Here is a 65,039-nt window from a genome sequence, read left to right on the forward strand (position 1 = left end):
TTAGAGATCCGAGAATCCAGAATCCTGGCTCTCTCCTCCTTGGGGACCAAGGAGACCACCTGCCTCCCACCCACCCCCACTTCTTAAATAAATAAGTATAAATAAGGCACAGGTACCCCCCCCCCGACGGGTCTCCTGGAGGGACCTTATCTACCTAGGAGGGATGATGAGGGGGGATGTCCCCTGACCGTCATACCCCTGGTACCAAAATAAATAAATAAATAAGATCTGGCTTGGAAGGACGATGGTGGCTTTGGGTCCCAGGGTCACAGCCGAGTCCTCAGCAGCAGCAGCCCCCGGGCAGCCCAGTCCAGGGTCAGGTGTAGCCCACCCAGGACGGCGTGGGCTGCCCTGATGCCCCCCCAGGCCGAGGCAGGAGGTGCCAGGGGGGGTGGCGGTGGGTCGGGGGATGCCTGGGGCAGGGCCAGACGAGACATCTGTAAAGAGAGTACCGAGGTTAGCACAAGGCACGGGGTGCACTGGGAGTCTGGAAAGGACATTTGGGGACAGACTGCATATTTGCAGTCTCTGGTGTGCAGAACAAAATGACTAAGCGGGGAGCTCTTCAAGAACTTGGGTTCAGAAAACTGAGGCTGGACTCAAAAGGTTGCCTTTTTTGGGTACTGGTACTAGAGATTGAACCCAAGGGCGTCCTACCTTTGAGCTGGACCCCCAGCCCTTTTAAAAATTTTTAGGTTCTTTCTAAATTGCTGAGGACCCAAGTTGCTGAGGCTGGCCTTAAACCTGCAATCCCGCTGACTCAACCTCCTAAGAATTGAGATTACAGGTGTGCCCCACCCATACCTGGTCAAAAAGTTGCTAGCCAGCCAGGTGTGGTGGCGCAGGCTTGTAATCCCAGCATTCAAGAGGCTGAGATCGGAGGAGGATCGCAGTTCACCAACAGCCTCAGCTACTTAGTGAGGCCCTTTGCAACTCAGTGAGACCCTGTTTCAAAATAAAATATAAAAAAATAGGGCTGGGGGTGTCGCTCAGAGGTAGAATGCCCCCGGGTTCCATCCTAATACCGCACACATAAACAAAAAGTTGCTATCTCAAGGGTAGGCCTTCAGGGCTAGGTTTTTGGGGGCTGTGTCTAAGGCTTCTTGGGGGTAGTCAGTACTGAACTCTTGGATTTTTGTGGTGCTGGAGATTGAACCCAGGGACATTCTACCTCTGAACTATAGCTCCAGTCCTATTTTTTATTCTTTATTTTGAAACAGGATCTTATTAAGTTGCAGAGGCCCTTACTAAGCAGCTGAGGCTGACTTCAAACCTGTGATCCCTTGTCTTAGCCTCCCAAGTACTGGGATTATAGGCATGTGCTACCATGTCCAGCCAGGGCTAGAATCTTGAAGCTAGAGTTTTCTTTTTTTCTTTTTCTGATGGCACTAGGGGTTGAAACCAGGGGCATTCTACCTCCAAGCCACAACCCCAGCTCTATTTCTTTCTTTCTTTTTTTCTTTCTTTTTCTTTTTCTTTCCTTCTTTCTTTCTTTCTTTCTTCCTTTCTTCCTTTTTTTTTTTTTTTGTGGTCCTGGGGATAGAACCCAGGGGCCTCTACCTCTGGGCTATGCCCCCGACCTATTTTTTTATATTTTATTTGGAAACAGGGTCTCACTAAGTTACTGAGAGCCTCATTAAGTAGCCGAGGCTGGCTTCGAACCTGTGCAATCCTCCTGTCTCAGCCTCCCAAGTACTGGGATTACAAGCGTGCGCCAACACGCCCGGCTTCATTTTTTAAATTTTGAAGCCATGTCTCACTAAATTGCTGGAGCTGGCCTCCAACCTTTGATCCTCCTGTCCCAGCCTCACAAGTCCTGGGATTACAGGCTTTGGTACCATACTGGACTATGGAGTTAGGTTTCTAGGGACAGTGTCTAAGATCTGTGGGCTCAATTCTGGGGTCAGCTCTAGGATCTTCATGCTGGAGCCTTAGATATAGGGTCTCTAACCACGTATGGTAGCTAGAGACCCTGAATCCAAGTCTCAAGCTAAGAATTTGGGTTCTTTTCTTCTTTCTTTCTTTCTTTTTTCCTTTTTTTTTTTTTTTTTTTTTCCTTTTGCGGGTCTGGGGATGGAACTCAGGGGCATTCAACCTCCGAGCTACACCCCCTGCCCTATTTTTTATTCTTTATTTTGAAACCGGGTCTCACTGAGTTGCAGAGGGCCTCACTAAGTAGCTGAGGCTGTCCGCAAACCGTGATTCTCTGGTCTCAGCCTCCCTAATGCTGGGATTACAAGTGTGTGCCACCACGCCTGGCTTTTTTTTTTTTTTTTTTTTTGTATTGGGGATTGAACCCAGGGGCATTCTACCTCTGAGCTATACCCCCGGCCCAGGATTTGGATTTTTTTAATTAAAAAAAAATTTGTGTGTGTGTGGTAACAGGGATGAAAGGGATGAAACCCAGGGGCATTGTACCTCTGGGTACACCCCCAGCCCTAATTTTTAGTCTTTTTATTTTTGAAACAGGGTCTCACTGAGTTGCGAAGGGCCTCGCCAAGTAGCTAAGGCTGTCTGGGGAACCAGGATCCTCCCAGTCTCCGCCTCCAGAATCCTGGGATTACAAGCATGTGCCACCACACCCAGCCTGGATTTTGATTTTTGAGTCTCTAAGACTTGGGGTGGAAATGTTGGGCTGCAAGACCTCTGGATACAAGCTCTGAAGCAAGATATCAGGCTCCGGGGTCACATGGTCTCAGGGGCTGGGGTCCTGTGGATGCCAGACCATGAACTATAGGGTCTTAGGGTTTGGGGTTAAAATTTGGAGTTTTGGGGCAGGATTTGGGGGGATCCGGGGCATCAGGGTCTCATGACCTTGGGTGTCTCAGGGTCAAGAACTCAGTGAGCAGGGTTTAGGTTTGAGGTCTAGGTTTCTAGAGTTATGCTGGAGTCCTGGGATCTCCGGAATCAAGATCTTGGGCCACAGGTTGTAGGGGTCTTGGGAATCAGAGCTAATAAGGTGTAAGATTTTGAAGCCAAGGCATACCAGGAGCTGCAGCCGGCGTAGTAGCCGGTCTAGCCGGGCCTGCAGAGCACCCAGCTCAGGCTCCAGGGTCTTCAGGGAGGGCCCACCAGCGCGACGCAGCCACTGTACATGCCGCAGGTAGGATAGCAGGTCAGCTCGAAGCCTTGTCAGCACACTGGGCAGCTGGAACCAGGGCAGGGCCATCAGGAAACACGTGGTACATGCCTCCTAGCCCCGTGGTCCCTTCTCCCTTCACCACCCAGCTCTTACTTTCCCAGCCTACCGCAGCCCTTACCTGCAAGGCTCCCAGTGCCCCTGCACTCATGGCCAAGGTGGGGAGGGAATCCAGGTTGTGGTCCCCTTCGGCTGGGAATTTGTCTCTCTGGTGGGAAAGAAGCTATGAGGGGGACCCCACCCCCTACCCAGGCCCCAAACTCTCCCCTCCCCTGGTTCTGCCACCCTGGCTACACGGAAGGCATGCCCAAAGATCCCCCCATCCCCTCTCATATCTGTCACCCCACTCCACTCTTTCCTGGCCCCAACCCAGTCCCTCCAGCCTCCTTACCAGCTGTGCAGCCAGCTGCCGAGTGTCTGCCAGGAGAGAGCGGGTCAGCAGCACAGCACTGTCTAGCTCTGCCCGAGGGTCTGGGGAAGCTCGAGGGGGGCCAGGAGGTGGCCCAGGGGCAAAGGCTCTATCTGGCCAGAGGCTCAGCACCACCAGGACCAGGTGGCAAACACCTGAGGGGAGGAAGACAGAGAGAACTCAGATCGGGCACCTGGGTCTGAGGGAGGAGGGCAGGGGCTTGGACCTCTGGCGGGAGGTCTGGACTCCTAGTCTGAAGGAGGAAGGCTGGGGTCTGGATTGCTGGTCTGGGGGAGGAGGGCTGGAAGCCTGCAGTCTCAGGGTGGAGTGCCTAGGGGCAGGTCGCAGGGACCGGGCGGGCTTCCCTCTCCCTCCCCGGCTCTGGCTGCCCCGCCCGTCGGAGCAGACGCGGCCCGGGGCGGGTAGACGGGCCGGGCGTCTCCCGTCCGCCCCCGGACGCCGGAATCTGGGCCCCGGGGCGGGGCATGAGGGGGGAGGCACAGGCCAGAACCTGCCCCCTCCCCGGCCCCGGGAGCCCGAGCCGGCCTGGGAGCAGGGGCAGGAGCCAGAGACCGGGGCTGAGACCCGAACACGCTGCCTCCTCCTCGGGGAGGCCCCCGAGACCCTCAAGCAGTCCAGCCGCAGTGGGCGCGCCCGGGCGCACCTGGGCGGAGAGCCGCGGGACGCGCGCTGCCTGGGACCGGCGCTCGGGGCTCGGGGGCTCCGGCCGGAGGCTCGCCGGCTGCCCATCCCCCAGCTGCCCCGCCCACCCCTGCGACCGCCAGCCAATCAGCGCCCCCCGGGCTGCCGCGCTCCCTTATCACACCCCCACCCCGCCCCCTGGTCCCCTCTGGCCGAGGCCCGTCCTCTCGCCCCTCCCCGGCCGGCCGTCTGTCCGTGCGTCCGTCCTCCTGCCGGCCCGCGTCTGTCTGTCTCTCCCGGCTCTCTGTCCGCACCCCTGTGTCTCTCTGCTTGCCCAGACTGGGACCGGTGCTCCCAGGCTTGCTCTCATCTCCTCGGACTCTGCCTCAGTTTACCTCCCCGAGTCTCTCTCTCTGTCGGGATCTCCGCTGACTCCCTGGGCCCCTAGGCTCTTTGGGATCACCTCCTAGCATCTGTCCCTCTGTCCCGGTCTGGCCGGCCCCTCTCTGGGGGGGTGTGATTTGCCCTTTCATCTGTCTGGGTGTCTCTCTGCCCATCTCTTCACTGGGCTCCTACTTTCCCTGAATCTCCTTTTTCTCTCACTCCCGTGGCTCCCTCTCGCCTCTGTCCGGCTCAGTGCCCGCCCGGTGTCCGCTCCACACCCTCCCCCGCCGTTGGTGCCTCCCTCCCGCCCTGTCCCCCACCCCATGAACTGGAACCGACTTACAGTTCATGTCCCCACAGGCCAGGGGTTCCCCAAAGCAGGGGCAGGGAGCCCGGGGCCTTTAACCCTTCCCTGTCCGCTGCCGGGGGGAGCCCCGGGGGTCAGCTGGGCCGCGGCCTGGGGAGGGGAGGCATGTGCGTGTGCGGAGCAAGGGCCGCGCCAGTGAGGGAGTGTGTGCGCCTGGGGGGTTATATAGGGGGCCGGGGCGGGCGGGCGGGGGGCAGGCGGCAGGGGAGGGCGGCCTGACACATACTGAGTCACCCTCCCTCCTGCCTTTTCCATTCAGACAAGCCGGCTGCCTAGCAGGGCTCACGCAGCCTCGCTTGCTCGGAGGAGGGCACGGAAGGAAAAGTTGGAAAAGTTGAAAAGTGAAGGGGGGGTGGTCGGAGAGGGGCTGGTGAGGTCATTGGCGTCCCCTCCCTCCACCTCCACGGCTGGGGCAGACACAGGCGGTCCAAGAGCTGGGGCCTGGCTGTGGGTGGGGGGTCTGGCTGGACCAGAAGTGGCGGGAGGAGAGAGACGCAAGCCACAGGCCCAGGGACACAGAGGTGCTAGGGGACAAAGGGCCATCAGGGCACTGGGACAGAGAAGGAAGCTCCGAGATGGAGGCAGGGAGACACAGACATCCACAGAGATGCAGAGATGAGTTAGAGGTGGAGACGCGGGGAGCAGAGATGGGGACCGAGGTAGAGAGGACCAGAGTCAGCCCTGGAGACAAAGAAAAGAGAGGCAGGAAGACAAATAACAGGGACTCATGGAGGCCCAGAGACCCCCAGGGGAAGAGGGAGAGACAGGGCCATCAAGGCTCAGAAAGGGGGAGAGCAGCGGACCAGGATGGAGAGCCCGGAGACAGCCAAGACACTGGTGTTAGCTGAGGGGGTTGAGATGACAAGGACTCAGCAATGGAGAAGCAGGGGACAAAAGTCAGGTAGACACATGGCGGTGGGAGAGGACCAGAGACGGAGACCAGAGACCCAGAGAGGCCTCCAGACATCGCAGAGGCAGGACCCAGGCATGTGACACTGTGACACTGCACCTCTGGGCCACAGTTTCCCTGTCTGTGAAGTGGGAGTAAGGATACACCCATACCAAAGTGCTCCAAAGGATAACATAGCTCACCTACCCAGGCAAAATACAAAGGATAGACAGTCACCACTGCCGTTCTTAGGATGGGTTGATTGAGGTATTGGGAATTGAACCCAGATGCATTCTAACTCCAAGCTATACACTCAGCCCTTTATTTTTTAATTTAAAAAGGTGTCTTAGCGGGGCGTGGTGGCGCACGCTTGTAATCCCTGTATTCGGGAGGCTGGGACCGGAGGATCGCAGTTCACGGACAGCCTCAGCTACTTAGTGAGGCCCTCTGCAACTCAGTGAGACCCGGTTTCAAAATGAAGAATAAAAAATAGGGGGCAGGGGGGGGGTATCTAGGAGGTCAAATGCACCTGGGTTCCATCCCCAGATCTGCAAAAAAAAAAAAAAAAGTGTCTTACTAGGTTGCTGAGATTCTCTACGTGGCTGAGGCTGGCCTCTAATTTGTGACCCCTGTGTCTCGGCCTCCCAAGTGCTAGGATTACAGGTGTGCACCACCGTACCCAGAAGGAGTACACTTTTTTCCCCCCCACGGGTCTGGAAATGAAACCCAGGGGCATTAGACCTAGGAGCTATACCACTTGCCATCTTTTTTATTCTTTATTTTGAAACAGGGTCTCACTGAGTTGCAGAGAGCCTCACTAAGTAGCTGAGGCTGTCCACGAACCGCAATCCTCTGGATCTCAGCCTCCCAAATGCTGGGATTACAAGTGTGCACCACCACACCCAGCTAGGACTATACTTTATGTATTGTTCAGGCCACTGGGAGAAACACAACATGGGAAGTGGGTGAGATGGGGTGAGAAAGATGGGGGCACCTGACAGCCAGGGCCAGGGTACTGGAGATCTGGGTAATGCCACCCAAGAGATGGGGACAGGAAAGGCTTCCAGGTAGACAGGGACACATTACTTTGGGGGTTACACAGTGGGTGAGCACCAGAGAAATAAGGACGGAGGTCAGCCCAGCAAGGCAGGAACAGAGACACCAGCCCCAGCCTCAACAGCCTCCTCCCCAGGCTGCAGATGGCAGAGAGAAATGGGATCCACTGGGGACAGGAGGTGACAGGGAATTCCAAAGGTTTCCCTGCAGACTCCTGTCCCCACCTCTGAGACTGTGGTGCACTGGTAGGGGGGCTCTGGGATTGAATGGCAGTTGGAGGGCTCCCCTCCCCATCTACCACGGTGGTGGGGGAACGGTTCAGGTCCCTAAGGAGGTGAGGTCACAGCACCCCCGCAGCGTGACATGACCTCATCGCCTCAGGTAAGAGTTCTTTCTCTCCTTTTCTTGGTCTGTCATGACCACCCCTTCGAGGGCCCCCCGGGGGCCCTCCAGAGTCCCGGCTCCTGCTGGGACCTGGGCCTCTGACCATTGGGTCTCCGCCCCTCAGGGGGCCTGTTTCCGGCTGAGTCAGCGTGGGGGGCCCAAGGCTGCGTCAGTGAGGGGAGAGCTGACGTAGCCCCCCCCAGACCAGCAGGGCCAGCCAAGGTGACTCAGGCCACCAGCCTGGGGGATGGACTGTGGACTGGCCTGAGGGGATGGGGGACTAGGCCTGGGGCCAGCCTTAGAGCAACCCCAGGGATCCGGAAATGCCAGCCCCTTTCATCCCTGGGGATCTAGGAACGCACCCTCCCAGGGATCTGGAAATGCAATCACTTCCACCCCCAGGGATCCAGGAATTCTCCCCACTCCCAGACCCATGAGTACAGGACACTGCCCTCCTCCCTCAGACCTGGGAGTACAGGATGCTAGAATTCCTCCCTCAGACCCAGGGTCCAGGCCCCAACCCTCCTCCCTCAGACCCAGGAGTCCAGGCCCCATTCCTCCTCCCTCAGACCCAGGGTCCAGGCCCCAACCCTCCTCCTTCAAACTCATGGGTCCAGGTCCCAGCCCTCCTTCCTCAGACCCAGGGGTCTAGGTCCCAGTCCTCTTCCTTCAAACCCAGGAGTCCAGGACCCTAGCCCTCCTACCTCAGACCTGGGGGTCAATGTCCCAGCCCTCCTCCCTCAGACCCAGGGGTCCAGACCCCAGTCCTCCTCTTTCAAATGTAGGGATCCAGACTAGCCCTCCTCTGCCAGACACAGGGGTTCAAGCCCAGGCCTCCTCCTTTATACCTGGGGGTCTAGTCCCCAGCCCTCTTCCCTCAGATCCAGGGGTCCAGACCCCAGAGTCCTCCTCCCTGAGACCCATGGATCCAGACCCCAGTTTTTTCCCATCAGACCCATGGGTCCTGGCCCCATCTACCTTCCCGAAGACCCAGGGGTCCAGACCTCAGTCATTCTCCCTCAAACCTGGGGGTCTAGACACCAGCCCTCTTCCCTCAAACCCAGTGGTCTGGGTCCCAGTCCTCTTCCATCAGACTGAGGGGTCCAGATGCCAGGCCTCCTCCCTCAGACCTAGGGGTCCAGGCCCTAGCTGTCCTCCCTCAGACCCAGAGGTCCAGGCCTTCCTCCCTCAGACCCAGGGGTTCAGGCCCAGCCTTCCTACCTCAGACCCAGGGGTTCAGGCCCCAGCCCACCTCCCTCAGACCCAGAGGTCCAGGCCCAGTCCTCCTACCTCAGACCCAGAGGTCCAGGCCCAGCCCTCCTCCCTCAGACCCAGAGGTCCAGACCCCAGCCCCCCTCCCTCAGACCCAGTCCTCCTCCCTCAGACCCAGAGGTCCAGGCCCAGTCCCCTCCCTCATACCCAGAGGTCTAGACCCTAGCCCTCCTCCCTCAGACTCAGGGGTCCAGGCCCTAACTCTTGTTTGGAGATAGTTGGAAAACTTGGGGCCCTCCTGCACTCTGGGAGCTCCTTATGTAGGATGGTCACCAGTCTAGGTCAGGTCCTAGATCCTGGGCTGGTGCCATTTTTTGCTATTGCCTCGGACCTCACCCTGGAGGTTGTGGGGTCAGACTTCGTCCCCTCCGACCCCCAGTGTTTGAGACTTCTGAGTCTTCCCTGGGCAGGATGGGAACAAATTGGACCACTTCTGTTGTGAAAACAAGAGCAAGATGAGGGGGAGCGGAGGTGGGGGGACCCAGAGGTGGGGTTGGGGAATCCCAAGAACTGGCAGATGACAGAGACAAACAGAAATAGAGACAATACCACAAAGAACCAGAATGAGAAGACAGATGCAAGAGAAGATGGATGCTAGGGAGAGCAGCTTAGAGCTCCAAATCAGAGACTGAGGAGGAAACAGGGTCCGGGGGGCCCTTGGGGTGGTCACAGACACTGGGGGAGGCGCCCGTGTCTTGTGGGGGTTGGCGGGGAGGGGGGGTCTTTGCTAGTGTGCTGGCCCCTAGGTGGGGTTTGTGCTGGCTGGGTGTGATGTCAGCAGGTCCCAGGCTGTGTGTGTCCGTCTGTCTGTCCCTGGGGGGTCCTGTCTGGCCTCTGGGGGGTGACGGGGCAGTCCAGCCACAGAGGCAGCCTAAACCTGTCATTAGCGGTGAGGTTCATGACGGTGGGGGCCCCCCCAGTCTCAAGCCGCGGTCCAGGGCCGGGCAGCCCCGCCCCCCACCCCCTCCTTGATCCCTGAGGAATCCCGGGAATTGGGAAGTGGGTCCAGATGGTGTTGACACAGGAAATGGTCAGCAGCTGCCCAGCCTCAGCCCCACAACCCCTTTGACCTCCCACCCCCGGCCCCCTGCCAAGCCCCTCAACCTGTGTCATCTCTGACGGAGGCAGCTCAGGGCCCACTCAGCACCCACCAGGATGTTTACAGGAGATGCGGGTATGACAGGGAGTTAGCCCCAAGCCTTCTAGGGAAATGAAATCTGGTCTTAGACCCTTCCTCCCTCAGACCCGGGGGTCCACAGCCTCACTCAGCCCTTCCTCCCTCAGACCCGGGGGTCCACAGCCTCACTCAGCCTTCCTCCCTCAGACCCGGGGGTCCAGGACCCAGCCCACTTCCCTCAGACCCAGGGGGTCCTGATCCAGTCCCTCCCCGCTTAGATTCAGAATCCTGCGCCAAAGACAGACCTCCCTCAGGAACTGAGATTCCCTCCTCATTGTGCTGACCTTGGGACGGAGTAGTGGCCATATTCCCAGCCTCCCTCCCCAAACCGGCTTCTTCTCCTTGGAAGCCTAACCTCTTGACAACCTGTGGGAAGACAAAACGCACACCAACAACTCAACAGTCTCTTTGATATCTGCCTTTTACATGTGGGGAAACTGAGTCTCAGGTGGGCTACGGGGCACCTAGAGCATGGTTCAACTAGCAGCCTCTGAGCAGCTGCCTTCCCTAGGCCTTCAAGGCTGGGCCAGTCCGATTTCTGGCCAAGGGTTCACTAAAGAGGAGGCGTGGTGCAGTCTGGGAGAAAAAAATCCCACCAGGGCTGGTAGAGACCAGGGTCCTCTCTACCAGGGATCCAGCCCCATGGCCCCACCCTCCTCCAGTCTCCTGGTTGCCAAGAAACCTTCCCTAACAATGGGGCTCAGTGAGACCCCTCTTCATACCCAGGCTCCTCTGGTTACTAAGGGGAAAGACACCTTAGTAACCAAGTTTCCTAAGACTTGGCTACTTCCAGGCACTGGAAGGGAGGATTCTCTAGCAAGGCCTCAGTATCCTCACCCCCTTGGGAATCTGAGTTTATAAAGGGCAGGTCCGCGCCCCAGGCTCTTTCCTGGCTTCTCCTTCCATCTTGAGTCATTAAGGAGGCCTCCTAAAGACTGAAACCCCATGCCCACCCAGCTCTTCCCCCTGGACACTAAAGACCCCCCCCCCACCTTGGTACTGGGGATTAAACCATGGGCACTCTAGAGTACCTCCGAGCTACACCTCCAGTGCTTTTTAAATTCTTATTAATTTATTTTTTGCAGTACTAGGGATGGAAGCCAGGGGAATTCTACTTCCAAGCTACACCCCCGGTCCTATTTTTTATTCTTTATTCTGAAACAGGGTCTCACTGAGTAGCTGAGGTTGGCCTTGAATTTGCGAGCCTCCTGTCTCAGCCTCCCAAGTACTGGCATTACAAGCATACACCACTACACCCGGTTGCCCTTTTTAAATTTTTTTATTTTTGGGGTACTGGGTTGGAATCCAGGAGCTTTCTGCCTCCAGGCTATACTCCCAGACTTATTTTATATTTTATTTGGAAACAGAATCTTACTAAGTTCCTGAGAGCCTCACTAAGTAGCTGAACCCTGCAATCTTCCTGTCTCAGCCTCCCAAGTACTGGGATTACAAGCGTGCGCCACCAGAACCAGCAAAATTTTTAAGTTAATATTTTGAGGATTGAACTCAAGGGCATTCTACCTCTGAGCTATATCCTTATCCCTTTTTCTTTTTCTTTTTTTTTTTTTTTTCTTTTTTTGTGTTGGTCTGGGGATGGAACCCAGGGGCATTTGACCTCCTGGCTACACCCCCTGCCCTGGTGTGTGTGTGTGGGGGGGAGGGTACTGGGGGCGAAACCCAGAGGCTTTTTTTTTTTTTTTTTTTTGCGGGTCTGGGGATGGAACCCAGGGGCATTTGACCTCTGAGCTACACCCCCTGCCCTATTTTTTATTCTTTATTTTGAAACCGGGTCTCACTGAGTTGCAGAGGGCCTCACTAAGTAGCTGAGGCTGTCCGCGAACCGTGATCCTCCAGGTCTCAGCCTCCCGAATGCTGGGATTACAAGCGTGCGCCACCACGCCCGGCTAACCCAGAGGCTTTCTACCTCTGGGCTATACTCCCAGACGTATTTTTATATTTTATTTGGAAATAGGGTCTCACTAAGTTGCTGAGAGCCTCACTAAGTAGCTGAGGCTGGCTTCGAACCTGTGTGATCCTCCTGTCTCCACCTCCCAAGCGTGGGGATTACAAGCGTGTGCCACCACGCCTCATCCCTGCCCTGTTTTTTATTCTTTATTTTGCAACAGGGTCTAACTAAATTGCAGAGAGCCTCACTAAGTAGTTGAGGCTGCTGTCCGCAAACCACGATCCTCTAGTCTCAGCCTCCCGAATGCTGGAATTACAAGTGTGCGCCACCATGCCCAGCTTCTTTTTTTCTTATTTTCAAACAGGATCTCGATAGGTTACTGAGGCTATCCTCCGACCTGCAATCCTCCTGTCTGAGCTTCCCAAGTACTGGGATTACAGACCTGCACTACCATGCCTTCACATACTTTATTTTTAATTTTTTTTTTTTTTTTTTTTTTGTGTGTGTGTGTGTGTGGTACTGAGGGTGGAACCCAGGGGCTTTTCTACCTCCAGGCTATATTCCCAGACCTATTTTATACTTTATTTGGAAACAGGGCCTCACTAAGTAGCTGAGGCTGGCTTTGAATCTGTACAATCCTCCTGTCTCAGCCTCCTAAGTACTGGGATTACAGGCCCCTGCCACCATCTCCCATTAGGAGTCCATTTCTAGGCCAGAGGGACCTTCTCACCAAGCCCTTGTTGACAGGACTCCCTGGCAACAGAACTTAGAATCTTGAGGCCAGGGGCCAGTGGGCGGGGCCAGCTGTTGCTGGGGTGATGTCCTTCAAGGCCTAGAGGCCCAAAGGGTCTGGGGAGGCAACATGGTGGGCTCAGGGGTCTCAGCGTTGGGCCTGTTCCTGTTGATGCAGGGCTCAGTAGGTGAGGAGGCTGATGGAGAGGTCAGCAGGGGTGGAGGTAGGGGCCACCTTGGCCTCCACACAGCTCCCCCAATACCACCCGTTTTCTCTCACAGATGGGAATGGAATCCAGGGATTCTTCTATCCATGGAGTGAGCAGAAGCTAAAGTTTCGGGGCCCCTAGGAGGGGGAACCCAGATTAGAGGCTAGGGTCTGAAGGAAGGAGGGTGAAGTGTGACTCCTAGGTCTGGGGAGGGCTGGGCATGGACCCCAGGGTCTGAGGGAAGAGGGCTGGGCCTGGACCTCAGGGTCTGAGGGAGGAGGGCTGGGCCTAGACCCCAGGGTCTGAGGGAGGAGGGCTAGGCCTGGACCCCAGGGTCTGAGGGAGGAGGACTGGGCCTAGACCCCAGGGTCTGAGTGGGAGGGCTGGGCCTAGACCCCAGGGTCTGAGGGAGGAGGGCTGGGCCTGGACCCCTGGGTCTGAGGGAGGAGGGCTGGGCTTAGACCCCAGGGTCTGAGGGAGGAGGGCTGGGCCTGGACCCCAGGGTCTGAGTGGGAGGGCTGGGCTTAGACCCCAGGGTCTGAGGGAGGAGGGCTGGGCCTGGACCCCAGGGTCTGAGTGGGAGGGCTGGGCCTAGACCCCAGGGTCTGAGGGAGGAGGGCTGGGCCTGGACCCCAGGGTCTGAGGGAGGAGGGCTGGGCCTAGACCCCAGGGTCTGAGGGAGGAGGGCTGGGCCTAGACCCCAGGGTCTGAGGGAGGAGGGCTGGGCCTGGACCCCAGGGTCCGAGGGAAGAGGGCTGGGGCCTGGACTCCTGGTCTAAGGGAGAGATGGGCCTGGACGTCCTGGTCCTGCTCGGAGCTAGCACTGGCAGGCAGCCCCGAGTCTGGCTGGCCCGTGTGCAGCCTGCAGGCCGGCTCGCTGAGGAGGTCCCTGCCGTGGTGTCTCCAGGCTGTGAGGGAGATGTGTGGGACCGGGAGAGTTGTGGGGGTCAGGCGGCAATTGAGAACCCCAACCTCTGCCTGCGTCTGCGATGCTGCTACCGGGATGGTGTGTGCTACCACCAGCGTCCAGATGGTGAGTGGCCAGGAGGGAAGGGTGCCGGGGTGCGGGGCTGGTGGCTGGTCCCCAGGGTCTTCAGCCTCCCTCTGCTGTCCAGAAAACATGCGCAGAAAGCACATGTGGGCGATGGGCTGGACCTGCGGCGGCCTGCTCTTCCTGATTTCCAGCATCTGCCTGTTCTGGTGCGTAGTGTAGTGGGGTGCTTGGCTGGGCACCAACACCCCAAGGAACAGGCGACTGGCCACGCTGAGTGTGTCCTCTCCCTGCCAGGTGGGCCAAGCGCCGAGACATGCTGCACCTCCCAGGGTTTCTGCGGGGTAAATGTGACCTGTCACGGACAGTCTCGCTGCTGTCCAAGGGAGAGACAAGTGAAAAGAAGACGGCCTCCATCCGTAGCACGCCAGCCTCCATGGCCATGGAGGGGGCGGATGCCTTGGGCACCGAAGGGGAAGCAACCGAGGGAGAGGAAACAGAGGGGGGAGAAGAAGATTAGGGGTGTCCCTGGGGGACCCCTCAATACAGATATGGCCTATAGATGTCTCTCTTTCTTGTTTTGGTACTGGGAATTTCAATCCCCAGGCATTCTACCTCTAAGCTGCACCTCCAGGCCTTTTTAGTTTCTCATTTTGAAACAGGGTCTTGCTGAGTTGCTGAGGCTGGCCTTGAACCTGTGATCCTCTTGTCTCAACCTCCCAAGTACTGGAATAATAGGTGTGCATCACCATGCCCAGCTTGTCTCTTTTCTGAGAGCTGTAGGGAACGGGCTCAGTGTAAACCTGGGGCAGGGTCTGTGTGGGATGAGACTAGAAACCCCCTCAGAGAAAGTGGGGAGGATCTGAGTTGACAGGACCCTGAGCTGACTAGGGGAGCCGAGCCTGAGTGGAGGGGTTCCCAGCTGAGTGGTGGGGTCCTGAGCAGAGGGGGGCATAGGTACTGGGTCTGGAGTGACTTGAGCCTGGAAAGGGGGAGTTGGGAATGAGGGGTGCCTGAGCTGGGCAGGATGGGGCTCACACCGCCCTGGAAGTGTACCCTTAGCTCTGTTGCTGGAGGCCTGGTGGCTGACTGAAGTCCCCATCCCCGAGCCCCTCCGGTGCTGCTCGCCACTGAAGACTGGGCTGGGTGTCCCCCAGCAGAAGACTTTGGCTCCCAGACTCCCCACCAGCCAGCCAAAATTTCCTTGGAAGTGTGCTGTGGTCCAAGACTCATCCTGCCCAGCCAGCCCTCCTCCCCTCCCTGGTCCCTGTGGTGTGGAATCTACACCAGCTGCACTCCACGTGTTTCCCAGTACATATCTCACAAGTCCAGTGTGTCCTTGTGTCTTCTTCTTGGACCCCAACTATACAGGGAGGCCTGGGTGGAATGGGGGGCCAGGGCTTGAGATCACCTCCCCATTGCCCTCTGAAGGGCCAGCAAGGCTCCGGGCTCCTATATCCTCAGTGGCTCCAGATCCCCCAAGGGCTTCCAGTCCTGGAAGGAGACAAGCATCCCCTATCCCCCGCCCCAGCACAATTCTTCTTCCAGACAGGAAAGCAGCACTGGAAGGCACAAAGCTATTTATCCAAGTGAGGAAAGGGGGGTGGGGACAGATGGGTGCACTGGTGGCCAGCTGATGTGGAGGGCAGCTGCACATCTCAGTCTGGTCCTTACTGGTGAGGTCGTCTGCAGGAGGAAGAGCGGGGTTAGTGACTGCTTCGGACCGCCCTCCTCCATCCCTTCACTTCCCAGGTCCCCTACCCAGTGGTGGGGGCAGGCAGGGAGCTGCACACACTTGCTTATTTGTCCCTCCCTTCCTGCAACCTCCCCGTGGGCTGCTGTGCCCCTAGGTGTACCGGTGTTCACTTAACTCATTGGAACTCACTGGTAGAACGGGAATGGGAGACAGGGAGAAGTGGAGAAAGGGAGAGACTAGGCAGAGAGACAGAGCAAGAGGGACCTGAGGAGACAGGAATGCAGGAAGACAGGCAGAGAGGGAGACGGGAGGAAGGGAGAAATAATCGTTGGGGTCCCACAGCCCATGTACTGTTTTGGTCTCAGAGGAAGAAGGGTGCATCTTTGGCTAGAACATGTCCCTCTGTCAAAATTTAAGTTCTGAGCTGGGCGTGGTGGTGCACGCCTGTAATCCAGGTACTTGGGAGGGTGAGACAGGAGAGTGTGCAGGTTGGAAGACAGCCTTAATTAGCAACATAGTGAGAATCTTAGCAACCTAGTGAGACCCTGTTTCAAAACCAAAAATAAAGCCGGGCGTGGTGGCGCACACTTGTAATCCCAGTATTTGAGAGGCTGAGATAGGAGGATTGCACAGGTTCAAAGCCAGTCTCAGCTACTTAGTGAGGCTCTCAGCAACTTAGTGAGACCCTGTTTCCAAATAAATATATAAAATAGGTCTGGGGGTATAGCCCGGAGGTAGAAAAGCCCCTGGGTTCCATCCCCAGTACAAAAAAAAAAAAAAAAAAAAAATTCAAATTCTGTTCTCAGCCTGGCGTGGTTGTGCACGCTTGTAATCCCAGCATTTGGGAGGCTGAGATTGGAGGATCACGGTTTGCAGACAGCCTCAGCTACTTAGTGAGACCCTGTTTCAAAATAAAGCATAAAAAAATGGGCAGGGGGCATAGCTCAGAGGTCAAATGCCCCTGGGTTCCATCCCCAGACCCGCAAAAAAATAAAATAAAATAAAAATAAATTATGTTCTCAAGTGTGGGCAGTACCCTTCCATATAAGGAGTAGTCCTTGTTTGGACAGGCTTGCTTTCCTTGTGAGAAAAGCCTCCGCTTGAGTCCACCTGGCCGGAGGCTCCGGCAATGGAGTCCATTTGGGGATGGCAGCAGTGGACGTTGGAGCAACGTGAAGGATTTTCAGGCAATTTTAACTACAGATAGTTATTTCTGCATGATATCACCAATTTTACAGTAGCTCCTATTTCACCTATACACACACACACACACACACATATTTTTTGGTACTGGGAATTGAACCCAGGGCCACTCTACCTTTGAGCTTTGAGCCACACCTCAGCCCTTTTTTGTACTGAGGATCAAACCCAGAAGTGTTTTACCTTTACCTCCAAGCTAGACCCCCTGCCCTATTTTATTTTTTATGTTGAAACAGGGTCTCACTAAGTTGCTAAGGCTGGCCATAAACCTGCAATTCTCCTGTCATAGCCTCCTAAGAACTGGGATTATATCCATGTGCCACCATGCTCAACCCTAAGGCTGGTCTTGAAATTCCGATCCTCCAGTCTCAGCCTCCCAAGTAATGGAATTATAAGTGGACACCACTACACCTGCCTTCTGTTTTATTTTTTTAAAGTTTTTTTTTGGTACTGGGGGTTGAACCGAGAGGCATTCTACTTCGAGCTATACCCTTAGCCCTATTTTTTTTTTTTTTTCCAGTACTAGGGATGGAACATAGGGGCATTCTACCTCTGAGCAACACCCCCAGCCCTATTTTTTAAATTATTTTTTTCTAATTTCTTTTTTTTCTTTTTTCTTTTTTGGTGGTACTGGGGTTCCTGGAAACCCTTCTACCTACGGGTTACACCCCCAGACCTATTTTTATATTTTTTTTGTTTGGAAAAAGGGTCTCTTACGCCAGCACGGCTGGCTTTGAACCTGCGCGATCCTCCTGTCTCTGCCTCCCAAGCGTGGGGATTACAAGTGTGCGTCACCATGCCAGGCTTATTTTTTTCTAATTTCGAAACAGGGTCTCACACAGTTGCGAAGGGCCTCGCTTAGTAGCTGAGGCTGTCCGCAAACTGTGATCCTCCGTCTCAGCCTCCCGAATGCTGGGATTACAATACAAGTGTGTGCCACCATGCCCGGCTCCCAGCCCTATTTTTGTGTGTGTGTGTGTGTGTGTATGTGGTACTGGGGGTGGAACCCAGGGGCCTTCTACCTCTGGGCTATACTTCCAGACCTATTTTTTATTTATTTATTTTTTTTTGGTGGTACTAGGGGTGGAACCCAGGAGCTTTCTACCTCCAGGCTATACTCCCAGACCTATTTTATATTTTATTTGGAAACAGGGTCTCACTAAGTTGCTGATAGCCTCACTAAGTAGCTGAGGCTGGCTCCAAACCTGTGCAATTCTCCTGTCTCAGCCTCCCAAGTGCGGGGATTACAAGTGTGTTCCACCACACCTGGCCTCCCAGACCTATTTTATATTTTATTTGGAAACAGGGTATCACTAAGTTGCTGAGACCCTCACTAAGTAGCTGAGGCTGGCTTCAAACCTGTACAATCCTCCTGTCTCAACCTCCCAAGTACTGGGATTACAAGCATGCGCCACCCGGCTCCAGCCCTATTTTTTAACTTTTATTTTGAAACAGGGTCTTGCTAGGTTGATGAGAACATCACTACTTGCTGAGACTTTCCTCAAACCTGTGATCCTCCTATTTCAGCCTCCTAAGTACTGGGATTATAAACATGTGCCACCATGTCTGGCTCCTTTTTTTTTGTACTGGGGATTGAACCCAGGGGTACTGTACCTCTGAGCTACACCCAGCCCTATTTTTTATTCTTAATTTTGAAACAAGGTCTCACTGAGTTGCACAGGGCCTCACTAAGTAGCTGAGGCTGTCTGCGAACCACTATCCTACTGTCTCAGCCTCCCAAATGCTGGGATTACAAGCCTGTACCACCATGCCCGGCTCCTTTTTTAAATGTGTGTGTGGGGGGGTACTGAGGGATTAGACCCAGACGTGTTCTACCTCTGAGCTACACCCCCAGCCCTTTCTATTTTGAACCAGGGTCTTGCTTAATTACCACGTCCTAGCCTGGAACCTATGATCCTCTGTCTCAGCCACACCGAGCACTGAGATTACAGGCATGCTTCACCATGCCTGGCTAGGGTTCAAGTCTTCCATGTGGGAAATAGATTCAGTCACTCATTCACCCACCCCTAAACCCAGTCACTCATCTGTCTACCTACCCACCAGTCCAAACAATCCATCCAAGCACCCATTCACAGTTCTACTCATCCAACCATATCCACTCATATTCACCCACCTACATCTTCCTGTTTAACCAATCCATACACTCATCCATCCATTCAATCACATCTACCCATCCTCCACCAACCTATCCATCCACCATTCCATCCCTCCTCAACCAACTGATTAATCCCTCTATCCATCCACCCATTCTCCATCAACCAACTATCCATTTACCATTCACCCCCATCAACCAATTCATTTACTGAACCTCCCACCCACCCATCCATCAACCAATCCATCCATATGCCATTCCATCCCCCATCAACCAATTTACCCATTAGACCTTCTATTCACCCCCACCCAACACCCCATCCATCCATTCGCTAACCCATCTACCCATCCATCCATCCATCCATCCATCCATCCACACACCCATCTCATCTACCCACACATAAAGGAACTCACCCATTCACGCATCAACCCATCCACCTATCCAGCAACCACATCTACTCATCCATCAACCAACTCTACACCCATCTTTCCTCCATCATCTACTAATTGACCCATCATTCTTTCCACCTACCTACCCAGTCACCAGCCTCTCCCAAGTTCATACTTTTTTGCTGGGCAATGTAAGGAACAACAACCCAGGTCTCACCCTCAGAAGACTCCCTGACACATAAGAGGGTCATCCAAGGACAACAGGGATAACTCGGGAAGACCAAGAGAAGGATAGAAAAGTTGAGCTGCCTCTTAATGGACAGGGGAAAGTTTTCTGGGTAGAGTGCAGATAACAAGGGCACTCCTGACACTGAGAAGGATGTGAACTCAGGCCGACTGGTGGGAAAGAGCTTGGCTGTGGACTGAGAGATGTCATTACTGCAGAAAGGAGAAGGGGAGTCAGAGTGTAGAGCGGGACCATGTACCCATAAGAGCCTGGGTTTCCAGAGGGTAAAAAGAAGCCGCAGCAGGTCTTTGAACAGAGGCACGCAGGCAGGCAGGCAAGCTGGAGTAGTGTGTTTAGGAGAGGGGATATAGTATTTCCCCCTTATCCATATATATATATACACACACACACACCACAGGATTCCTGAAACCACCAATAGTAGAAAGTAAAGGAGAAAGTGGAGGGAATGAGAGTGGCTTCACTTCTGCTGCCTCCGATGGTCCTTTCCATTCTTTCCCTACCTCATAGTTCTACTTGTCAGGAAAGTAGCGGCTCCTCAACCTATGTGTTGTGCGGCCTTGGGCAAAGGTGGCACCTTCTTTTCTTACTCCACTGTGGGGTAAGAGCAGTGACCAGACACTCAGTTATGCCGAAAGGATTAAATGAGGTCCGATGCCCTCGAGGCTGGAGCACGGGTGGTGTCTCTGAATGCTGGAGGTGTTGCCTAGGTGTCCCCTCTGCCCTCATCTCCAGGGGTGGGGGCAGCGTCCCTGTCTACTCCTAAGCCCACTGCCTCTGAGTCTCCCTGTCAGGGTCTGGTGACCCTGCCAGTCTCCTATCCGGCATCCTTCCTGCCTGCCCCCCGCTGACTCTTGCGGTCTGTCTGGGCTTCCCTGCCTGTGCTCCCCTGCCTGGACTCCCCTGCCTGTGCTCCCCTGCCTAGACTCCCCTGCCTGGGTTTACCTGTCTGGACTCCCCTACCTGGGCTCACCTGCTTGGACTCCCCTGCCTGGACTCCCCTGTCTGGGCTCCCCTACCTGGGCTCACCTGCCTGGACTCCCCTGCCTGGGCTCACCTGCCCGGGCCTCCCTGCCTGTGCTCCCCTGCCTGGGTTCACCTGTCTGGGCTCCCCTACCTGGACTCCCCTGCCTGGGCTCACCTGCCTGGGTTCCCCTGCCTGGACTCCCCTGCCTGGGTTTACCTGTTTGGACTCCCCTGCCTGGGCTCCCCTGCCTGGGCTCATCTGTCTGGGTTCACCTGTCTGGGCTCCCCTGTCTGGGCTCCCCTGCCCCGGCCTCCCTGCCCGGGCCCCCCTGCCAGGGCTCACCTGCCTGGGTTCACCTGTCTGGACTCCCCTGCCTGGGCTCCCCTACCTGGACTCACCTGCCTGGGTTTACCTGTCTGGACTCCCCTGTCCGGGCTCCCCGACCTGGGCTCACCTGCCTGGACTCCCCTGCCTGGGCTCCCCTGCCCGGGCTCCCCTACATGGACTCACCTGTCTGGACTCCCCTGCCTGGGCTCACCTGCCTGGACTCCCCTACCTGGACTCCCCTGCCTGGGCTCACCTGCCTGGGTTTACCTGTCTGGACTCCCCTGTCCGGGCTCCCCAACCTGGGCTCCCCTGCCTGGACTCACCTGCCTGGACTCCCCTGCCCGGGCTCACCTGCCTGTGTTTACCTGCCTGGACTCCCCTGCCCGGGCACACCTGCCTGTGTTTACCTGTCTGGGCTCCCCTGCCCGGGCTCACCTGCCTGTGTTTACCTACCTGGACTCCCCTGCCCGTGTTTACCTGCCTGGACTCCCCTGCCCGGGCTCCCCTGTCTGGACTCCCCTGCCTGGGCTCACCCGCCTGGACTCCCCTGCCCGGTCTCCCCTGCCTGGACTCCCCTGCCCGGGCTCACCTGCCTGGGCTCACCTGCCTGGGCTCACCTGTCTGGACTCCCCTGCCCGGGCTCCCCTACATGGGCTCCCCTGCCTGGTTCACCTGTCTGGACTCCCCTGCCTAGGCTCCCCTTCCTGGGCTCCCCTGTCTGGACTCCCCTGCCCGGGCTCCCCTACCTGGACTCACCTGCCTGGGTTTACCTGTCTGGACTCCCCTGTCCGGGCTCCCCGACCTGGGCTCACCTGCCTGGGCTCCCCTGCCCGGGCTCCCCTACATGGACTCACCTGTCTGGACTCCCCTGCCTGGACTCCCCTGCCTGGACTCCCCTGCCTGGACTCCCCTGCCTGGACTCCCCTGCCTGGACTCCCCTGCCTGGGCTCACCTGCCTGGGTTTACCTGTCTGGACTCCCCTGTCCGGGCTCCCCAACCTGGGCTCCCCTGCCTGGGCTCACCTGCCTGGGCTCACCTGCCTGGACTCACCCGCCTGGACTCCCCTGCCCGGGCTCCCCTGCCCGGGCTCCCCTGCCTGGACTCCCCTGCCCGGGCTCCCCTGCCTGGACTCCCCTGCCCGGGCTCACCTGCCTGTGTTTACCTGCCTGGACTCCCCTGCCCGGGCTCACCTGCCTGGACTCCCCTGCCCGGGCACACCTGCCTGTGTTTACCTGTCTGGGCTCCCCTGCCCGGGCTCACCTGCCTGTGTTTACCTACCTGGACTCCCCTGCCCGTGTTTACCTGCCTGGACTCCCCTGCCCGGGCTCCCCTGTCTGGACTCCCCTGCCTGGGCTCACCCGCCTGGACTCCCCTGCCCGGTCTCCCCTGCCTGGACTCCCCTGCCCGGGCTCACCTGCCTGTGTTTACCTGCCTGGACTCCCCTGCCCGGGCTCACCTGCCTGGGCTCCCCGGCCGGCCTGCTCACTCGCCGCCCGCGCCGGCCTCGAGCGTGGCGAGCTGCAGGCGCACGCGGCGGGCGGCGGGCGGCGGGGGCGCGCGGGCGGCGGGGCGCGCTCCCCGGGAGCCGGGCGCGGGCCGCGCGGGCGCCGACCAGCGGCGGGACAGCTTGCGCGCCAGGCGGGCGAGCGCCGAGGGCCGCAGGCCGTAGTCGCGCTCGAGCTCCTGGCGCGAGATCTCGATGTTGCCGGTGTACCAGAGGATCCAGCCCAGCAGGCTCAGGAACACGAGCAGCGCGCCCGAGTAGATGAGCAGGTCCCCGAAGTCGCGGCCGCGCACCTGCAGCTGCGCGAACACGCCGGTCAGCAGCGCCGCCATGCCCGCCACGTCCAGCGCCACGGCCAGCAGCAGCGCCACGCGGCAGCGGCCCAGGCCGGCGGCGGGCGCGGGCGCGGGCGCGGGCGGCGACCCCGGCGGGGCCGCCTGGGAGGCGCAGGCCGCGGGCGCCGCCGCCATGGCCTGCCCGCCGCGCCAGCCGAGCGAGCGAGGAGCCGCGAGCGTCCCGGGCGCGGCCCCGGGGCGGGGTCTGGGGACGGAGCCAGGTGTGCCCGGCGCCGGCCGGGTCACCTGAGCCGGGCGCCCGCCGCGGGGCCGTGCCAGGGCAGCAGCGCGGGGTTACTGCAGGCCCAGGGCCCCTGCGCCCCAGGAGAGAGACAGCTCTGGTCCAGTTTCTGGGGGCCAGATAGAGGCAGCCGGCGGGTTTGCGTTCAGTGCCTGCCCCCGAGGCCGCCCGCGAGCCGGGCGCCGTGGTGGGCACTGGAGGGGTCAGAAGCAGCACGAGACAAGGCCGCTGGATGCCAAGGGGGGGGGTCGCTTTGCCGCAGTGCTCTCCCCCAGCAGAGTTCCTTTATCTTCTCAGGTCTTCTGGGGCCTGTGTGCGGGTGCCGCGGCAAATGAGCCTAAGGTGCGACGATTCCTCAAAAAATGGCTAATACTGCCCGCCATCAGACCCAGAGTGGATGCAGCAGGGCAAAACTGAAAGCAAGGGCTCATTGGCTCAAACCCCACAGAACGGGACGGCTGTGGACCTGACAAGGCCCTGCCCCAGGAGGGAGGAGTCCCCAGAGAAACCCCGGAGTCAAGGTGTGCCAGTGTAGGCCAGCGCTCTGACACGCCTTTGCTTCTGGAGGGTGAGCTGAGGCCATGGAAACTTCAGGCAAGGCTCCTGCTCCTTGAGCGTGGCCCTGAAAACGGAATGAGCTTCCAGGGAGCTTAGTGATGTGACTAAGGCACACTGGAGGCCTTAGGACGAGCCTGGGCAGACCAAGGGCGATCACACGCAAAGCTCTCTTCTGAAAAATTCGTCCTATCTCGCAAGCTGTCACTCCACAATTTGAAATCTGTGCTCCCCCGGGGTGGTAGTCTGCGAGACAGTTCTGTCTAGAGTCTCCCCGACCCTATGAATAGTTTCAGAGTTCATTTCAAGAAGACTGGCACACAGCTGGGTATGGTAATGCAGGACTGTAATCACAGTGCTTGAGATGCGGAGACTAGAGGATCGCAGATGGGAGACCAGCCTCAGTAATTTAGTGAGGTCCTCTGTAAATTGATGAGAACCTGTTTCAAATTAAAAAATAAAACAGAGCCAGGTAGCCAGGTGTGGTGGTGCACGCTTGTAATCCCCGCGCTTGGGAGGCTGAGACAGGAGGATCGCAGAGGTCTGAAGCCAGCCTCAGCTACTTAGCGAGGCTCTCAGCAACTTAGTACACTTTTTTTTCCTTTTTTTTTGGTGGTACTAGGGGTGGAAGTCCTACTACCACACCTGGCTCTTTTTTGTGTGTGTATGTGGTGCTGGGGGTAGAACCCAGGGGCTTTCTAACTCCAGGCTATACTCCCAGACCTATTTTATACTTTATTTGGAAACAGGGTCTCACTAAGTTGCTGAGAGCCTCACTAAGTAGCTGAGGCTAGCTTTGAATCTGTGCAATCCTCTTGTCTCAGCTTCCCAAGCACAGGGATTATAAGCATGCGCCACCATGCCTGGCCTTGTGATCCCAGCAGGATAGCAATTCAGGGACAGCCTTAGCTACTTAATGAGGCTCTCTGCAACTTAGTGAGACCCTACTTCAAAATAAAGAATAAAAAATGGGACTGGGGGTGTAGCTCGGAGGTAGAATGCCTCTGGCTTCCATCCCCAGTACTCTGGTCCATATAAATAAATATATTTATTTTTATACAAAAATAAAAATAAATAAAAATAAAATGGAGCTGGGTATAATGACGCATACTTGTAATCCCAGTACTTGGGAGGCTGAGACAGGAGGACCAGGTTCATGGTCAGCCTCAGCTACTTAGTGAGACCCTCTTTCAAAATAAAGAATAAAAAAATAAGTCCAGTGTGGTGGCACACCCTTGTAATCCCAGCCTTTGGGAGGCTGAGACCGGAAGATCGTGGTTTGCGGACAGCCTCAGTTACTTAGTGAGGTCCACTGTAACTTAGTGAGACCCTGTTTCAAAATAAAGAATAAAAATAGGGGCAGGGGGTGTGGCTCAGAGGTCGAATGCCCCTGGGTTCCATCCCCAGGCTCGAAAAAAGAATTAAAAAAATAGGGGTGGGGGTGTAGCTTAGAGATAGAATGCCCCTAGGTTCAATCTCTAGTATTGAAATAAATAAATAATAAATAAATAAATAAAATGGGGGTATAGCTTAGAGGTAGAAAGTTCGTGGGTTCAATCCCTGATGGAGACTGAGTGTTTCTGAGTAGACCCAAACCAACCTGGCATGGTTAAATGGGTAAGGTGGCAACTCTGCCAGAGCATTTCTGGGGAGTTCTAAAAATGTCTGAGCAGGTCTGGGTGACCTCACTGGGAATATCTGAGGCTTTATGAAGAACAGAAGCATCGAAGATACCTGGGTACATTTTTTTTTTTTTCCGGTACTGGGGGTGAAACCCAGAGGCTTTCTACCTCCGGGCTATACTCCCAGACCTATTTTATATTTTATTTGGAAACAGGGTCCCACTAAGTTGCTGAGAGCCTCACTAAGTAGCTGAGGCTGGCTGAGAACCTGTGCGATCCTCCCGTCTCAGCCTCGCAGGGATTACAGGTGTGCGCCACCACCCCCGGCTCTGGGTAAATCTTAAATAGTTCATGCATTCAATTTACAAGTGTTAGCCCGGCGTCGTGACACACGTTTGTAATCCCCGCGCTTGGGAGGCTGAGACAGGAGGATCGCAGGTTCACTGCCAGCCTCAGCTACTTAGTGAGGCCCTCTGCAACTTAGACCGTGTTTCAAAATAAAGAATAAAAAAATAGGGCTGGGGGTGTAGCTCAGAGGTAGAAAGCCCCTGAGTTCAATTTCCATTACCACAAAAAAGTAGAAAAATAAAAATTACACGTATTTAGCTCTATAATTTGCCAAGAACAATTGGGCGAACAATACTCGAGAGAGGCCGCTGAGAAACAGGCGCTGGGGGCCTCTCGAACTGGACCCATTCTGAATCCAGCCGTGGAGTTCAGAAAACTTCAGAACCGGTCCCAGAACAGGACAGTTCCACCACCAAGGACGCGCCTTCGGGTCTCTAGCCGAGGGGTTCCGAAGGTTCCCGAGCGGTACGCGAAGAGTCGGCGGGAGTAGCCGAGCATCCCCGAACCGCCTCGGAGATGGGGCAGAAGGGAGAGAGGAAGTGGGGGCGGGTACTTCAGGCGCACGCTCAGAGAGGAAGCGGAAATGCGTGTACGGTATTAAAGGCGTCGCCCCGCCCATGCGTGCCTCTTTCCGTCTCCGGCCGCCGCAGCGAGTGGAGGTGAGCGTGTGCCCGCCGTGAGCCCCGCGTGGCCGCCATCTCGCGTCGGTTGCCCGGTGTCCCTCCCCTGCTCCTCTCTTTGCTCCCGAGAGTCCTTGGCGGCCCCCAGGTCTGCCGTCTCACGATCTTGTTCCCCAGACCTTGGAATTGTGGCAGCCCAAGTTCGGCCGCCGTCTAAAGGCACTCAGCCCCGCCTGGCTAAGCCTTAAGTTGTTGCCTGCACTAAGGAGTGCTCCCATTCGCCCAGGGTCCCAGTCAGTCTTCCTCAACTGTCCAAGTGGGACATGTCCCCTGTGCCAGGTTGCTCCATTTGAGGTATTTTTACGTGTCTCGTTTCTCCGTAGCCGCCATGTCCGCGCATCTGCAATGGATGGTCGTGCGGAACTGCTCCAGTTTCTTGATCAAGAGGAATAAACAGACATACAGCACCGTAAGTAGGGCCTGGACTCCTGGCCACAGCGGGAAGGATCCTGAAGTACCCGGTTGCACATATTTCCGGGCCTCAAATTCAAGCACCCACTGCGCCTCTTTTCCAGGAGCCCAATAACTTGAAGGCCCGAAACTCCTTCCGCTACAACGGGCTGATTCACCGCAAGACTGTAGGCGTGGAACCCGCAGCTGATGGCAAAGGCGTTGTGGTGGTCATGAAGCGGAGATCTGGTGAGCGTTTTTCCCAACAAGAAGCATCTTTTTAGAGCAGGGAGCTGTGAGTCGCCAGAGGTATTTCTGCCATTGGATGGAGCATCTTGCAGGGGAGAGTCAGGATGTGGGGAGACCCCTTTCCTCGCCCAAACTTGCCATCTGAGCAAGGCACAACTTTCCTTGTCTGTGAAGTGGAGAAACTACTAGGACTTAAGCTTCAGTGGGTGGTTGTGAGGGTTAAATTGTAGGGGTGTACAGTTTGTGTAGCACTTTCTAGAGACAGTTACGGTGGGGTGGATATCTATCTTACAGAATTGAAAGTTTGAGGCAAGCAGCCAAAGAACTAACTATCCCTTGATCTCACCTGGAGATGACAGGGTAGAAGTAGCAGTTTGATGCCCTCTCTTCTGCCTTGTGGGCTTAGAGAAAGGGTCTTGATCCACCCCATGAACTGTACTCAGACACACACAAGTCTTTTTGGGGTTTCCCAAAAATGACTTACAAAAGGGGGTTGAGGGGGAGGCAGGGGCCTTCTATGGAGCCATCCATTTCCATGTTTTCCACCGAGTGTTTTTATAAAAACAGAGGGCATTTTTTGTTACTATGTTTTTGGGGGGGGTCTAGGGTTTGCACCCAGGGTCATTCTACTTCTGAGCTCCACCCCTAGCCCTATTTTACTATTTTGAAACATGGTCTCATTAGGTTAATGAGTCTCACTACTTTCTGAACCTGTGATCCTCCTGTCTCGGTCTTCCAAGTAGTGGGATTATAGGTGTGAGTCGTCATGCCCCTTAGGTTCTCAGTTGGGACTGACAGCTGTTCTCATCAAAGCTCAGTGACTCCTCCTCATCCTGGAGATTATCCCCTCTTCTCAGGAACCCACAGTCCAGGGAGCAGCCAGCTGCTTATCCTGGTGGGGTCTTGGTGTGAATTGTTGGGTCCTAAGCACTTCTAAAGAACTGGTCTGGCATTAAGTCTTGAGGTTCTCGGCAAGAGACAAGAATACAGTGACAGGGTCTTGGCTTCTTGGGAAGTTATGTCCCAGTGTCAGGAGCACAGGCCCATCAGCTCTCACTTCAGATATTGACCTAAGCTGGCCATTTACATTTAAACTAGGTTGGGAGAACATCAGATTTTCTTTTTGATCCCAGATAGTGGAGTTCAGACTTCCCAGGGCTTTTCCTCACATCTGAATTTTCCCCCATTACCCCAGCATCAGGGCTAGGCCTTCCAGCTGAGCATTTCACATCCTTCCATGTTATTTCTGGCCCTGCTCATTCAGGGTGATCCCAGAGCTGGAATTTTGGTGTGTAGTCTAACTTCATGGTCACTGCTGAATGAATGGGTGGGGAGATAGCTGTTACATAGCCTTGCCCAGCAGGTTAAGGGGTTGACTGGGAGTAACATGCTGACTAAATCTACCTGGGATGAGATTGTGTCCTCATACTGGGAAGGCACCCTAAGGTCAGTATGGTTGGACTGACACCTAGGCTTTGCTCACCAGGTCAGCGGAAGCCAGCTACCTCCTATGTACGGACCACAATAAACAAGAATGCCCGGGCCACACTCAGCAGTATCAGGCACATGATCCGGAAGAACAAGTACCGCCCTGATCTGCGCATGGTGAGTGATTAGTGGGGCCTTTAGGTTTAGCACTGTGGGGGCTGGGCTCCTAGACCATGGTGGGATGAGCTGTACTTAGTGCCTGGTCTTGGGCCGGGGAGGAACAGGGACTCCTAAATCACCCCTGGGATGTAACTCCTTGTGGGCCTGGGAGGCAGGCAGGGTGGGGAGGGCTGTGGAGTGGGTGAGCTGAGCCCCACTATACCCTCCTCTTTAGGCTGCCATCCGCAGAGCCAGCGCCATCCTGCGTAGCCAGAAGCCTGTGATGGTGAAGAGGAAGCGGACCCGCCCCACTAAGAGCTCTTGAGCTCTGTGTCCCCAGAGCAATAAACAGTCACTGACTTTCTCTGCCTGTGTGTTGTCACTCAGGCCATGTTGCCAAAACATGTCAGCCTGTTCACCTGAAGTGGGTGTCGGGGCTGGATGGGCAGGAGGGAGGAATCATTACTTTTCCATAAAATGCTATCTGGCCTCTGCTGTAGACTCTTCATTCCGTTCTGAGGTGCCTAAAGTATCCTAACTTGAACTTTGGGTTGGAGGCAAGACCTTCAAGAGTGGCTTCTAGCCTTCAAAGGGTGCAGGCTAAGGAGCTATGGGCCCTGGAGCTGCTCCACAGCTTCACTTTAGGTCCCTGGTGTCGGTCACAGGGCTAGGGCACAGCAGTGTGAAGAGATGCCTGCATATTCTGGGATGCCTGGAGGCTGCACAGACCCTAATGCAGAGAAAGGCAGCTAATAAATGGCTGCAGCCTACACTGGTCACTGGAGAGTGGTGGCAGCTTCCAGCCAGCAGCCCAGCCTCTTACCGCACACACAAGATCCTGAGGCAACACCTTCATTTTCCTCTTCAGGCATTAATGTCATGTTTGCAATTGCAGTCATTGGGAGACTGAGACAGGAGGATTGCAAGTTTTGAGGCCAGCCTCAGCATTTACCAATGCCCTCTGGCTTATTGAGACACTTAGTGGGGTGGTTTAACACCTATGTGGAGCTCCACATGGTTCCTATTGCCCCCCATCCTATCAAGTATACATTCTGGTGAGATTAAAAGTAGAAAGCCCAGTCAGGTGTGGTGGCACACACTTGGAATCCCAGCGCTCGGGAGGCTGAGACAGGAGTATTGCACAGGTTCAAGGCCAGCCTCAGCTACTTAGACCCTGTTTCCAAATGAAGTATAAAATAGGTCAGGGAGTATAGCCCAAAGGTAGAAAAATTACCACCAAAAAAAAAAAAAAAGCCTATCTGGGTGTGGTGATATACTCTTAATTCTAGTACTTGGGAGGCTGAGTACAGGAGGATTGCAGATATGACATGACAGTCTTGGCAAATAGTGAGACCTTGTTTCCAAATAAAAATAAGGCTGAGAGTATAGTTCAGCTACGGAATTCCCCCTGGGTTTGACTCCCAGTAACCCATCCCCAAAAAATTAAAAGCCCAGCTGGATGTGGTGGCACATACCTGTAATGCCAGTACTTGGGAGGCCAAGATGGGAGGATTGCAAGTTTGTGGCTAGTGAGACCCTTCGTAACATAGACCCTTAGAGGTAGACTCCTGGTACAGAGGATTGAACCCCGGGGGTGTTCTCTGAGCTACAGCCCACTCTTTTTTTTTTTTTGAAACAGGGTGTCTTAAGCTGGGCATGGTGGCGCACGCTTGTAATCCCCGCACTTGGGAGGCTGAGACAGGATCACACAGGTTCGAAGCCAGCCTCAGCTACTTAGTGAGGCTCTCAGCAACTTAGTGAGACCCTGTTTCCATATAAAATAGGTCTGGGAGTATAGCCCGGAGGTAGAAAGCCTCTGAGTTCCACCTCCAGTACCACACACACACAAAAAAATACTGAAACAGGGTGTCTTAAGTTGCTGAGGCCAGCCTTGAAACTGATCCTCTTGTTACAGGTGTGCGCCTCCACACCCCCTTAACCTGTCTAGTCCTCTTGTAGAGACAAGCCTTTTGCCTGGTTTCACTGGCATGTCCTCTGCACTCCCAGTGGAGTCGAAGGACAGGACCCAATTCTCCCAGCAACATGGATGGCTCAACACATCTGAAGGGTTGTCAACCAATGCTTCTATTCAGGGATGTTCAACCCAGCCTTGGTCTCCAGGGGCCAGTCACATAGGCATGGGGGAGCAACATAAGGGAGTCCAACTCCCCAGAGGTCTAGCTAAGACCGTGGCCCAGGGCTTCAGGCACACACCCTTACCTGGCAGGGTATCTCAAGGGCCAGAATACCTCAAGGTGGGCTTGCTTGGAAGGCGCAGACCAGATGTGGAGTTAACCTTTACCATCCATCCCATTATCTCCTGACAGTAAAATGATGGCATTTGTTTTAGCAGTTGCTGATGACCAGATTCAACTATAGGAGACACTATCATGTTCCTAACTTTTCTATAAATCTCAGCTACTTAAGAGGCTGAGGCAGAATTGTAGGTTCAAGGCCAGCTTCAGCAACCTGAAACTGTTTCAACATCACTGGGTTCAGTCTCCCAGTATCACAAATACATAAATAGGGCTGAGGATGTAGTTCAGTGAACACCTCTGGGTTTGACCCCTAATTCAACCAAAAATCCCAGGGGTGTTGTACTTCCAAGCCACACACCCACCCCTTATTTGTTTTTTGTGGTACTAGGGGTGAAACTTGGGCTTTTCTACCTCTGGGCTATACTCCCAGACCTATTTTATATTTTATTTGGAAACAGGTTCTCATTAAATTGCTAAGAACCTCACTCAGGAGCCGAGGCTGGCTTTTGAACCAGTGCGATCCTCCTGTCTCAGCCTCCCAAGTACTGGGATTACAAGTGTGTACCACCAGGCTCGGCTTACCCCATTTTTGGAACAGAATCTCACTCGGTAGTCAGTCTAGCTACATAACTGAGGCTGGTCTCAAATTTGTTAATCTTGTCAGCCTCCCAAATACTAGGATCACAGGTGTGCACCACCATACACCTGGCTCAATTTATGTTTTTGGGATTTTTCTGAGTAGTAATCCATTCTCTGAATTCACAATTTTTTATTCACTTGATGAAAACTTCTGGGTTGTTTCCAGGTTTGTTTGTTCAAAATAAAGGTATGAGAGCCAGGCATAGTGGTGCACACTTGTAATCCCAGCACTTGGGAGGCTGAGACAGGAGGATCGCACAGGTTCGAAGCTGGCCTCAGCTACTTAGCAATGCTCTCAGCCACTTAATGAGAACCTGTTTCTAAATAAAGTATAAAATAGGTCTGGAGGTAGAAAAGCCCCTGGGTTCTACCCCGGTACCACAAAAATAAAGGTATGATAGCCAGGTGTAGTGGCTCATGCTTGTAATCCCAGCATTTGGGAGGCTAAGATAGGACCGTGGTTTGAGGATAGCCTCAGCTACTTAGTCCCTTTGCAACTCAGTGAGACCGTTTCAAAATGAATAAAAAACAGGGCTGGGAGTATAGCTTAGAGGTAAAATACCCCAGGGTTCCATCCCCAGTACTGCAAAAGAAAAAAAAAAAAAGTATGATTTATGTTTAAGTCATTGTGTAAACATGTTTTCCTATCTCTTGGGTAAATCTTCAGGAGCAGAACTGTTAGGTCATATGGGAAGTTTTTTTTTTTTTTTTTTTTGGTGGCTCTGGGATTCCTGGAAGCCCTTTTACCTCCGGGCCACACTCCCAGACCTATTTTTTATTTTTGGAAACAGGGTCTCTTTCGGACCTGCCCAATCCTCCTGTCTCCACCTCCCAAGCGTGGGGATTACAAGCATGTGCCACCATGCCCAGCTTAACTTTTTTTTTTTGGTGGTACTGGGGTTCCTGGAAGCCCCTCTACCTCCGGGGCTACACTCCCAGACCTATTTTTACATTTTTATTTGTAAACAGGGTCTCCTAAGCCAGCGCGCGCGGCTGGCTTCAAACCTGCGCCATCCTCCTGTCTCTGCCTCCCAAGCGCAGGGATTACAAGCGTGCGCCACCACGCCCGGCAAAGTTTAACTTTTTAAAGACAATGTCCAATATTACTCAAGCGGGTCTTGAACTCCTTGGCTCTGGAGTATCTTCTTGCCTCAACCTCTTGAGTAGAGCTAGACTACAGGTGTGCATCACCATGCTTGCATTGATTACTTTTATAGTCAAACTGCTTTCCTCTTCATCCCCCCCCCTTTTTTGGGGCAGTGCTAGAGATAAAATCTGAGGCCTTCTGTGTGCTTGGCATGAGCTGTACTCCCCACCCCCCGCAGTATTGAGAATGGAACCCAGAGGCATTCTACCTCTGAGCTACCCCCCACCCGTTTTTTATTCATTTTGAAACGGTTTCACTGAATTGCAAAGGGCGTAAGTAGCTGAGGCAGGCTGTGAGCCCAGATCCTCCTGTCTCAGCCTCTCAAATGCTGGAATTACAGTGTGTGCTACCATGCCCGGCTCGAGCTATATCCCCAGAACAGAACAGTTTTTATTCTCAACACTCTGCCACCCAATACATCCGTCCCCCTCCACTCAATAGTGGAGTGGGGGTGGGTGGGGGGTGACTCTTGTAATCCCAATTATTTGGGAGGCTGAGACAAAACTTAGTGAGACTCTGATAGAAAGCCCTTGGGTTCAATCCCCAGTACACACACACACACACCCCCCAAATTTGATTCTCCAAACACCTGGGTGTTCTACAATTGACTCACTTCTGACACTTAACTACACAAATCAGCACATATCTCAGTAGTTAGGGGCTGAGTTCCACAAGCCTGCTGGCTTCAGATACCTGAGATGGGTGCTGCTGCTAACAGAAGAAACACAATTAAAAACCCACAATTGAGATCAGAAGACACAGGGAACAGAAACTTGTCCAGTCCAGGGTCTGACAAGAAAGAGTGGCTAAACCAGGTGTGGCGGTGCTTGGTTGTAATCCCAGCATTAGGGAGGTTAAGACATAAGGATAATGGTCCCCAGCCAGCCTTAACTACTTTAGTGAGGCCCTTTGCAACTCAGTGTGACCCCGTTTCAAAGGGGGGAGGGGTGTCTAGACAGAAGAGAGTAAGGTTCTTCAGATATCAGGCTTGCACCAGAGGAAACACCAGAGGCAGAGCAAGGACATGACCATCCAGGTTGCCAGTAGGCTCCAGGGCTCCCACCTAGAGATGACTAGAAATCCCAATCCAGAGGATGCCACTGCCCTGAAGTACAGCATGAGCACAGGTCCTGGGGCACCTGCCAGGCACAGAAGCTGCTTTTCCAACTTTATTTAGAAAAACAAATCCAGGTCCCAGTTTCCCTATGCCCTCCCCCACCCCAGCCATAATTTAAATAACTTAGAGACAGTGGGAAGGAGAGTACCAGAGGGAGTGGGGCCAGGGGTGAAGGAGGAGAAGCCCATTACAGCCGTCGCAGGGCCCGCTTCTTGTCTGTCTTTTTCTTGGCTGCTAGCTTCTTGTCACGCTCACCAGCATGCTTCTTGGCCATGGGACCCTCCGCTCCTCCTGGACCCCCGGGAGCCACAGGGTCAGTGGAGGAGGCTGTGGCACCACTGGCCAGGGCTCGGCCACTCTCAGCCCTGCTAGGCCCCCCTGCACCGCCATGGATCTCTGTGAGCAGGCGGGCCCGGGCAGCATACTCCTCGTAGTTCTCCAGGAGCAGGCGGCCAGCCTCCTCGTTGAGTGCAGACTCAGGGTTAGGATGGATCAGCAGGCACTTGATGGTCTGTGGAAAAGGGCCAGGGTTAGGGAGGGCCCAGTGATGGTCTATCTCATGGCCTCCACCCTGGCTTCCCAGTATCCTTTCTGCCCCCACACTCTGGGAGGCTATTTTCCTGACAACTTCCAGTAAATGCTCCAAAAGGAACCAAGGCAGGTCTGGCTGAAGTCTTCTGCCTAGTTCCTGGAGGCCCCTCAGAGGGAGCCCACAGCTGTGACAGGGCTCTATAGTTCCCTGCCTGTCCACAACACTATTTGGGATGCAGCCCTGTCATCACTTTAACAAGAATCACAAGTTCAAAACCACAGGACTCTGGCAGGACTGGACTACACCCAAGAGGTAAAGGCACCAGGATATAAGTAATGGGATGGCCTGAGGGCAGTCCAATAAGGGGGTGAGTCCTTTTTTTTTTTCTTTGCGGGTCTGGGGGCATTCAACCTCCGAGCTACACCCCTGCCCTATTTTTGATTCTTTATTTTGAAACAGGGACTCAGTTGCGGAGGGCCTCACTAAGTAGTAGCTGAGGCTGTCTGTGAACCGCGATCCTCTGGTCTCAGCCTCCCAAATGCTGGGATTACAAGCATGCGCCACTACACCGGGCTCACCACTACACCCAGCTGGGGTGAGTCTTTTTAATAACACATTAACTCATTCAAAAAACCAAGGGGAAGCCCGCATTTGGGAGGTGGAGAAAGGAGGATCACGCTGGTTCGAAGCCAGCCAGCCAGCCAAGATGGCTTAAGAGACCCTGTTTCCAAATAAAAATGTAAATTAGGTCTAAGAGTGTAGCCCAGAGGTACAAGGGCTTCCAGGAACCCCAGTACCACCACCACAAAAAAAAAACAAAAAAAAACAAAAAACAACAACAACAAAAAAAACCCAAGGGGAGCTGCGCGTGGTGGCTCAGGCTTGTAATTCCAGCATTCTTGTAATCCCAGCATTTGGGAGACTGAGATCGTGGTTTGTGGACAGACTCAGCTACTTACTGAGGCCCTCTGCAACTCAGTGAGACCCAGTTTCAAAATAAAGAATAAAAAACAGGGCAGGGGGTATAGCTCAGAGGTCGTATGGCCCTGGGTTCCATCCCCAGATCTGCAAAAAACAAACAAACAAACAAACAAACAAACAACAACAACAAGGGGAAAGTGAAGTTGGTGTCCCTCTGCTTCCTTCAAAAAGGGAGCTCAAAAGACCCCCAAGAAAAAAAGCCACCAGCCTTGCCTTGAACAGGTGACAGCAACAGGCACTCCTATGGGCTGCTATGACACACACAGAGCACATGGCTCAGAAAACAATAAGGATAGCTGGGCATGGTGGAGCACCTTGTAATCCAGCATTTGGGAAGCTGAATCAGGAAGATCACGATTCACGAACAGCCTCAGCTACGTAGTGAGGCCCTCGGCAACTCAGTGAGACCCTGTTTTAAAATGAATAGGGCTGGGGTGTAGCTCGGAGGAACAGCTGCCCTTTCTACAGCTCCCTCACTGACAGCAGTTCCAGCACTGCAGGGGTAGAAAATAGTTCAATCTACATCCCAAGGAGAAGATAATGGTGAGGCAAGAGAAAGGATTGGGATTTCCTTACCTTGGCGCTCAATTCTTTCTCTGTCCCCTAAAGGAAATCTCAATTTCCTATCTTCACTACCATATGCCACAGGGGCTCAGAAGAAACTGAGTTTAAAAAAATTTTTTCTGGGGGGTGGTACTGGGGTTCCTAGAAACCCTTCTACCTCCGGGCTACACTCCCAGACACCTATTTCTTATATTTTTGTTTGGAAACAGGGTCTCTGAAGCCAGCGAGGCTGGCTTAGAACCTGTGCGATCCTCTGTCCCTCAAGCGCGGGGATTACAAACGTGCGCCACCACGCCCGGCAAAACTGTTGGTTTCGCACGTTTGTAATCCCAGTGCTTGGAAGGCTGAGACAGGAGGATCGGACCGGTTTGAAGCCAGCCTCAGCTACTTAGAGAAGCTCTCAGCAACTTAGTGAGACCCCATTTCCAAATAAAGTATATATAGAGAGAAAGAGGGAGGGAGGGAGGGAGGGAGGGAGGGAGGGAGGGAGGGAGGGAGAAAGAGCACACGAGAGCTGGGAGGTAGAAAAGCCCCTGGGTTCCACCCCCAGTACCCCCCACACCCATTTTTAAATCAGATTTGGTGGCGCAGATTTGTAACCCCAGTACTTGGGAGGCTGAGACAGGAGGATGGTGCAGGCTCAAAGCCAAACTCAGCTAGTTAGTGAGGCTTTCAGCAATTTAGTGAGACCCTGTTTCCAAACAAAATATAAAATAAGTCTGGGTAGAAAACCCTTGGGTTCTATCCCCAGCACACCCCCCCCCACACACACACACCAAGTTTTTAATGGTACACATTTGTAATCCCAGTGTTAGGGAGGCTGAGACAGGAGGATTGCAGGTTTGAGGACAGTCTCAGCAAGTAGTGAGATTCTGAACAAACTACAGAGATCCTGTTTCCAAATAAAACATGCCTGGAGGTATAGCTCAGAGGTAGAATGCCCCTGGGTTCAAAACCCACATGGACACAAAATTTGCTTTTAGAGTGAGGTGTGGTGGTACATGCTTTTAATTTCCTGTACTTGGGAGGCTGAGACAGAAGGATCAAAGGCTCAAAGCCAGCTGCTACTTAGTGAAGTCCTCTGCAATTTAGTGAGACCCTGTCTTAAAATAAAATAGGGCTGGTGGTGGAGCCCAGAGGTAGAATGCCCCTGGGTTCAATCCCTAGGGCATGTACACGTGTACACACACACACACACACACACACACACACACACACACACACAGTTTTTAGGAGCTGAGCCTGGTGGTGCATGCCTGTAATCCCAGTACTTGGAAGGCCAAGACAAGAGGATTGCAGGTTCAATGACAGCTTCAGTAAACTTAGTAAGGCCCTCTGCAACTTAGTAAGACCCTGTTTCAAAATAAATAAAAAACAGGGCTGGGAGTATAGCTCAGAGGTAGAATGCCCCTGGATTCAATCTCCAGTACCACAAAATAAATAAACCATTTAAGTCACCAGATACAAAAACTTTCTCCTGGATATATGCACTACCACATCCAGCTTGACTTAAATGGCTTATGGGGCCTTTAGAGACCTTGAAGGACTGGCCTAGATTAGGACATTGCTATTTCAGCCCAAACCAGGACACTGTTGCAGTCCTGTGCATAGCAGGATGTGAACTGCTTCCCTGGCCCCTATGTATCCCCCTCTCCAGTTGTGACAACCAGAAATGTCTCCTGAGCCGGGCGTGGTGGCGCACGCTTGTAATCCCCGCGCTTGGGAGGCAGAGACAGGAGGATCGCGCAGGTTCAAAGCCAGCCGCGCGCGCTGGCTTAGGAGACCCTGTTTCCAAATAAAAATGTAAAAATATGTCTGGGAGTGTAGCCCGGAGATAGAAGGGCTTCCAGGAACCCCAGTACCACCAAAAAAAAAAAAAAAAAAAAAAAAAGAAATGTCTCCTGACAATACAAAAGTCCTGAGGGACCAAATCACCCTTAGTTGAAAGGTACTAATATGGAAAAACCATCTGGAACCAAGTAGTGGATATGGCTGTACAAATTTTGTTATTGTTAAAAAAAACCAAAAACCTACTGATGTTCCAGGTGTGGTCCCACATGCCTGTACTCACAGTACTTGATAGGCGGACACAGGTTCAAGACCAGCCTCAATAACATAGTGAGACTCTCAACAATCTTTTTTTTTGTGTGTGTATGTGTGGTACTGGGGTTTCTGGAGGCCCTTCTACCTCCAGGCTACACTCCTAGACCTATTTTTTTTTTTTTTTTTGGTGGTACTGGGGTTCCTGGAAACCCGTCTACTTCCGGGCTACACTCCCAGTCCTATTTTTATACTTTTTTTTTATTTGGAAACAGGGTCTCTTAAGCCAGAGCGGCTGGCTTTGAACCTGCATGATCCTCCTGTCTCTGCCTCCCAAGCGTGGGGAATATAAGCGTGCGCCACCACACCCAGCTCCCAGACCTATTTTGTTATTTTTATTTGGAAACAGGGTGTCTCAAACCAGCGCGGCTGGCTATGAACCTGCGCGATTCTCCTGTCTCTGCCTCCCAAGGGCAGGGATTACAAGCGTGCCCACCACACCTGGCAACAATCTAATTTTTTTGAAAACAAAGTATAAGGAGGAATAGGAGCAAGCCAAGCATGGTGGCACACACTTGTAATCCCAGTAGGTGGGAGGCTGAGACAGGAGGATCACAGGTTCACAGCCAGCCTCAGCTACAACTTAGTGAGAGACCCTATTTCAAAATAAATAAACAGGGATGGGGGCATAGTTTGGAGGTAGAAAACCCCTGGGTTCCACAAAAAAAAAAAAAAAAAAAAAAAAAAACACCCAGCAATAACAAAACAAAAACCCACTGTTGTACTTCAGTGAAACTTATTGTATGCAAATTACAGGCTAAATGAAAATGTCAGGTGTGAAGTTGAGCATGGTGGTACAAGCTTGTTAATCCCGGTACTTTGAGAGGCTGAGACAGGAGGAACACAGATTCAGGCCCATCTCAGCTACTTGGTGAGACTCTATCAAAATAAACAATAAAAAATAGGGCTGGAGTGTACCTTGGAGATAGAAAGCTCTGGGTTCAATTCCCAGTACTGGGGGGGAAAAAAAAGTCTCTAAGGACACACTGATGTCTACCTGCCATGAAGCCGTCCTACTACGTACACACCACCTGTCCAAGGCAAGGTGCTTGGACACTACACACTCAGTGCCCTGAGTTCCACACTACCAATCCTTCCATGGTTTTTCAGAAATTATGGGAACTTGGATTTTTATGCAAAAAGCCCCCCAGTTCAGAGATGATTTTACACTGGGATATTACATCTCAGATATTACTGGGATGACAAAGGAGGGAGACCCAGGCCAGAACTCACCAGCAGCACATGTCGGATGCCCAGTTCAGCTGTCCAGTCTCTCTTGAGCACGTTGACACAGATCTCACCGTTGGCACCCACATTTGGGTGGAAGATCTTGGTCAGGAAGTAGCCCTTAGGTGGGGAGGCAGGGAAATCCTTCCCCAGCAGGAGTTTCATGCGGAACAGACCTCCAGCATATGGGGTCCCCTCTGGAGTGGAGAGAGAGGAGACTGGGTCAGGAGGCTCATGACAGGACTCAAAGCACCTCAAAGCCAGTCTCCAGGGTCTGTGACCCAAGTCCCCCGACATCTCCCAGACTAGGGGATTTTTTTTTTTTTAAAAAACTGGGAACTGAACCCAGGACGTTTGACTTTAAGAGCTACAACCTTAGCCCTTTTTATATTTTATTTTGAAACAGTCTCACTAGGTTGCTGAAGCTGGCCTTGAACCTGCCATCTTCCAGTCAGCTTCCCAAAAACTGGGATTATAGGTATGCAGCACATACTCAGCTCAGGCTGGGGAGTTCTTGAGGGTGGAAAAGGGGAATGCTCCCAGGGGCCACAGGCATAATCTCCATCTCAAGGTATGTACTGTCCTTCAGCCCCTACCTGCCTCCAGCCCCCTGGATAGCCCTTCTCTCCACTATGTGACTGCCCCAGGCACATGAAGTTACCAGGAAGCAGGAAGCAGAGTGCTTGTCTTTTTGGCAAATGACCAACAAGAGTGGTCAATTTCATAGCCTTTCCACACCACCAGTAAACAGTTCTCTCATTTACCCACTTGCTGGGGCCAAAAAAATGTGCGAGTCATGGTTGTCCCACCGTCAGCAGCTCCAAAATTCATCCCATTAGCAACCTGGGCAGCTGCCCTCCAGATCTTGTTCTCAATCTGACTTCCTTCTAAAAATGACTTTTAAACTGGTCACAGCTTTTACACCCAAGTCAAGAGAAACTCTGTAGGCACTTGTCACATCCCTGTTTTAAGCTTAGTACTAGTAGTATCCTTTCCAAGCTCTTTACAGACACCTACAATTTCTAAGAGATCTGCTCCCTAACCACTACTTTCTTCTTCCTGCTCCTATGTAACACCCAAGTCTACCTGCCTGCCTGCAGCCTTGCCTTCCCATCTTCCGGACATTCCACTCCATGCAGCAAAACAAGAACTCCAACAGCTGTCAACACTTCAGGAAACTCTTCCTTAATCCTGTCATCAGAGTAGACCTTCCTTTACAACCTCTTGTAATGTTTCAGATGACTATGTAAAAATTTAGGCGATAACAGAAATGTAGTTTGCACACTCATACACACAAAAATATTCTAAATTTCTCTGCACAATAAAACAATTGCATACGATCATCTGATTACTTCCTGTCTTCTCCACAATGTTGAGTCTTCATAATGCTGATGTGCCGAGTCCCTAAAACTGCAGGATGGAGTTTTGGGTCTTGTGGTCCATTCTCTCCACCTTTGCTGATGCATGGTGTGGAACTCTCTTCCTACCCATTCTTTTGTGTGTGTGTGTGTGTGTGTGTGTGTGGTACGGGGGGGATGGAACTCAGGGCCTTTCTACCTCCAGGCTACACTCCTAGATCGATTCTATATTTTGTTTGGAAACAGAGTCTCACTAAGTAGCTGAGGCTGTCTTGGAACCTGCTGTGATCCTCCTGTCTCAGTGTTCCATGTACTGGGATTATAAGTGTGCATGCCTGGCTCTTCCTAATCATTCTTAGTCCTAACCCCACTCTCTGTCTCAGGGAAGCCATGCCTGACAGCCTCACCCCAAACCTAGGTTAAGATCTTCATTATATGCTCCCTCAGAGAACAGGAACTTGTCATTTGTGGTGTCCTACCGAGCAGACCATTAGCACAAGATCCACCACTGCACCACCAGCATCCAACAGGACTGGGCCTTTAATAGGTGCTTTCAAGGATGTGGTTTGTTCCACAGTGGACGGAGGGAGGAAATCTAAGAAGTTTCCCCTCCTTTCATGCCTACACTCACCAGGGCCCTCTATGGTGACCTGCAGGTCGGTGAGGTCCTCCTCGTTAGGGAAGACCTTGATGCCATCGGGCGGGTCGGTGGTCAAAGTCGTCACTTCCTTGTATACCAAGCGGATGATGTGGGGGGGCAGGTTCTCTACGTTGGAGTTCTGGGAACAGATGGAAGAAAGTAAGCTGTCAACAGAGCGGGTCATAAGTACGCAGAAACCTCCCTCGTTTTGATCCTACAGGTTCTAGGCTGTCAATCACCCCTGGACTCCCACACCCTCACCCAGGATGCTTCAGGCCGCTGTCCCAGTCTGACCTCTGAACAGAGGTCTCCAAGGGGGCCTCCGGGTGTCTTTGCCTAAACCTGAGGCCTCCAAGGCCCGCTAGTAACCCTGCAAGAGCCCCTAATGGTACCAGGTAGGCCCGAGGCCTAGCCTGTTCCTGTGCCTCAGAGCCTTGGAAAAACCACCCTCAAAACCTCAGCTTAGGCCTAGAAATGGCGGCAGGGCTTCTTGCTCCCGGTAACACCCGCGGGCTGGACGTAAAACGCCCAGCGCTTTCCCCCAGGCTCTGCCGGCCTTCCCCGCCCAGGCACCTGCGGGCCGCCCAGGCTCCTGCCCCGACAGCAGAAAGCCCGGAGGTCCGTCCCCCGCCCAGAACTCCCAGTGGGTCCTCGCAGCCCTCGGGCTGCCCTGAGAGGCTCCCAGGACTCCACCTCCTCCTCCTCCTCCGAGCCTCCGGCCGCCCCTCTCGGGCCCGGCCGCTCGCGCTCACCATGACTGCAGACGGTCGGGGGCGGGTCCCCCCGGCCCCCTTTTTCCGCTCTTCAGGCCGCCAGCCGGGGCGGGGGGCCCAACTGCGGCCGCTGCGGCCCTGGAAAGGCCCCGGCGGCCCCGCTCCGCTCCCCGCTGCCTCCTACGCCGGCCGCGCACTGCACCCGCCGCTCCGCCGCCCGGGTACCCCGCCGCACTCAGCCGGCCGCGCGCGCACCGCGGCGCTTTTATAACCGCCCGCAGGCCCCGCCCCCCGCGGCGCGCCTCGACCGCCGACGTCAGCGCGCACGTTTCTCGGCGCTGGACCCGCTCGAGCTGCTCTCTGCAAACCGCAGGCAGAAGCGAGAGAAGTTCGGGAGGGAGAAGTTCACGGCGGGCTAGCCAATGAGGGCGCGCCCGGATCGAGGAGAGGACCCCGGGGAATGGAGGCGCTGAGAACCCGGAGCGATGAGGAATGCGACTAGGGAGGCGGTGCAGCCGCTGATTGGGTCGTTTGAATGGGACGCCACTACGGCCCAGCGTACGCGCGCGCGCGTCCTCAGCTCGAGGAAGTCGCGCACGCGACTAACGGTCTTCTGAGGGCCAGGGGCGGGGCCGGGGGGGTGGGCCTCGGGATTTAAACGCGTGATGGAAAGCGCTTGGACCAATTGGGACGGGCGGTCGTGATGGGGGGTGGTCATAAGACTTCCACAGTCAATCCCCCTCGGGGAAGGCGGGGCCGGGAATGGAGAACAACCAATGGGAGCCCAGTTTAGTGCGAAGGAACCCCTTCTGGCCAATGAAGTTCGTCGGTTTTTGTGTATGCTAATAAATATGCACAGCCAGTATCTCCCCCGCCTCTTCGCCGTGGGTTGGACGCTGGCAATTTGGCTGTATTTTTCTAGGAGGCGCCATTTTGTGCTGGGGATGATAAACCTGTGACCCTTGTATTGAGGAGGCCCAAAGACCAAGCCCAATAACCTTGAAAGCTTGGACTGCCTGGGCCACCAGCGCGTGACCTCTACCGGGCCTCAGTTTCCTTATTCAGCAAGTGGGCTCTGGGGTCCGTGGAGATGCCAGGGAGGGAAGCATTCGGGGCATTGCTCTGTGCCTGACCCATAGCTTCAAGCCCATCAGGCCTCTGGGACTCAGTTTACCGATGTGGGAAGCAGACCCACAGCTGCATAGAAAGGGGAGCCGAACGTCTCCAGATCCCCTCGGTGTTAGTAAACGAGACACCGCCATGCCTTAGATGGTGGCCCGAAGCCGGGCGTGGTGGCGCACACTTGTAATCCCTGCATTTGGGAGGCTGAGACTGGGGGATCACGGTTCACGGCCAGCCTCAGCTACTTAGGTCTTTTGCAACTCAGTGAGGCCCTGTTTCAAAATAAAAAATAAAAAATAGGGCTGGGGGTGTAGCTTGGAGGTAGAATGCGAGGTAGAATGCTTCTGGATTCATCCCCCAGTACCACAAAATAAATCAGTCAAAAGGGCTGGAGATGTGTCTCATAGGTAGAATGCCACTGGGTTTAATAATCTATAGCACCCCCAACCTTCAAATAAACCTAAAGCATAACAAAAATTAAATTCATTGCAGTTTGTTGAAAATTGGCTACACATGAGTATTTTACACACCTGATTTTCTTTTCTCTCTCTCTATTTTTTTTTTGGGGGGGGTGATGCTAGAGATTGAACTGAGCAGTATTCTACATCTGAGCTACACCCACGGCCTATTTATTTTTTTGGAAATGGGGTCTAACCAAATTTCTGAGAGCCTCACTAAAGTTTTGAGGCTGAGCCGGGTGTGGTGGCACACGCTTGTAATCCCAGCATTTGGGAGGCTGAAACAGGAGGATTGTGTTTTGCATACAGCCTTAGCTACTTAGTGAGGCCCTTTGTAACTCAGTAAGACCCTGTCATAAAATAAAGAAAAAAAAATAGGGCTGGGGGTGTCTCTCGGAGGTAGAATGCCCCTGGGTTCCATCCCCAGTACCGCAAAAAAGAAAAAAAAAAATTTGAGGCTGGCTTCGAACCTGTGATCCTCCTATTTCAGCTTCCCAAATACTGGGATTACAGGCAAGCACCACCACAAATAGATTTTATTCTTTTTTTTTTTTTTTTTTGTGGTACTGGGGGTGGAATCCAGAGGCTTTCTACCTCCGGGTTATACTCCCAGACCTTTTTGTTTTATATTTTATTTGGAAACAGGGTTTCACTAAGTTGCTGAAAGCCTCACTAAGCAGCTGAGGCTGGCTTCAAACCTGTGCAATCCTCCTGTCTCAGCCTTCCAAGCGCAGGGATTACAAGTGTGCGCCACCACGCCCGGCTGGATTTTATTCTTTATTTTGATATATCTCACTAAGTTGCAGAGGGCCTCACTTAGTATCTGAGGCTGGCCACGAACCTGCGATCCTCCTGTCTCAGCCTCCCAAGTACTGGGATTACAAGTGTGTGCCACCATACCTAGCTGAGAATGTATTTTTAGACTGATCAAAAGAAGTCTAGAAGTTGACCATGGTGGCACACACTTGTAATCCCAGTACTTGGGAGGCTGAGACAGGAGGATCGAAAGTTCTTAGACAGCCTCAGATACTTAGGCCCTTCACAATTCAGTGAGACCCTGTTTCAAAAATAAGACTAAACCGGGAGTGGTGGTGCAAGCTTGTAATCCCAGCGCTTGGGAGGCTGAGACAGGAGGATTGCACAGGTTTGAAGCCAGCCTTAGCTACTGAGTGAGGCTCTCAGCAATTTAGTGAGACCCTGTTTCCAAATAAAATATAAAATAGGTCTGGGAGTATAGTCCAGAGGTAGAAAAAAGCCCCTGGGTTCCACCCCCAGCGCACACACACACACACACACACACACACACACACACACACACACTTAAAAAAATAGGGCTGGGGGTGTAGTAGCTCAGAGGTACAATGCCCCTGGGTTCCATCCTCAGTACTGCCAAAGAAAAATAGGGCTGAGGGTATAGGTCAGAGATATGCCCCTGGGTTCAATCCCCAGTACTGGGGGGGGGGGGAGTTTAGAGTTGGAGGTGGCAGCATAATCCAGCAATTGTGCACTTGGGAGACTGAGACCGGAGGATAACTATTCAAAACCAGTTTGAGCAACTTAAGCTCCTATCAATTTAGGGAGTATGGCTGGGGGTATGGCTCAGAGGCAGAATGCCCCTGGGTTCAGTCCCTCGTAGCACAGATACATACACATACACATGTCTAGAGAGGAAGATTGCAAGTTCAAGGACAGCCTCAGCAAGTAGTGAGACTCATCAACCTAGCAAGACCCCATTTTAAAACAAAAATAAAAAGGGTTTGGGGAGTAGCTCAGAGGCAGAATAGCCCTGGGTTAAATCCCTAGTGCCACAAAATAAATAGGTAAATAAATAAGTGAAAAGAAGGGCCATAACCGGGCATGTTGGTACTCACCTATAATTCCAGTACTTGGGAGACTGATATAGGACTGGCAGGTTCACAGCCAGCTTCAGCAACTTAGACACTCTGCAACTTAGATCATTTCAAAATTTAAAAAAAAAAAAAAAAAATATATATATATATATATATATATATATATATATATATATATATATATATACCAGGGGTGTAGCTCAGAGATAGAATTCCCCTGGGTTCAATCCCCAGTAACACACACACATACAAGCGCGCGTGCACACACACACAAGTCACATACAAATATTCATAGCAGCATAATTAAATAGTCCAAAGGAAAACAACCCAACTGCCCATCAACTGATGAATGGGTGAACCAAGTGTGGTCTATCCAAGAAATACAGTTTTTAGCTGGGCGTGGTAGCGCACGCTTATAATCCCAGCGCTTGGGAGGCTGAGACAGGAGGATCGCACAGGATTGAAGCCAGCCTCAGCTACTTAGGCTCTCAGCAATTTAGTGAGATCCTGTTTCCTAATAAAGTATAAAATAGGTCTGGGAGTATAGCCCAGAGGTAGAAAAGCCCCTGGGTTCCACCCCTAGTACCACAAAAAAAAAAAAAAATTTTTTTTTTGCTACACCTGAGCTACCTGTTAGTTTTAATTTCCCTATTCAACAAATTCTAGTTGAATAACAGAAAAGAGCCCACAGTGATGTTGCAATCATCACAAAGCCACACCCCCAAGCCCGTGTGTGTGTGTGTGTGTGTGTGTGTGTGTGTGTGTGTGTGTGTGTGTGTGTGTGTGTGTTGCTGGGGATGATCCTATGGTCTCACTATGCTGTAGAGGGCCTCATTAAGTAGCTGAGGCTAATCATGAACTTATGATCCTCTTGCCGCAGGCTCAATAGTACTGGGATTACAAGGGTGTGCCACTACACCTGGCTTATTTTTAATTTTTTTGTGGTACTGGGGGGGTGGAACCCAGGGGCTATCTACCTCCAGGCTATACCCCCAGACCTATTTTATAATTTATTTGGAAACAGGGTCTCACTAAATTGCTAAGAGCCTGAGTAAGCAGCCGAGGCTGCTTTGAATCTGTGCTATCCTCTTGTCTCAGCCTCCCAAACGCTGGGATTACAAGCGTGCGCCATCATGCCTGGCTTTATTCTTTATTTTGAAACATGATCTCATTAAGTTGCTGAGGGTCTTCCTAAGTTGCTGAGTTTGGCCTCTGACCTATAATCCTCTCGTCTCAGCCTCCCAGGTACTAGGATTACAAGTGTACCACCACATCCAGCATTTTTTTTTTTTTTTTTTTTTGGTGGTTCTAGGGTGAAACCCAGAGGCTTTCTACCTCTGGGCTATACTTCCAGGCCTATTTTATATTTTTATTTGGAAACAGAGTCTCACTAAGTTGCTAAGAGACTCACTAAGTAGCTGAGGCTGGCTTTGAACCTGTATGATCCTCCTGTCTCAGCCTCCCAAGCTCAGGGATTACAAATGTGCGCACCCGGCTTTTTTTTTTTTTTTTTTTTTTTTGTATTGGGAATTGAATCCAGGAGCATTATACCTGAGAGTTACACCCAATACCCCACACCCTATTTTATTTTGAAACAGGGTTTTATTAGGTTGATGAAAGTCTCACTACTTGCTGAGGCTATCCTTGAACCTGTGATCCTCCCATTTCAGCCTCCAGGTACTGAGATTACAAGAATACACCACTGTGCCTGCCTTGACTAAAGATTCAAAGGGAGCAAAGGAGCAAGTTTTGTGAGAATCGTGAGGAAGACAGTTCTGGGCTGAGGAAGCAGCTAGTGTCAAGTCCTGATATAAAAACAGGCCTGAATGCTGGGCGTGGTGGCCCACACTTGTAATCCCAGTACTTGGGAGGATGAGACAAAAAGACCACAGGTTCTCAGACAGCTTAGTGGGATCTTGTTCCAAAATAAAGAAAAAGAGCCGGGCGTGGTGGTGCACACTTGTAATTCCAGCATTCGGGAGGCTGAGACCTGAGGATCGCAGTTCACAGACAGCCTCAGCTACTTAGTGAGGCACTTTGCAACTCAGTGAGACCCGATTTCAAAATAAAGAATAAAAAATAGGGGGCAGGGGGTGTAGCTCGGAGGTCAAATGCCCCTGGGTTCCATCCCCAGACCCGCAAAATAAATAAAATAAAGGAAAAAAATAGGGCTGAGGATATAGATAGGAAGTAGAATGCTCTGAGTTCCACCCCAGTACAACACACAACAAAGAAAGAAAGAAAGAAAGAAAGAAAGAAAGAAAGAAAGAAAGAAAGAAAGAAAGAAAGAAAGGCGTGAATGTTTGATATGGGGTAATTTTTTTTTTTTTTTTTTTTTTAAGTACTGGGGATGGAACCCAGGGGCATTCTACCTTCCAGCTGCACCCCCAGCCCTATTTTTTATTCTTTATTTTGAAACAGGGTCTCACTAAGTTGCATAGATGCCTCACTAAGTAGCTGAGGCAGCCTCCCGAATGCTGGGATTACAAGTGTGCACCACCACGCCCGGCTGATATATGGGGTAATCTTGAGAATAAAAAGGTGTCTTCTTTTTGAATTTGCATTTCCTTCCTTCCCAGTTAGGGTGAGCATGCTTTGTTAAGGTTAACAGCAAGTTTTCTCCCCCTTAGCAGTCTGAATCCTTGTGAGTAGTCACCAGAGGCCTTTTCAACACAGTGTCTGCACAGTCTGGCCTAAGCAGCTGACAGGAACCACTTTGCAGAGTGCAAGTGAAATCTCCTAGTGGGAGGCTTCTAAATATGTCCTTAGTTGGGTCGGGTGCTCCCTCTAGTGACAGAGGCAAACCTCAGCACCCAAGGCGGAGGCGCTGCACTCACACTTGAGGGTCCTGGGGCTTCCTTTACTGTCAGTGAGAGCCACACTCTCACACACTCCAGGACTTAGCAGGTGGGGCTCAGCACTGGTGCAGAGGGAGCAGACATATACTCGCACATGCACGGATTCCATGCAGGCTTTCTAGGTTGTAGTTGGCAAGTCTTCAAAAGGAACCAGCACCTGACCTAGCCCGTCACTTCCAGGAGCTCATCCTAAAGAACTAATTAAAGTTAAGATGTGTTATAATCCTAGTACTTGAAATACTGAGACATGAGAATCACAGGTTCGAAGCACTTAGTGAGACCCTATTTCCAAATGAAAAATAAAATTGGTCTGGGAGTGTAGCTTGGAGGTAGAATGCCCCTGGGTTCAATTCCCCAAAACATACACACACACACCTAATTGAGGCAGACATGGTGGCATGCCTGTAATCCCAGTACTCAGGAGGATGAGACAGGAGAATCACAGGTTCAAACCCAGCCTCAGCAATTTAGCAAGACCCTTAGCAACTTAGCAAGAACCCGTTTCAAAATAAAAAATAAGCCGGGCGTGGTGGCGCTCGCTTATAATCCCAGCATTCGGGAGGCTGAGACCTGAGGATCGCCGTTCACAGACAGCCTCAGCTACTTAGTGAGGCCCTCCCTGTGCAACTCAGTGTGACTCGGTTTCAAAATAAAGAATAAAAAATAGGGCAGGGGGTGTGGCTTGGAGGTCGAATGCCCCTGGGTTCCATCCCCAGACCCACAAAAAAATAAAATAAAATAGCCGGGCATGGTGGCACATGCTTGTAATCCCCGCACTTGGGAGGCAGAGACAGGAGGATCGCGCGGGTTCGAAGCCAGCCGCGCGCGCTGGCTTAGGAGACCCTGTTTCCAAATAAAAATATAAAATAGGTCTGGGAGTGTAGCCCAGAGGTTGAAGGGCTTCCAGGAACCCCAGTACCACAATAAAATAAAATGAAATAAAATAATATAGGGCTGGGCATAGTTTATAGGTTGAATATATGTGGGTTCAAGGGTTCAAGCCCCATTACCCCCCAAAGGACTAATTGTTTTTTTGTTTGTTTTTTGGTAGTACTAGGGGTGGAACCCAAGGGCTTTCTACCTCTGGGCTATACTCCCAGACCTTTTTTATATTTTATTTGGAAACAGGGTCTCACTAAGTTGTTGAGAGCCTCACTAAGTAGCTGAGGCTGGCTTCGAACCCGTGCAATCCTCCTGTCTCAGCCTCCCAAGTGTGGGGATTACAAGCCTGCGCCACCACACCCGGCTCCAAAGGACTAATTGAATCACCAGGTGGTATGCAGAAAAGTGTCCCTCAAAGTATTATTTAGTACTCAAAATGGGAAAATCTAAACGTCTGTGATAGGGACTGAGAAAATTACATTACATCCATACAATAGAATATGCTATAGCCACTGGGAATTATGGTGGATTTGTTGTTGATTGAGTCATTAGTACCTAAAAAAGCCTGGTGAAACAGGGTATGGTAGTACATGCACATGCCTGTAATTCTGGTATTTGGGAAACTGAGACAGAAGGGTCGCAGGTTCAAGGACAGCCTCAGCCAGTAGTGAGACTCTCATCAACCTAGGAAGACTCTGTTTTAAATAAAATAGGACCGGGGGTGTAGCTTGGAGATGGAATGCTCCTGGGTTCAATCCCCAGTATCCCCCCAAAAAGGAGGACTGATGAAAGTACTACATTCTTTTTCTCAGGGGGAGGGGGAAGCATGAGCCAAGCGCTGTGGCATGTATTTGTAATGCCAGCTTCTCTGGAGGCTGAGGAAGGAAGATCAAAAGTTCAAGGCTATCCTTGGAACCTTAGAGAATCTCCATCTCAAATTAAAAAGAAAAGCCTGACTTTGTGATGCATGCCTGTAATCCCAATATTTGGGAGGCTGAGACAGGAGGATCGCAGGTTCAAGGACAGCCTCAGCAAGTAGTGAGACTGCAATTTAGTAAGAGTTTGTTTGTTTTGTGATACTAAGGATTGAACCTAGGGGTAATCTACCTCTGAGCTACATCCCCAACCCTTTTTTTTTTTTTTTCCTTTGCGGTACTGGGGATGGAACCCAGGGGCATTCTACCTCTGAGATACACTCTTAGCCGTGTGTGTGTGTGTATGTGTGTGTGTGTGTGTGTGTGTGTGTGTGTGTGTGTGTGGTCCTGGTTATGGAACGCAGGGGCCTCTACCTCCAGGCTGCACCTTCGACCTATTTTATATTTTATTTGGAAACAGGGTCTCACTAAGTTGCAGAGAGCCTCACTAAGTAGCCGAGGCTGGCTTCGAACCCGTGCGATCCTCCTGTCTCAGCCTCCCAAGTGCTGGGATTACAAGCGTGCGCCACCACGCCCGGCCTCTTTTTAATTTTGAAACAGGGTGTCACTGAGTTGGAAAGAGCCTCACCACGTAGCTGAGGCTGTCTGTGAACTGTGCTCTCCAGTCTCAGCCTACCAAATGCTGGTTTTACAAACTTGCACCACCACACCTGGCTCCCAGTCCTAATTTTTTTATTCCTCATTTTGAAACTGGTCTCACTAAGTTGTGGAGGGCCCCACGAAGTAGCTGAGGCTGGCTGTGAACCTGTGATTCTCCCGTCTCAGACTCACAAGTACTGGGATTATGAGCATGTGTCACCATGCCCAACTGAGACCCTGTTTTTTGCTTTGTTTTGTAATACTGGGGATGGAAACCAGGGGCGTTCTACCTCCCAAGCTACACACTAGTCCTATTTTTTATTCTTTATTTTGAAACAGGGTCTCACTGTGTTGCAAAGGGCCTTGCTAAGTAGCTGAGGTGCCCAAATGCGAACCAGAATCCCCCTGTCTCAGCCTCCCAAATGCTGGTATTACAAGTGTGCACCACCACACCTGGCTGGAGAACTCTTTTATTTTTTTGTTTTATTATTATTATTATTATTATTATTATTATTATTTATTTTGGTGGTACTGGGGTTTCTGGAAGCCCTTTTACTGCCGGGCTACACTCCCAGACCTATTTTTTACATTTTAATTTGGAAACAGGGTCTCCTAAGCCAGCGCGCGCGGCTGGTTTCGAACCTGCGCGATCCTCCTGTCTCTGCCTCCCAAGCGAGGAGATTACAAGCGTGCGCCACCACGCCCGGCTGTTTGTTTTATTATTTTTATTTTTATATATTTTTGGTGGTGCTGGGATTCCTGGATGCCCTTCTACCTCCGGGCTACACTCCCAGACCTATTTTTATATTTTTATTTGGAAACAGGGTCTCTAAAGTCAGGGAGGCTGGCTTCGAACCTGCGAGATCCTCCTGTCTCCGCCTCCCAAGGTTCGGGGATTAAAAGCGTGCGCCACCACGCCCGGCAGAACCCTGTTTTAAAATAACAAATAAAAAGGGCTGGGGGTGTCGCTCAGTGGTAGAATGCCCCTGGGTTCAATCTCCAGTACTGCAAAACAAAACACCTGAACAAAGGCTACTAATAAATGTGGAAGGAATAATGAAGTTAGGAAAGTGCCGTCCGAACACTGCTATTCAATCTTTTGGATACTGAAATTCAAACACTGGTAATAATTGATTTAGGCTAGAGAGTTACCAAGGGAGTCTCAAGCAGCGGGTGAAAGTTTGAGGAGGAACAAGAGATCTGCATATAGTCAAAGTGTCTTCTGTAAAATACCACAGTCTGGCTTAAACAACAGGAATGCATTTTCTCACAGTTCTGGAGGCTGCGAGGCCACACCCACGTGTGGTGGGTTCAGTTCCCCAGGAGGGCTGGCTTCTTGGTTGCAGAGGAACCCTTCCCACCGTGTCCTGTATTCAGGGGGAGGGGTTCTTTGGTGTTGTGCCTCCTCTTTCTCCTCTTCCTCCTCCCTGTCCTTTTTCACTAGGAATTAAAGCAGGGCGTTCTACCTCTTGAGCTACACCCCCCAGCCCATTTTTAATGTATTTTTATTTATTTATTTTGAAGTACTGGGGATTGAACCCAGAGGCATTTGATCTCCCAGTTACACCACGACCCTTTTTTTATTCTCTTATTTTAAAACAGGGTCTCACCAAGTTGAGGAGGGCTTCACTAAGTAGCTGAGGCTGGCCGCAAACCAGTGATTCTCCTGTCTCAGCCTCCCAAGCACTGAGATTACAAGCCTGTGCCACCAGGCTTGGCTATTTTGAAATCACTTGGCTACTTTTTACTTTTTTTTTTTTTTTTTTTGCTGGTGGTACTGGGGTTCCTGGAAACCCTTCTACCTCCAGGCTACACTCTCAGACCTATTTTTATATTTTTTTAATTTGGAAACAGGGTCTCTTAAGCCAGCAAGGCTGGCTTCGAACCTGAGATCCTCCTGTCTCCTCCTCCCAAGCGCGGGGATTACAAGAGTGTGCCACCATGCCCAGCATGCTTGGCTATTTTTAAATTGCTTGGCTACTTTTTACATTTTGAAACAGAGTCTCATTGAGATAGGACCCTGGCTTTGTTCTTAAAACAATTTTTGGCTAGAAGCAAAATGAGAATAAAGCTTCTTCACAGATGTAAGCAAGCAGGCAGTTCAAAAGATAAGACAGCACAGATATAAACAAGGTAGAGTCACCCTGGACAGCTCAGGGTTCAACCCAGAGGAGGCTCTCTCAAATAGAAACAAAGCTTGATGAAAAAAAAAATACATATATAATGATTAATTGCTTGGTCGCCTTCTGCCATCATGCTTACACTAGGAAACGCACATCTCATGCATACTCCTCCCTTCCCAACAATAGGAGACCAAATGCATAAAAGAGCTTATACATTCAGTGATTGGTGCTCAGACCTGAAGCGTTGTTTGCTGAGCCCTCACTAGTGAATAAAGAAACCTGTTCCCAACTCTGGTCTCTGTCTCCTGACTTTGAAGGCCTAATTTTCCTGCAACATTTTGGTGGAGTCAGTCAGGAGACACTTTCAGGCTGGTCTGGTCACAGAGACAGGACTCAGGGCATTGTGCATCCTCTGGTCTGTCTTGGGAGTTGGCCTTCCCTGTCACAGATGTTAGTTGACTGAGCACATGGGAGGCCTTTTTGCCACCTATGGGAGGCCTCTCCTGGAGGTGGTCGACTCCAGGAATAACATTTGTTGAGGTCTTAGGCTGGAGAAGGAACAGGTCACTATTCATTCAGCGCTGACATCTGAACATCTGAATCATGGTAGGCCACCCCAGGTGTCCAGGGACAATCTACCCCCAAGCCACACTCCTAGCCCGATTTTATTTCTTACTTGGAAAACAGGGTCTTACTAGATTACTGAGAGCCTTACTAAATTGCTGAGGCTGGCTTTGAACCCGTGACCCTCCTATCTCAGCCTCCCAAGTACTGGGATTACAAATGTGTGTCACCATTCCCAGCTGATAGGAACAAAAGAAGGAGGAGGAGGAAGAGGAGGAGGAGGAGGAGAGCTTATACTGATGACTATGGATCCAAACTAAGCCCAGAAAAGTTGCACAGGAGAGAATTGGTCACCAGAAGGCTCATTAGATTAAATTGTCACCCAACACACTTGGGATCAAGTCATAGGCAGCCTAGAATGTTTGGATGATATACTATTGGCTATAGTCGGTTCAGATCTGTCCCCTGGCTGTGAGGTCCTATCTTCCAGATTTAGTGGTCGGTCAGGAAATCGGAGGCAGCAGAGCTGGGCATGGTGGCATGCTTGTAATCCCAGCATTTGGAAGTCTGAGACAGGAGGATTGCGGTTTGAGGACAGCCTCAGCTACTTAGGCCCTTTGCAACTCAGTGAGACCCTGTTTCAAAATAAAGAATTAAAAAGGAGGTCTGGGTGTTGCTTGAAGGTAGAATGTCCCAGGTTCTACCCCAGTACCACAAAAAAAAAAAAAAAAAAAAAAAGTAAATTGGAGGCACAGCAACCAGGTGAAATCCAACTACCATCAATTTTGGAAAATCCCCCAGAAAAATCAACCTGCCACCACCATATGTCTTCTAGACATGACAGCCATCCGGTCTGATGAGTGGGATTCCAACGCTGCCATCGTCCTGTGCCAGCCCCACAGCAACATCTGATAGAGCTATGAACAAGTCATGCTCAAAAAATCTGAAAATCTGAAGACCCTGACTGACCTCCTCCAGTCCAACCAATAGACCAAGGGCCTCCTTTTCCCTGAAGCCCAGGGCTACCCAAAGAAAAGAGAGCGCCTCTCCACCATGACCAAGGTGCATTCTGCGAGGAAATTGGACACACACACACACACACACACACACACACACACACACATACACACACCCTAAGAGAAGTCACAGGCCCAGTGAGGAACCTTTAGGCCCCTCCTCACTTCTCCTTACAGTCAGCCAGGTCAGTTTGTTTGATGCCTGGAGGAGACCGGGCCCAAAGCCCCCAGGGGCCCATGGTACAAACAACAGTGTGTTTTGGGGGGGCACATTCTTCAGTTTTTTGTTGATACTGAGGCAGAACATTTAGTGGTGACCAGTCCAATACCTCCCTCCCACTAATCAACCTGTTGACATAATTAAAACAACTGGAAAAGCCTCCCAGCAGACATTTTTCACCTTCCCTGCAGATGCACTCTAGGGGGCCAAACTATCCAGTTCAACTTCTGGGTTGGGACATCCTCAGCAAACTCAGAACAACCATCACCTTTTCAGAGGAGAGTAAAATAAAGTTGTCAGGCCGTGTGTGGTGGCGCACGTTTGTAATACCTTTGCTTGGGAGGCGGAGACAGGAGGATCACGCAGATTCGAAGCCAGCCTCGCTGGCTTAAGAGACCCTGTTTCCACATAAAAATATAAAACAGGTCTGGGAGCATAGCCTGGAGGTAGAAGGGTTTCCAGGAACCCCAGTACCACAAATAAATAAATAAATAAATAAATAAATAAATAAATAAATAAATATTGTCAGTGCCAACCACTCAGCTAATTTGCTTCCTGCAAATGCCCCAAGAAAAATAATAGAGACTGTTTGAGGGATGAAAAGGAGGGAAACATCAGCTCAGAGATCAGAGCCCAGTAGCCCACTATAAGGGCCAAGGACAATCCACCTGAAATGACTACCAGTACCCAATGCCCTGGCTGGCTCTAGAAAGAATCCAGCCCCATTTAAAGAGACTTCAACAAGCCGGGCGTGGTGGTGCACGCTCGTAATCCCCGCGCTTGGGAGGCTGAGACAGGAGGATTGCACAGGTTCAAAGCCAGCCTCAGCTACTTAGTGAGGCTCTCAGCAACTTAGTGAGACCCTGTTTCAAAATAAAATATAAAATAGGTCTGGGAGTATAGCCCGGAGGTAGAAAGCCTCTGGATTCCACCCCCAGTACCACCAAAAAAAAAAAAAAAAAGAGAGAGAGAGAGAGACTTCAACAACATGGTGTTATCACATCATGCCAGTCCCAGTAAAGCACTTCTCTTTTGCCAGGAAAATATCAGAAACCCAGGACTACCAACCAGTGTAGGATTTGTGGGTCATCAACCAGGCCACAGTCACCCTACACCTTCTAAGTTTGTTCCCAGCCACTGTAGCCTGGTTCACATGCTTGGATTTAAAATATGTTTTCTTCAATATCTGTAGGACTCCTGTGAGCCAAAAACTATTTGCCTTTGAATAAGAAGACCCAGAAACTGGAACCCAAAACCAGTACACCTAACCTCAATTGCACCAAGAATTGTTTTTGTTTTTTTATGGTACTGGGGATAGAACCCAGGGGCATTCTTCTTCTGAGCTACTTCCCTATCCGTATTTTTTATTCTTTATTTTGAAACGAGGTCTCACTAAGTTGCAGAGGGCCTAAGTAGCTGAGCCTGTCCACAGACCCGATCCTCCTTTCTCAGTCTCCCAAATGCTGAGATTACAAGCATGCACCACTACGCCTGGCTCTCCCAAGAGTTTTTAAATTACCCCCCCCCAACACAATATTTGAAGAGGCCTTGGTTCATGCTGCTAAAAAGGCTGTTGGAAGCAGGGAAAAGGGAGGCAGTCTAGGCTATTTCTGTGCCTGCCAACTAGAGAGCCCTCTGGGAACTGCTGGGAGCGGCTGGGTTCTATCACATTTAGATTCCAAAATTTGCTGACACGGGAATATCCCTTTAGGGACCCACAAAGGGGGAAGATAAAGACCCCTTGGTGTGGAAAAAGAATCACAAACAGGCCAAACAACTTAAAAGGCAACTGCTAAAAGCTTTTCCCCTTGTTTGTCTCAGAAGAAACAGCAGTTCTGAGTTCTGGTTCAGCAACCAATGCCAGGCTTACAAAATACCAAGGTTTGCTGTGTAAAAACCTTTGTACACAGCCCAGAGATGGTACATACCTTGAATCCAGTCGCCCTGCTGTCACTCAGCTATGAGTCACGGAGCCATGACTGTAGGGAAGTGCTGACACAGATCCACTCAGGCAGGCCAGACTTCAAAGCAAACCATGGACCAGCCTTTGTTGCATAAGTCACCCAGGATGTGGCAGTTGTCCTGAGCATCACCTGGGAGCTGCACTCCACATATAGGCCATAGATTTCAGGCAAAATAAATAGGGCTAGCAAAACTTGGTTAAAAAAAATGTCAGAAAACCAAGCTAACTTGGGTTCAAGCTTTACCTTTAGTACTGTTTAAAATTACACTCCTTTTTGTCTGCAGGGCCATTTTGTCCCTCCAGGAAATACCCAAAAGGAAAAAAGGGGACCTATAAATTTCAGTTACAGAGTTGACTTTCTCTTTTTCCTTCTTCTGTTTATATAAGATAATTTTACTGTTCAAAGTTGCTTGGAGGTTTGTTATTTCAGTCAGTTTACATTTAGCTAAAATGTAAACATCTAAGAAATTTCTTTCTTTCTTTCATTCATTCTTTCTTTCTTTTTTTTTTTTTTGTGGGTCTGAGAATGGAATCCAGGGGCATTCAACCTCCGAAGCTACACCCACCCTCCACCCTGCCCTTTTTTTTTTTTTTTTTTTTTTTGTGGTACTGGGGGTGGAACTTAGAGGCTTTCTACTTCCGGGCTATACTCCCAGACCCATTTTATATTTTATTTGGAAACAGGGTCTCGCTAAGTTGCTGAGAGCCTCACTAAGTAGCTAAGGCTGGCTTTGAACCTGTGGTATCCTCCTGTCTCAGCCTCCCAAGCGCGGGGATTACAAGCGTGTGCCACCACGCCTGGCCTATTTTTTATTCTTTTATTTTGAAATAGGATCTCACTAAGTTGCAGAGTGCTTCACTAAGTAGCTGAGGCTGTCTGTGAACTGCAATCCTTTGGTCAGCCTCCCAAATGCTGGGATTACAAGCATGCACCACCATGCCTGGCTTGTTTCTTATTTTGTGAAAAAGTTTATAAAATTGTTTCAAATGTAAAATTAAGAAAAGAATAATGGCAAAAAGAAACCAGTATATCAGAATGAGAAAGAGAGAGAGAGAGAGAGAGAGAGAGAGAGAGAGAGAGAGAGAGAGAGAGAACAAGTATGAGAAGTTTTGGTAAGGAAGAATAAAAAGAAAAAATAATTTAGGGATGAAAAAGAATTTTGTATGATAAAGCCAAATCTATTCTAAGATTGTTGTCCCATATGGGAAAGAAAAGACAAGGGTAAAATCAAAAGGTTAAAAGTATGTCTCAGAAGATTTGAGTATATTGCAGAATGTTTGTGGAGGATGAAGCTTATAAAAATATTGCATGTATATAAAGATGGTTATATTTTTAAATTATTTAAAAAGTTTAATTTCATGTGTTTTCTACTGCATCTGATTTCTAGAGTTATTTTACTAAACCCTGGATTTTAAATTTTACTTCAAAAAATGAAAGTTAACTCCTGTATAGCTATAATGTTATATTTGTGTTTCCCAAATATTAAAAATGTATAGATGGGTATTAGACAAAATACCAGTCAGTTTGGCTACCCAATACATCTTTACAAGCCTAAGAGCCTAGTTTGAGTCAAAGGCTAAAATCAGGCTTCCCTCAAGGCAAAATGAAAAGGGCTTTTCACTGTTATTCTTGCCACCCCAAACTGCAGTGAAAGTCAAGGATATTGCTGCCTGGATCCACCACAGCCACCTAAAGCCAGCAGCTCCAGAGCTGACAGCCCAAAAGATGACCCACTAGACTGCTCATGAAAAAACCCAGAGAGAACACATCTCATGCCACAAAAATTGGATTCTAAATTTTATGTTATAAGTACTTTAAGACTAACTTTATTAGTGGGATATACGGTGACCTTAATTTGAACACTTAGATGTCTGCCCAATTTGACTTTCCATTGCTAAAATAAAAAACAATTGGCAATTCTCATCCTGTGGGGAGGACTAATAGGGTTGTTACAACCAGTCTCTGTAATCTTTACTATTGTTTATTTATTTATTTTTGTGGTACTGTGGATTGAAACCAGGGATATTCTACTTCTGAGCTACTCTCTCTGCCCTATTTTTTATTTTGAAACTGGGTCTTGCTAAGTTGATGAGCATGTCATTACTTGCTGAAGCTGTCCTTGAACCTGTGATCCTCCTATCTCAGCCTCCCAAGTATAGGGATTCAGCTCAATTTTCACGATTAATGTAACAAAAATTGACGGGTTTTATGCATGTCAGATTGTACCTTGTGGCAGCCTGAAAAACCGGCAACAACTCTCTTAGGAGGCTGACAAATATACCTTCCCAGAATCAAGTTCAAGTTATACCAAGACTAGGCCCTGTCTATTGGAGAGATGCCTAGTGGGCCAGACATCCCCAAAGAAAGACAACCAATATAGAACAGGTGACCCTATCTTTATGGAGGCCTCTAAAAAAATAAGATTCACATTATACAGACAAAACCTCCTTAAGCTTGTAAATTAACAGTGTAATCCTGTGACATTACTTACTCCCACACAATACACCAGGGTCTATGTACTTATGTACATATTATTATTATTATTATTAGAGCTGATATTCCTGGAAGGAATCTCATAGGCTATTTCAGATTACAGCTCATTAAGCCAAATAGCCCTGCTGCCATGCTGACAGAGACCCATTCTCCTGTAACCTTAAGAGAAGCCAAAAAATGATCCAGCCAAAGTTGTTATAATAGAGATAAAAAATCTAACGAAGACTCTAAAAATAGAAACTAGGTTTGGAGACACAAATGTGTGGCTAGAATGGGTTAAATACTCTGTAAAGGCTGCCAGCAAGGCAAATTGTTATGCCTGTGTCCCCAGCTGACCACAAGCACAAGTTTTTTTATTTTCTTTCTCTTTGGGGTGAAGTTCAGTCAAGGCTGGTTTAAAATGCCTTTTAGATTTTTTTTTTTCAGTACTGGGGATGGAACCCAGGGGCATTCTACCTCTGAGCTACATCCCCAGCCTTATTTATTATTATTATTATTATTATTATTATTATTATTATTATTATTATTTTCAGGTCTAGGGATGGAACCCAGGGTCATTCGACCTCTGACCTATACCTCCTGCCCTACTTTTTATACTTTATTTTGAAACGGGGTCTCACTAAGTTGTGGAGGACCTCACTAAGTAGCTGAGGCTGTCCACGAACCGTGACCCTCCGGTCTCAGCCTCCTGAATGCTGGGATTACAAGTATGCACCACCACACCCAGCTCCCAGCCCTATTTTTTATCCTTTATTTTGAAACAGGGTCTCACTGAGTTGCAAAGGGCCTCACTAAGTAGCTGAGGCTGTCCACGAACCGCAATCCTCCCATCTCATCCTCCTGGATGCTGGGATTACAAATTTGGGCCACCATACCCGGCTTCTTTTTAGATTATTTTAAGGGAAACAAAACCCTTCCAGTAAGACTTGTAAGACTCTGGTTCTCTGATTCCCTGAGATAGATACCAGCACTAAGACAGCCAAATATTCTCCCTTGAGTCCTATAGAAACCCCCCCAGGGGATTCAAGTGCCCCATCACGTCAGCCAGCTTTACAGCATGTCCTGCCAGAGAGACACCAATGAGGGAGTATCTTCCTCGGAAACCTGACCTGTGGGGAGGCTGGAGCTTACACCAAAAACCTGTATTATCTCATGCCTAGGCAGACATCCAATTGTATTGTGTCTCAACTTTTTTTTCTCAGCCTTGACAAGTTCCGAGGGAGAAACTTGTCATCCCATTCACCATCATTTACCAGTGTGAAATGGGGCACAGGTCTTTACAAGCCCCAGTGTGAGATTGTATATGGACCAGGAGGGTCCTTTGATCCTCATGTGTACTTAGATGCCATAGGGGTACCCAAGGGAGTTTTAGATGAGTTCAAGGAAAGAAACCAAATAGTTGCAGGTGCCGGGCATGGTGGCGCATGCTTGTAATCCCAGCATTTGGGAGGCTGAGACTGACTGGAAGATCGTGGTTTGTGGACAGCCTCAGCTACTTAGTGAGGCCCTCTGCAACTTAGTGAGACCCTGTTTCAAAATTAAAAAAAAAAAAATAGGGCAGGGGCTGTAGCTCGGAGGTCAAATGCCCCTGGGTTCCATCCCCAAACCGCAAAAAAAAAAAAAAAAAAAAAAAAATTGCAGGCTTTGAGTCTCTTTTCTGGTGGGTCACAATCAATAAAAATGTAGTTTGGATAAATTATATGTACTATAATCAGCAAAGATTTGTCAATTATACTCATGATGCAACAAAGAGAATTACTGACCAACTAGGTCCTACCAGTCAAATGGCCTGGGAAAACAAGATGGCTGTAGATACATTACTGGTAGAAAAAGGAGGTGTGTGTGAGTGATGCTGGGGGTGTCCGTGCTGTACTTTTATACCAAATAACACTGCCCCTGATGGAACCATTACCCAAGCCTTAAAGGAATTGACAACCATTCCTGATGAATTGGCAGAAAACTCTGGAGTTGACAACCCTTCTAACAATATGCTCCAAAAAGTGGTTTGGAAACTGAAAAACTTTATTGGCCTTAGTCCTAACCTCCTTAATAGCAGTGATGGGAGTTTTCATCCTGGTCAAATACTCTCTGTGTGCCAAGGCGTTAATCCAATAAGTGATAGAAACCTCGGGAGTTTAGCCGGGCAGGCGTGGTGGCGCATGCTTGTAATCCCTGTGTTTGGGAGGCTGAGACAGGAGGATTGCACAGGTTCAAAGCCAGCCTCAGCTACTTAGTGAGCTCTCAGCAACTTAGTAACACCCTGTTTCCAAATAAAATATAAAATAGGTCTGGGAGTATAGCCTGGAGGTAGAAAGCCCCTGGGTTCCACCCCTAGTACCACACACACACACACACACAAAAAGTTCGGTAGCTAAGAGACCCACCCTCATATGCCACCCTTATGGTTCTGACTAAAAGTAACCCCAAAGATTGAAAACTTCTTGTTAAATATATTGTTGAATATATATATTGTGTGTGTGGTTCTAGAGATTGAGCCCACAGGTATTCTACCTCCAAGGTACATGCTCAGCCCTATTTTACTTTTATTTGGAAACAGAGTCTTGTAAGGTTGATGAGTCTCACTAGTTGCTGAGACTGTCCTTGAAGCTGCAATCCTCCTGTCTCAGCCTTGAAAGTCTGAGATTAAAAGCATGTGCCAGGCCGGGCGTGATGGCACACGCTTGTAATCCCCGCGCTTGGGAGGCATAGACAGGAGGAGCGCGCAGGTTCAAAGCCAGCCACGCTGGCTTAAAGAGACTCTGTTTCCAAATTTAAAAAAGTATAAAAATAGGTCTGGGAACGTAGTCCGGAGGTAGAAGGGCTTCCAGGAACTTCAGTACCACCAAAAAAAAAAAAAAAAAAAAAAAAAAAAAAAAGCATGTGCCATTATGCCCAGGCTATATTGAGAATTTTCAAAAGGAGGGGAATAAGTTAGGACCTCTGGCTTTGTCCTTAAAATTTTTTTTTTTTTTTGCGGGTCTGGGGATGGAACCTGATAAGTAAAATAAAAAATTAAATGCGAGTAAAATAAAAATAAGTGAGTACGGCGGAGTGTGAAAAACACGAGAGAGGTCCGGTACACGTGGCATGTAAACTTTTAATGGCACGGCTCTCCCGGGGATCAGGGCGAGGCACTGTGGGGCCCGCGCGCCTGTCCGAAGCTAGAGGACGCGGGCTCTCCTTTTAAAGGCATGCATCTCGCGAGATGGGGGTTTACTCGCGGGAATGCCCAATTCTCGCGGGGGTTTCAGCCCCTCCCTTGCCCTGCAGAGGTCATGTGACACAAAGTCACATGAGTGCAGGACCCAACTTAACATTCCGGCCTTTTGATGGTAGGGATAATGGATGACGATTGGACCCTCTAGCTTCTTCCTGCTGTCAAGGGGCGTCGTCAGGGGCCCCAGGCCGGGAGGAGTCGGGAGTTCAGTCCCCCAGAAGGGGGTGCAGGTGGGTGCATAGCTGCAGTGCGAATTGGAGGTTACCCTGGACAGCTTAGTGATGTGCGCTTGAGGAGGCTTGAACAGGCAAGGGCTGCGGCTCATCCTTTTCCAAGGGCACTGTTCCAGTGGCCCTCCTGGCCGCACGCCAGGCACAGTCTGATTGGTGGGCGTGGCTTCGCCCCACTTCAGGCAGGCTCCTGGAGGTAGTCGTCATTGCAGTCCTCCACACCTAGGTGGCGCTCCAGAGGGCTGAGCCGCCACCGCCAGCCAAAGGGCAGCTACCAGGGATCTGCTTTTTGGCAAAGTCAAGAGTGTACGCTCCATCTCCGGAATTAAAACTTAGATGCCATGTTAAGGTTCTGTCAGCTGCGACGGACCTATACTCACAAAGAGCACGTCCCGAGACAGGTGTCCAGCAAGAATGGCAATGCGGACTCCGCACGGGCAGACAGAGAGTGTCGCCCCAGCCCCGGCCTGTCGTTTCCCGCAGCACCTAGGGCGCGCCCGAGCGGGCCACCCAGCAAAATTGCAGTCTGGCGCAGGCCAAGATGGTGACTGTGACATCACCAGGCAGTGACTATGCGCCATCACAAAATGGCAGCTGGCAGGAAAATAAATGGAAGCTGATGGGGGAGAGCATTTGGAGGGATACCAGACCACTTAGAAAAGTTCCTAACTGTTCCTGGGCCACTGCAACCCATTTCCCAACTTGTATCAAGGCAGACAGGCTCTCAGGGCATCTGCTAGTATAAAGGTTCGACTTCCCATAATTGGTTCACGAGCGGAAACGAAGAACAGGAAATGGGCGTCCCCAAATTCCCTGCTCAATCGTTCGGAAACAGAGGTTAAGAGATAGGGAAGAACGTCTTCATTCCTTCTCAAAACCGGAGGTGTCGGACGCCCTGTAATGCACGACACTCGAGACGATCTTCTTCAAGCTCTTTATTGCCCCAAGCTGTTACATCTTCTTCTTCCCAAGCCCTTCGCGCCCCGCTTATAAGCACCCATCAGCCAATCATGACGGCGATCACGCGGACATCGCCTGATTCTCTAACCACCCATTGGCCGGATGCCGATGGCATGACCTGTTCCCGTGCACACCATGCTCTAGTCGTTGGACTGCGCATGACTTGTTTACAACTTTGGTGCCTCTCCGTACTTCCGTTCAGCGCCATCTTAGAAAAGTCCGCCAGCAAACAAGGGTGGGGCTCGCCACAGCTCCCCCTTTTTGTTTTAAAAGCGCAACAGGCAAGAGTAGAGGTCTGATCTCTGATGCTGGAAGCTAGGACATTGTACTGTCTCCCATCCAGGTGTGTTTCCCTTGATGAGAGCCAGACCCGTCCGATACCCTTTTTCTCAGAGGCGGGATTTGGGGTATCTACCCGCGTGCAATCAGACATGCTCTTCTTGAGATCGCTATCTGCAGGCCGCGTATCTCAAGTGCAATGCTTTGCTTGTCATCCTGAGCGCATTATGCCTTTTACATTACTGCCAGCCAGACGGTGGGCGACTGACCCGCCTCAACGGCCACAAAGGCCTGGGCTAGAAGTATCTGATCTTTGGCTCTTTGTGTAAATAGCCGTCGCAGACAACAGAGACATAGAATGCACAGGAAGACTAAACAAAATCCCAGAGCCCCCAACCCAGTCCATTCCTTAAGATGGAATGCCGTTCTTTGTATCCAGGAGGCCAACGTCTGGGCGACTTCAGGATCGATTCGGGTGGTGTTGACCTTGACGATCTCCGCATGTAGCTGTTCAGTAAGCATATCAAACTCCTTACTCCAATTTCCTGTAAGATGAGAAGACAACTCTCGAGATAGATTAGCAGTAGTAGCATTCCAGCACAAAGAATAAGCGCAAGTAGCATTAGCACACCTAAGTCTACCTTCTTGAATAGAGCCATTGCTATAGTAGCCATATATCAAAGGGATTACTACAGAAGAATTTAAGAACTGTACAGGCCACAAACCCTGTATCCAATATGCAGAAGCATTAGCAATACCATCGCTAGAAACATTAGGTGTCATAAACCATCCTGCAGCCTGAGGGGACAAAAATATACACGGCCTGGAATCATCAGGGGATTGAAGCGTAAAACATAAAGCTCCAGGAAGCTGTATATTATAAGATTACTCCATGCTGGTTGTAGGCCGATTGTCATAATGAGGAGGTATATCCATGTCCCTGATGCCATCTTGTGGAATCCGACGTGTCAGCCTTTCCGGTACCCAGAGTGGATCTGTTCCGTCCTGTGGAAACACACAGACAGAGCCTCGGGCCCATGTGAGCACTGGATCAGGGCCCTTCCACTGACCTGTGAGTACATCCTTCCATTTTGCCATCTCCTGAGGAATCGCAGTGGATCCAAAGTGCCGGTCTGCAGCCGATTTACCATTGACATCCAGATTTAAAAAATTTAGAGTAAAAAGTGCCAATGATAATCGCTGTTTTGGTTTGAGATCCGCCCCTATTCCCCCTTTTTGTTTTATTAAACATTCTTTCAATGTGCGATGTGCACGTTCAACAACGCCTTGGCCCTGAGGATTATAAGGGAGACCATGTTTAAGCAGTATTCCCATCTGCTTGCAGAAAGATGTAAATTTTTGTGAGGTGTAAGCCGGGCCGTTATCGGTTTTAATCTCTTTAGGCGCATTCCATGCTGCCCAAGCCTCAAGGCAATGTGCAATAACATCATAGGCCCTTTCTCCTGCATGAGCGGAAGCATATATAATCCCAGAGGCCGTATCAATGGACACATGCACATACTTAACAGTGCCAAACTCAGGTATGTGAGTCACATCCATCTGCCATAAATGTAATGGAAGTAGGCCTCGCGGGCAAACACCAACAACCGGGGAAGGTATAAACGGTGCACAAGCACCGCAAGTCTTAACAATTTCACGGGCTTGGCTACGAGGGATAGCAAATTTAAGCTGCAAAGTTTTAGCATTTACATGGAATTGGTGATGAAACTCCTTTGCCCGTTGTAGCGGTGTAAGAAAGAAGATCATAGGCAACTTAGTGAGTTTATCCACAATATCATTACCATGGGTAACCGGTCCAGGCAGACCCGTATGTGCCCTAACATGTTGTATATAAAAGGGATTATTTCTTTTCCAAATTAAGTGTTGAATGTCCGAGGCCAGACAATGGATTGGGGTCTGCGTAGATATTTGTCCCGCGCATTCCAAACTTTTAACTAATTCTACAGCATACGAGGAATCTGACAGCAAATTAAAAGAAAATGTATATG

General features: G+C 51.1%; 5 protein-coding genes across 5 annotated transcripts; 2 read left to right on the forward strand and 3 right to left on the reverse strand.

The window, feature by feature from the left end:
* Window positions 1–266: 266 nt before the first annotated feature.
* Window positions 267–3,290, reverse strand: IL11 (interleukin 11; the record flags this gene model as incomplete). Its single annotated transcript, XM_080704531.1, has 3 exons — window positions 267–437; window positions 2,987–3,148; window positions 3,261–3,290. The coding sequence occupies 3 exons, from the start codon at window positions 3,288–3,290 to the stop codon at window positions 267–269; spliced, it is 363 nt and encodes a 120-aa protein (XP_080560657.1).
* A 9,197-nt stretch (window positions 3,291–12,487) lies between these two features.
* On the forward strand, window positions 12,488–14,077 carry TMEM190 (transmembrane protein 190; the record flags this gene model as incomplete). Its single annotated transcript, XM_080703751.1, has 5 exons — window positions 12,488–12,545; window positions 12,640–12,675; window positions 13,474–13,599; window positions 13,682–13,766; window positions 13,855–14,077. The coding sequence occupies 5 exons, from the start codon at window positions 12,488–12,490 to the stop codon at window positions 14,075–14,077; spliced, it is 528 nt and encodes a 175-aa protein (XP_080559877.1).
* A 7,898-nt stretch (window positions 14,078–21,975) lies between these two features.
* On the reverse strand, window positions 21,976–22,467 carry TMEM238 (transmembrane protein 238; the record flags this gene model as incomplete). The annotated part of the gene is made up of 1 exon (XM_080704529.1): window positions 21,976–22,467. The coding sequence occupies one exon, from the start codon at window positions 22,465–22,467 to the stop codon at window positions 21,976–21,978; it is 492 nt and encodes a 163-aa protein (XP_080560655.1).
* Window positions 22,468–25,718: 3,251 nt separating this feature from the next.
* RPL28 (ribosomal protein L28) lies at window positions 25,719–28,368 on the forward strand. The gene is made up of 5 exons (XM_080704535.1): window positions 25,719–25,757; window positions 26,102–26,187; window positions 26,294–26,417; window positions 27,904–28,022; window positions 28,240–28,368. The coding sequence occupies exons 2-5, from the start codon at window positions 26,107–26,109 to the stop codon at window positions 28,327–28,329; spliced, it is 414 nt and encodes a 137-aa protein (XP_080560661.1). The 5' UTR covers window positions 25,719–25,757; window positions 26,102–26,106; the 3' UTR covers window positions 28,330–28,368.
* A 4,984-nt stretch (window positions 28,369–33,352) lies between these two features.
* Window positions 33,353–40,751, reverse strand: UBE2S (ubiquitin conjugating enzyme E2 S; the record flags this gene model as incomplete). The annotated part of the gene is made up of 3 exons (XM_080703752.1): window positions 33,353–33,676; window positions 38,576–38,766; window positions 40,559–40,751. The coding sequence occupies 3 exons, from the start codon at window positions 40,749–40,751 to the stop codon at window positions 33,353–33,355; spliced, it is 708 nt and encodes a 235-aa protein (XP_080559878.1).
* Window positions 40,752–65,039: the final 24,288 nt, after the last annotated feature.

Source organism: Muscardinus avellanarius (genome assembly GCF_963383645.1).
Source record: "Muscardinus avellanarius genome assembly, chromosome: 10".
Classification (NCBI taxonomy): Eukaryota; Metazoa; Chordata; class Mammalia; order Rodentia; family Gliridae; genus Muscardinus; species Muscardinus avellanarius.

Excerpts from the sequence above, each read along its gene's own strand:
- RPL28 (XM_080704535.1), top strand. The coding sequence starts at position 26,107 with ATGTCCGCGCATCTGCAATGGATGGTCGTGCGGAACTGCTCCAGTTTC. Across the intron at positions 26,418-27,903 it reads GGTCATGAAGCGGAGATCTG|GTCAGCGGAAGCCAGCTACC; the intron begins GTGAGCGTTTTT and ends TTTGCTCACCAG. Across the intron at positions 28,023-28,239 it reads ACCGCCCTGATCTGCGCATG|GCTGCCATCCGCAGAGCCAG; the intron begins GTGAGTGATTAG and ends CCTCCTCTTTAG.